General features: G+C 37.6%; 1 protein-coding gene and 1 long non-coding RNA gene across 2 annotated transcripts; both read right to left on the reverse strand.

Annotated features, from left to right (window-relative positions):
• Window positions 1-5,386: 5,386 nt before the first annotated feature.
• LOC140165262 (uncharacterized) lies at window positions 5,387-14,355 on the reverse strand. The gene is made up of 3 exons (XR_011860664.1): window positions 14,314-14,355; window positions 9,722-9,970; window positions 5,387-5,623 (listed from the first exon to the last, which is right to left on the reverse strand). It is a non-coding gene; the product is annotated as an uncharacterized lncRNA (long non-coding RNA).
• A 15,311-nt stretch (window positions 14,356-29,666) lies between these two features.
• Window positions 29,667-59,767, reverse strand: LOC140165273 (tyrosine kinase receptor Cad96Ca-like). The gene is made up of 10 exons (XM_072188629.1): window positions 59,688-59,767; window positions 49,838-49,923; window positions 47,125-47,370; window positions 45,214-45,324; window positions 39,617-39,807; window positions 38,080-38,193; window positions 36,357-36,468; window positions 33,455-33,551; window positions 31,188-31,287; window positions 29,667-30,105 (listed from the first exon to the last, which is right to left on the reverse strand). The coding sequence occupies exons 1-10, from the start codon at window positions 59,696-59,698 to the stop codon at window positions 30,028-30,030; spliced, it is 1,146 nt and encodes a 381-aa protein (XP_072044730.1). The 5' UTR covers window positions 59,699-59,767; the 3' UTR covers window positions 29,667-30,027.
• Between the last annotated feature and the right edge of the window lie 4,192 nt (window positions 59,768-63,959).

A 63,959-nucleotide genomic window follows, 5' to 3' on the forward strand; every position in this document is an offset into this window, starting at 1 on the left:
GTCCCCCTTACAAATCCAAAATAAAACCTAACACTTTCATTCCCTTTTCAAATAATCGCACTCTAAAGTCACTTACACACATCAAAGTGTTATAAACACTGACGATATAAACGATTTCTTAAACGCCATGTTTAAATATTAAACATTGTTAGTGTTGAGAGTTTAAAAGTCCTCAAACGTTCGAAATTTGTAGTTACTACAACTGGGTTGGCCCTATATGTATTAAAAACCATTTTACCTTCATGTCCCTGTACTTCGAGGGCAAAAAAAAAAACCACACCACCACCAACAACAACCACCCCCCCCCCCAAAAAAAAGAAGAAACTTCGCCGCCTTCGACGCGAAATAAAAGCTCCGACCTCAACTTCCAGACCCATGGAGTATCCGTAACATTATAAAATTAATTATCGGATAGGCCTACTGATCATGCTGATCGATATTCAAGCATGCCAAAATACCGTCAGACGAAACAAAATGCAGCTTGTACGAAAGCCAAATAAAAATTATACAGAAAATAGGCCTACTGTGGCTTTTATCATTATTAAACATGCCCAAAGCAAACAATTAAAAAATAAACAGATTCATAGGCCTAAATGCATAGGTACAGAATGTAGCAATAGGTTGCCCAAAAAACAAATTATAGGGGGCCTACGTAGGACCTACTCCCTATTCCAGAAAAATACATAATTTTTTTGGATTAAAAATATATTATCCAGTTTTGCCAAATAAAACATAGCTTAATCCTAATCCTTTAGGTTGTAGTCCTAACTGGCAATGAAAGTCAAATTATAATATTAGGTCAATTTTTGGAAATAAGGGCGAAAAAACATTTTTAGGGTGTTTTTCGAGCTTTTTCGTATTCTGTGACAGTCAGGCCCAAAGACTTGAACAAAGACTAATTTCAAGTTCATGCATTTTAATAATTTGGAAAACACATTTTCCAATCTTTTTAATATCCAATTTGCAAAAATGACATGTGATATTAAAATCATGAGCAACTCTTAGCCTATACTCAAGATTTTGAATGCTTAGACTTGTGCCAAGTCTTACAATTTTGTCACTACAGTAAGAAAACATGCAAAATTGCATGTTTTGGGACCATTTTACCTCAAATTGACCAAATATTGAAATTTGACTCTTATTGCCAGTTAGGACTAGCTAAAGGATTAGGATTTAGCTATACAATATTTTTTTTATTCAAAAAAATTTAGTTCTGTATTTTTCTGGAATAGGGAGTAAGACACTGAAAACGTAGTATAAAAATATAAAGAAGAAAAAATGTTATAAAAGCAGTAACATGTTTAACTTCCCTTTTTTACCTAAATTACCTTGCCTTGCTTTTCACAGATTGCATTGTAAATTTATGTTTAAGGGCTCGGATAGCGACGTTTTCACGTATTTTTTGTGGGACCTGAGAGCACATCAGACACATCGAATTGCAATTTGAATATGAGGAATGTCCTAAATTTTGATTTTTTAAATTCGCGATATAATACACATTTTATGGCAAATTATTAAAATTTATAGTTTTGAAATTTAAAAGTCCTCAAAGTAATTGTATAAATCTAACGATATGCACTTAAAGAGTATGAAGTTTGGGTGAAGAGCATACGTCCATCATATGAAAATTTTGACCTTCTTTATTGAAGATAATAGCTCAAAACACTAAAACAAAATGTAGGTCTTTTTGGAAAAATGTTTATGTTCAATATGAAATTTCAAAATTTTCAATTGATGGTCGGCTTTTCATCCCAGCTGCATACAGTTTAATTACGTGTCATTAGATTTATAAAGTTTACTTCGAGGACTAATAATTTGCTATAAAATGTGTATTACTAGTATCGCGAATTTCACAAAATCAAAATTATTTGATATCAGAAGGACATTCCTTATGCAATTCGATATGTCTGATGTGCTTTCAGGTCCCGTAACAATATGCAAATGTTGCTATCCGCTTCCTTAATTTATTGTATTAATGAAAATCATTCGTCTTGTTGTTTTTCGTATCATTGTTTTGCATGAATAAAGTGATGATAACAATACTGCACTTTTCGCAAATACTTGCTTTTCGAAAGTGCAATTGTTATTAACACTACATTCGTAAATGCCACTACTCTTTCCCTGAGAAGTATTTGGTCTCAGAAAAAAGAGAAAGGCATTACGAATGGCATGTTATTGTAATCATCGCTCCATTCGTGGAAAATAATGGAGCGCTAAAACAATAGCGCGACGTCATAGGTGTGTATTAAGTCGGATAATGGCCGCGGATTAGAACGTGAGTGAATAAGAATGGCCGCGGCGCGAAGCGCCCAGGCCATTCTTATTCACTCACGTTCTAATCCGCGGCCATTAACCGACTTAATACACATCTATGACGTCGCGCTATTGTTTTAGCGCTCCATTATTTTCCACGAATGGAGTGTTATAGAAATAGGTTGCTCATTTACAAATTGATCAATTGCAGATTGATACCGTAATAATAACAATGATTGTGCAGGTGCACAAGAAAAATACATTGACTTAGCTTTAGGTAAAATTTCTATAGAATTACCCATCACGATCCAGGTGTTTAGTTCAAATCATCCGTAACCACCCTCTTGAATTACAAAGATTTAAAATGTTTGTTACACGAATTAAATAAACGTAGATTTGCAAAATCATTCAAGTGATTAGACCATCAATAGGTCTTTATGCCCACTTCTAATGTGTTAACTATTGAAGTAGCTGCGTTGAGGTCTCTATTTTGCATAATAAGGAAAATTGGCAAAATGGTCATAACAGTAGTGTACCTCAAGAAAGCTAGACCTGCCGCTATACCTGAGCAACCATGCAGTTGTGAACACTATTTTTTTAGCTTCGTTGAATTTGAGTAATTGTAATGATGGAACTATTCCGAGGATATAATCGTTGATTCTCACAATTAAGGACTTAAATCAGGCATGATTCTTCTTTTGGCCGAAGAAAGGTAAGAGAATTGTAAATGTGTAAACTTTGTTTTATTTGGTTGGCCCTATTATAACCCATTTTACCTAGGCCTACATGTCCCTGAACTTCGGCGGTTAAAAAAAAAAACCTTCGCCGCCCTCGCCGCGAAAAAAAAGCCCAGACTTCAACTTCCAGTCCCCCTTACAAATCCAAAATAAAACCTAACACTTTCATTCCCTTTTCAAATAATCGCACTCTAAAGTCACTTACACACATCAAAGTGTTATAAACACTGACGATATAAACGATTTCTTAAACGCCATGTTTAAATATTAAACATTGTTAGTGTTGAGAGTTTAAAAGTCCTCAAACGTTCGAAATTTGTAGTTACTACAACTGGGTTGGCCCTATATGTATTAAAAACCATTTTACCTTCATGTCCCTGTACTTCGAGGGCAAAAAAAAACAACCACACCACCACCAACAACAACCACCCCCCAAAAAAGAAGAAACTTCGCCGCCTTCGACGCGAAATAAAAGCTCCGACCTCAACTTCCAGACCCATGGAGTATCCGTAACATTATAAAATTAATTATCGGATAGGCCTACTGATCATGCTGATCGATATTCAAGCATGCCAAAATACCGTCAGACGAAACAAAATGCAGCTTGTACGAAAGCCAAATAAAAATTATACAGAAAATAGGCCTACTGTGGCTTTTATCATTATTAAACATGCCCAAAGCAAACAATTAAAAATAAACAGATTCATAGGCCTAAATGCATAGGTACAGAATGTAGCAATAGGTTGCCCAAAAACAAATTATAGGGGGCCTACATAGGACCTACTCCTATTCCAGAAAAATACATAATTTTTTTGGATTAAAAATATATTATCCAGTTTTGCCAAATAAAACATAGCTTAATCCTAATCCTTTAGGTTGTAGTCCTAACTGGCAATGAAAGTCAAATTATAATATTAGGTCAATTTTTGGAAATAAGGGCGAAAAACATTTTTAGGGTGTTTTTCGAGCTTTTTCGTATTCTGTGACAGTCAGGCCCAAAGACTTGAACAAAGACTAATTTCAAGTTCATGCATTTTAATAATTTGGAAAACACATTTTCCAATCTTTTTAATATCCAATTAGCAAAAATGACATGTGATATTAAAATCATGAGCAACTCTTAGCCTATACTCAAGATTTTGAATGCTTAGACTTGTGCCAAGTCTTACAATTTTGTCACTACAGTAAAAAAAAAATGCAAAATTGCATGTTTTGGGACCATTTTACCTCAAATTGACCTTGAAATTGGACTCTTATTGCCAGTTAGGACTAGCTAAAGGATTAGGATTTAGCTATACAATATTTTTTTTTATTCAAAAAATTTAGTTCTGTATTTTTCTGGAATAGGAGTAAGACACTGAAAACGTAGTATAAAAATATAAAGAAGAAAAAAATGTTATAAAAGCAGTAACATGTTTAACTTCCCTTTTTTTTTTAATTTACCTTGCCTTGCTTTTCATAGATTGTATTGTAAATTTATGTTTAAGGGCTCGGATAGCGACGTTTTCACGTATTTTTTTTTGGACTTGAGAGCACATCAGACACATCGAATTGCAATTTGAATATGAGGAATGTCCTAAATTTAGATTTTTTAAATTCGCGATATAATACACATTTTATGGCAAATTATTAAAAATTTATAGTTTTGAAATTTAAAAGTCCTCAAAGTAATTGTATAAATCTAACGATATGCACTTAAAGAGTATGAAGTTTGGGTGAAGAGCATACGTCCATCATATGAAAATTTTGACCTTCTTTATTGAAGATAATAGCTCAAAACACTAAAACAAAATGTAGGTCTTTTTGGAAAAATGTTTATGTTCAATATGAAATTTCAAAATTTTCAATTGATGGTCGGCTTTTCATCCCAGCTGCATACAGTTTAATTACGTGTCATTAGATTTATAAAGTTTACTTCGAGGACTAATAATTTGCTATAAAATGTGTATTACTAGTATCGCGAATTTCACAAAATCAAAATTATTTGATATCAGAAGGACATTCCTTATGCAATTCGATATGTCTGATGTGCTTTCAGGTCCCGTAACAATATGCAAATGTTGCTATCCGCTTCCTTAATTTATTGTATTAATGAAAATCATTCGTCTTGTTGTTTTTCGTATCATTGTTTTGCATGAATGAAGTGATGATAACAATACTGCACTTTTCGCAAATACTTGCTTTTCGAAAGTGCAATTGTTATTAACACTACATTCGTAAATGCCACTACTCTTTCCCTGAGAAGTATTTGGTCTCAGAAAAAAGAGAAAGGCATTACGAATGGCGTGTTATTGTAATCATCGCTCCATTCGTGGAAAATAATGGAGCGCTAAAACAATAGCGCGACGTCATAGGTGTGTATTAATTGGTAATAACTCCTGTGTACTTACCAAGAATCACTTTGACTGTAAAGATACAGTTAGCATTGTTAGAATTTGTATCCTGCCAATAATATGCCACCTGAGTATCTCCAACATTAAATGAGGATCCTGATGAATGAGATGAGCTATGGAAGTTCACCCATGCTCCAATATTTGATGTGGCTGTTGGTTCATTCCATGTGACCTGAACAGGTGATCCGGTAGACGTTGACGTACGTGGTGAAGTAGGACAGCTATTTACTGTGATAACTCCTGGAAATTTGCACAAATATTTGGATATAATTTTCCATTGCTAGTAGATGAAAAAAGGTCATGGTTTTACAATTTTCATGATTATTTTGTTAGCAATCATGAAATGGGTGTATACATTTATTTAATCATATGACATATGCAGGTAACCCACTTTCCCCAGGGGGTTCACTCCCATTGTGGCCTGTACACCATCCGCGATAATAAAAACGCTTAAAAAGGGTAGTTTTTCGTGGGTATGCACGATACGCGCGTTTCGTGTTTAGGGTGTCAAAACATGTAATTTGAAAAAAAAGGGTAGCAAAATTGCAATTCTAATACGCGGAAATGAAATTTAGGGTATGAAATTTGATGCAAGGAATAAAATCCCTGTTTAGGATGTGAAAACAGGCGCGTGTTACCTGTTTAGGGTGTCGTTTTAACCAAGGGATACATCCTTGTGTTTAGGGTGCTTTTTAAAAGTTGATTATCGCGCATGGTGTACAGGCCACAATGGGAGTGACCCCGGGCACTTTCCTTTAGTAGTAAGAACACAAGTGAACATAGTGTGAATAAAAGAATCTTGAGAAAACAATTGAATACATGAATACAAAAGCCACCTAAGTCCATGCGAAGTTATTTTGAGAGAAAAACCCGTGTATCCTTTTAATTCCTTCAGTTATATTTACCTGGTCAATATGGTAAGTTTTACGTGCAAATGAGTGGATTAACCTGTATTAGGTATGACGATTAGCATTTCAGGGACTTCGTGGGGTTCATTTTAAATTTTGGACTTAGGTGGTTTTTGAATCATATACAAAGACAACAATGTTAGAATGAGATTACCACTAGTAAGATAATACAAAATAAAGCACACAGGTATGTATAATGTTGATAAGCATTCTGCCATGTAATATAAACCACACACTTTCCTTTATTAAACCCATTTTTTGTTCAAAAGTCATTCTCTAGCAATGAATGTGTTACAAGTGGACTTTTATACATACTGGATTTCAATCAATGTGTTACAACACTCAAATCATGGAATTGGGTGATTCTTTCATATATGCTATTTTTCACATGCCCAATAGACACAGAGGATGAATTTGAGTTGTTCTTTCATGCATATGACAGGCCTATGTATAGCAACAATTTCCCATGCTTAACTCAATTTGGCCAAAGTATGAACTTAGGTGGCTTTTGTATTCATATATTCAATTATTTCAGAGAACGAATACATGGCAACATCTACATCTACAAAATACTCAATAACGTTGCCAAAAGCAATGTCTAATTGAGATTGGAATGTTGGATTTGGATGAACAAAACACATAAAAAAGAAATTGCTGTTGGTTTTGAGAACTCTGAATTTGGCAGGATGGTATTGCCTTGTAATTTTCATTGATTGACGATTAATATTGTCAGGTATGTGTATGGCAATGGTTTCATTTTGTATCTTAAACATGGTGGTTAAACGAGATTGCTTTCTACGTTGTTCCAGTGTTGGCCATTTAAATGTTTTTGAGAATTTCTGTAATGGGACTCTTGGCTCTGCTGTAGTTTTGGGTGACAAACCGAGCAACCCTAGTAGAGTTGCTCCCAGGGTCGTCGCCATGGAGGTGTAGGGGTGCGACACCCCCCTGGCATATCCAAAAGGGGGGAAAGAGAGAAAGGAAGAGAGAAAGGGAGGGAGAAGGGGAAGAGAGAAGAGAGAGAGAAAGAGGAGGGTGGAGGTGGAAGAGGGTGAGGGTGTGAAATGCGTCTCTCACATCGCATGAGAGAGAGAGCATAATATAGCCCCTATTGGGCCGGTATATTGATTTACATTATAGAAATAATAGAATTATATCGTTTTTGCGTCTCGCAGATCCACCCACAGAATGGCTTTACCGTGATAAATGTTTTGAGAATTCTCATGAAGGGTATATTGTGCTACAATTTATTCCACGTTTGCTCCATATTTCACCAGTTTAGCTTATATATGGCAATATTTTTCGCGCATTTGTACAGTAAACTGATTCTCTTGGTGCTGACTATACTTCAAAAAAAAAAAATCCAACACAATCACCCTCCATGTCAAAAAAAGAAATCTATGCTATAGCATAGATTTCTTTTCACATTATACGGCAAGTCCGTCCTCTCCCATCAGTCGACAGATATGTTGTGACAAATTTTGCGATTTGCATCTTCCTTTTCTTCTATTTTAGACCCATTTTTTTTTTTTTTAGCATTGAAATTAAAATTTATCCGGGTAATGTTATTTTAATAGCAGATCAGTGGGACTATTTGGAAATTTTGCCCCTGGCTCAGTTTAATACTCCGGTGATCTCCCTTTGAACTTTAGCATTGAATTAGCAAATTTTCGTGCGCTACGCGCGCACTTTATCAAATAGTAAGTAGGGGCCATCAAAAGGTTAATCCGGATATATACCAGCAAACATTTTTTCTCGAAACCCCCTCCCCCTTGAGAAAATAGTTTAGCGATGGCCCTGGTTGCTCCTTAACTTTCTGCGGGCATCGCCAAAGGTTCCTACGAACAAACCAGAGAGCCTTATTTGCTTTGGCAATGATATTATTTAGGTGGAAGGTCCATTTAAGATTATGAGATATTTCTACACCTAGATAGGGGATAGGGATAATGAGGGACTTGTTCCAGCTGATCATGACACATGTTTTACGATTTGATTAGTGGGTGGTTTTTGGTTGTAATCATGACAGTTTTGCATTTGGCTGTATTAAATTTCATTCGCCATTTTTCGGCCCAGTTACCGAGAGAGGCAAGATCCTTTTGAAGAATTTCTATATCTTGGGGTGATTGAATAACTCGGTATAAGCGACAATCGTCTACAAATAATCTTATCCTGGTAAAACTGTCAATATGGTATGCTATGTCATTAATGTAAATAAGAAACATGAGGGCCTAGAACAGTTCCTTGGGGGACCCCAGCTTTAACCTGTGCTGCGTTTTCACCATCTACGACTACTCTCTGCGTTCTTGATGTCAACCATTTTTCAACCCACTGTAAAAGGGGACCTCGTATTCCGTAGAAATTCAATTCGATTAGTAACAACATCAAAGGCTTTCTGAAAATCCAAAATTTGAACATCAGTCTGCCAATAATTGTCTAGGTTGTGTGCGAGATCGTCTATCGTAATGATAAGCTGAGATTCGCAAGAATGCCCGGATCTAAAATCATGTTGGAAATTTGAAAGGATGCTGTGTTTTCCAAGGTGACATATAATATTTAATATATTAAAAGTTTACATGTTTATGAGTTTACATTTCTCTCCTTTTTTTAAATAACAATTATGTTGGTTGTAAGCCAGTCCTCCGGTAGATCACCTGTTGTGAGAGATTAATAAAGATATGACGTATGATTGGGGCCAATTCATGACTTAGGTCTTTTAACAACTGAGAAGGGATGCCATCGGGCCCACATGACTTTCTGTGATCTATTTCTTGCAGGAGTTTCTCAACACCGTCTAGGTCTATAGACAATTGATCAATTGTAGGAAAGGGCCCTCCATCCATATTAGGTATTTGATTGACATTCTTGGACGTGAAAACGTTATAATATTGGTCACTAAGAGCTTCGGCTTTACCCTTTGCAGATGATATGTCTCTACCATCAACATTAAGAGTGGCCACTCCAGAACTACCTCTTTTAACGGACTTCACATGTGTCCAGAATCTTTTACCTGCTGATGGAGTTACATTTACATCGCTTGATTTTTTAGTTGGTGGTTCATCAAGCAAGGACATGAAGTACTCAATTTTTGCCTTTTGCATACCCTGTCGAACAATTTTCCTGAGTTTTTGGAACTTTGCCCAGTGTTCGTTCGTCTTGTACTTTTGATACGGTTTGTATACGCGATGCTTTTTGCGTATCAATCTTTTAATTTCGGTAGTCATCAAAGGGACTTCCCACGTCTGCCTATAGTTGTGGTACGTGTTTTTGCATCATGCCAGTGACCTTTGTCTTAACTCAAGCCAAAGCCAAGTATTACTTATCTACTTTTCCAGGAATCACAATTATATGTACATGAGATCCTAGCAATGAGATATGATTTTCTCTTTGCATATATATTTCTTTTTACATTTTCATTTTTAATATTTCTCACCTGGTGTTTGTAGACTGGTCCAAAACTGACATAGAGCAAAGACACCTGCAGCATCTTGCCACTGGTATGTCACTTGAGTGTTTGAATTGAATGTGAATATGGTGACACCTGGTTGATGAGATTGGTAGGAAATGCTAGCCCCTCCATTAGTCGATGTTGCTGTTGGTTCTATCCAAGTTGCTGGGCCATCACCAGTCGCGTCAATTGGAATGTAACCCACACCAACAGGACAGTTACTCACTGTGTAAACTGGATAGTAGAAAAAAAGGAGATTAGTTAATTATATGGTGTGTGCAAAAATATGTCTGTCAAATTACATAATCAGGAGAGGTAAGTTTGTGACGAAACATAGGAACAGATGAAGAAATTACCAAATGTGCCCTCACTTAGGAAACTTAAAATTTGATGAACTTCTATAATTAAATAGCTTTTATTAGGATGTTGACCCTCTCCCTCCCACCTTGAAACGGAATGAAATTCACAACCGAAATATCAACTTTGAGCCCATCTCCAATTAACATACGAAAAGACTTTGTTCCTGACCAAAGGATCATTCCATGCATGTACCAGCAACATTCGTCAACTTTTGCACATGACGCATTTCGAATATATTTGTAAAGTGACCTTTAATGACTCCTAGATAGTATTTGATCTCACAACTGTTGAGATCCATCACACATGTTATTTTACTCAGGGATCATTGTCTCCAAGTCCCATTGAAATCCATCAAAGCAGATGGGAGAATTGATCAAAAGAAGCACTGGGTTAGAATTTTTGTTTGCGTACAGACACAGCAGGGGCTATTTTAACGTGCCTCCTGGCACGTTTGTGCAGTAAGATTAAATATCCGTGCAGTGAGAATTACCAATCCGTGCTTAAAATATTTTGATGCCATTCAACAAACTCAATAGGGATACTTTAAATATAGCATCTACCGTATGGTCATTTTCAGATGTAATGTCAAAAGGTTTGCGCTGACCGCGCTTAACACTTCATTACCAATTTCGCATGTTTCTAAACACTCTCACAGGGACCTCGTGCATATTATAGACATAGCTTGCTAACCGTTAGTATCATAAACTAACCCCCCCCCCATCTCATGCCTTGCTCACGATAGTCATGATAATGTATACAATCAAAACAAATTCTGGCAACTTTCCATTTGTCAACGTGCGTGGTAAATGTAGTTGGGTACGGCAACTCCTGGCAATCACAACAAAAAGGCATAGGTAAAAATTCCTTGGGTAAGGAGTGATGAATCTACCAAAAAATTGATAAGGGAGCACGGTACATAAAATCATCCCCCATGTTGACGACGTAACGCCGGTATTTGGGTTTCTGTCCAAGTAAACCTCATTTGACCATTTTTATCCTAAAAAGTGCCCATTTTTGCGCTCTTCATTCTACTTTTGCACCATATGTCACCATTTTAGCTTCAATATAGCAACATCTTCGCGCGGTTCGTGCGCATTTGTATACAATAAACTTATATTATGTTGTCAAAAGGTGCGGTATTCACTGTAACAAGACATTTTTCAAACTCCGTAGTCGGGGTATAATTAAGGGGAACGTGGAATTGCAGTATAGCTACAATTTGCTGTTCTGATTCTCTGACGATACATGTCCTGACATAAAATCCGACTGATATCACTTTGTCATCACTAAGCTATTTAAAATATGACTACAATGGCTGAAACTTACCCAGAGTTTGAGTACCACATCTACTCCAAGTAGATATCACACTCAAATAGCATTAAAATGCTTAGGAAACTCATTTTAGAGATACAATTTGTCAAAAGTACCCAAAATGGGTACTAATATATAGTTCTTTACTAGTTTGTTAGTAATTTGGTATTGTTTCTAACTAACTGGCGTAGCCTGATGAACATGATGAAGTTTTGAGCTTTGGCTACTTCATTGAGAAATATCACCCATTACCAAAAACTACTCAAATTGACCTAAACTTGAGAAAATGATAATACAATCATATTGCCTTCTGTTTTTCTCCTTCCATGGTCATAAATTTACTCTTTGAAGATACAAGTCGAAACGTGACATTAACATCTTTACAAAATTCTTTTTTGTGCCTCAAACTGACCAAAAATAACCCAAAAGACATATATGTTAAAAATGTATTTAAAACATGTAAGATATTTGTTACTTTTTCGGCCTATGCTACTTGATATATATTCCCAGTAGCTATCAGTCATCAACATTAAAAGGCTTATGAAAATCATTTTAGGGTCAAAAATTGTAAACAAAATCCAAAATGTGTAATCGTTAATATTGATTTAAGAAAATGTTATAATCACTAGTATCGTTGCAGTTCCTTTGCTGGTTCTGATTCTCTGACACTCTCTAATGAACTTCTGGACCTTGACTCGCTAGTCAGCATTGATTAATTCCAAAGCATATGCCATACCAAAACACTGTGAAATGGACGTAACATTTTTCAAATGAAAAAGGCAGAAGGTTGTGTATTTGTTACATAGTTCTTTACGGTTGAAATGTAGTCACCGAGTCGAACTAAGTACATTTAACACATACCTCGGCAGAACTTTGGTCAAAACTTTTTAATAACCGTGATGGTCATGAAAACGATTTTTAAGATGTTCGATATAAAGAAGAGGGAAAGAAAACAGCCTAACTCCTTGAACCAAGGCTAAAAGTAGGTTACCTGTCGTTTCTTTTCAGGATCTAGATCTTTTGTTTACAAATCCATGTATTCTTCCGCGATGTGATTATGCGTGGTTTGGAAACAAAATAGTGGGGATTATGTTGTCAGTAATGAACACCTCAGCAGATGAAAGTTCTTACTGTTTGAGACAATAGTGAGAGAGAGAAAAAAAAACCCAGCCAGGAGTTTTTTCTCTTGTATATCTGCCTATGCATGTTATGTTTCCATTTGTAAATTCATGTTTAAATGTGCCAGTGTGCGATGCGTAATTCTTCTTTCCCCTGTATATTGATATATTAAGAATAACGATTAAGCATCATTAATTTGATCTCGTGCGCTAGTTGTAATGTTTGAATGTTTCCATGTTCCAGTGTATGATGCGTAAGCCTCTTCCTCTGTTAATATGGATGCTTTGAAAAGGCCTTTAAAAAACTCGTGAGTTTGAGACTCTACCCCTTGCCCCGACAAAGGGCTTTGACCCTGGATCTAAGGCGGATCCCTGGACCCCACCCGTTTGAGCTCACGCCATTGATAACTTAGTGATAACATTGTGAAAATAGTCCTAATCCCAAGTGAGAAAACCGTTTGACTGCAGTAATTTCCCCTCTTAAATGTTCGGCAAAGTTGGGTTTTTTTCCAAATTTTCCCGGGCAAATTTTATTCAGACCTATTTGGCATGTACATTTGCAGATGAAGTATTGCTATATAATGAGTGTCAAGAGTGTCAAGTGTCCAATCAGGTAACTTAAGTCAAAAATGAGTCATTAAAATACATAATTTTTTTTTAAATATCCAAAACTGGAGAGGGACCCTAGCTCCCTCCACCCTCTACCCTCCCCGCAAGCTCGTCACAGCTGGTTGATCATCGACACTTTACCATTGTCAACGTGCAGTGACTTTTTTCTGCTAAAATAGCCTATACAGACACATACATTTATTGTCTGTAATAAATACCCCAGGCGTGGAATTTTTCGAAAGAGTCGTTTATTGAAATCGAATGATCCACTTTCGTTTCATTTCTGGGTTCAAATCTAATATGACAGAGCCCATGTAACAGGATATTATTGAAAATTATACAAAATTACATGTGTAAGTTCAGAATGTGATGTACTTAATTGTGAAATGTTACCATAATTTGGCAATGAACTGGAAGTTTAATATGAATAGGTTTTGACCATGCAATTAAGTGATCGAGATGACCCGCACTGATGTAAGTTTTAAGCTAATACTTAAATAATATGGCAGGGAAAGTTTTGAATTCGACCCCTTTTTCATTAAAAAATCGCAGGGGTGCAATTATTAGTGAGGGAGTTTATTCCAGACAATACAGTTTATAGACACACAGGCAACTGCATGACTTTGTTCTAGTTCGACTAGTACTAGTTCGACTAATATTAGTTATAGCAATATAGACTAATATTAGTTATTAGTTATAGCAAGTGTTGTAAATTACTTTTTGACATGGGGTGGGTTTGAAAAAAAAATGTCTTGAAGTAAAATGAATGCAGCACCTTTAGGCGACAGAATAGTCTATGGTACTAATGCGCGCAAAACGCTAGTATAATTCTGCAATATTGAAGATAAAATGGTAAAATGAAATTGGTACAAAAGTGGAACAAACTCGCGTGATGAGCGCACAAATTTGCACTTGTTGTATGTAGGTGTATGTAGGTTATACACAAAAGCGGAAGAGGGAACTTCGTTATTTGTATGAGTTGATAATAATAAGGCTATATTAATGAAACATAATATCTGGCATATTATATAATACTTTCGTATTTCAATAATTTTGACCAGGAAAACGTCAGTATGTACATCTGAACGAGATGATGCATTCTGAGCTATGTAATGGCTACGAAGCTTTTGCCAAAAAGTCAATTCAATTCATTTAATTATTCTTAATATTTACACTTACCGTTATTGCATCAACGATACACCATTACTGTCTCATTTCCTCAACATGTCTGCAATTTAGTTGCCTGAATGTTGTGCTTGAACGTCCTTGTGAAATGCATTGGACCGTAAGAAGCCAAAACGAACATGAAATGAGCTATGCCGGTTCATGTACGTGTATTGTTTACCGTTGACACAAAAGTGAAGCGCATGAGTTAACGAATGTGTATTCTTTGTATCTTTCACTCGCCAAACATAACCCCACTTCTGAAAGCTATGATCGGATAATTTTTGCCTTTTTATTTTTTTCTTGAAATAAAAAATAATTATATATATTTGACATTGTTTTATTTATTTTATTTAGATTTTATCGGTTTCCTTCTTATTATAGTATATGGCAATTGGCTTAATCCTGGATGGCAATATATCTGCCCGCCAATTCAGCACAGATAGTAGATTGCTTGTGGCCCTGGCTTGTCTTGGATAGTGTAGATGCCCACCAACTCAGACAGTAGATTGCTTGTGGCCCTAGCTTGTCGTGGATAGTGTAGATGCCCACCAGCTCGGACAGTAGATTGCTTGTGGCCCTGGCTTGTGGATAGTGTAGATGCCCACCAACTCAGACAGTAGATTGCTTGTGGCCCTGGCTTGTCTTGGATAGTGTAGATGCCCACCAACCCAGACAGTAGATTGCTTGTGGCCCTGGCTTGTCGTGGATAGTGTAGATGCCCACCAACTCAGACAGTAGATTGCTTGTGGCCCTGGCTTGTGGATAGTGTATATGCCCACCAACTCAGACAGTAGATTGCTTGTGGCCCTGGCTTGTGGATAGTGTAGATGCCCACCAACTCAGACAGTAGATTGCTTGTGGCCCTGGCTTGTGCATAGTGCAGATGCTCTTTACTAGAGCTATGACGAGGGACACGTCTCTGCCTGCATTTGTTCATGGGTGACGTCCCCCTAAAAATCCTAAAAGAAGAAAAAATAAGCCAACATTCGTCGGCTGCATTTTATAGTGCGCACTCGAATGCCGCTTTGGTGACACCCCCTTCCTAGGCGAGAGCATATGGAACCAGTTCTAGGCCATCAGGATAAAATTTACTCCCTTTGCTTGCTTGTGGTCTATCAAATACCAAATTTGATATCGACATTTTCTGTGCGCGAAGTCCAAATAAAACCGGCACATAATTATGCTCGTTCCCACTAAACTTTTATGCTTCGCGGTATGTCGCCTCTGAGCACTGCGTGGCTGACTGGGGAGGTACCGACATTCTTGAAATTGCTCCGTCCCTCCTCAGGATCTACCTGGGTGTCACTTAGCACATCAAATTAGGTCCTTATTTTGTACTGCATATTGTTGTTGGATTGTTTTCAGCTTCTCATTTACGAAGATCGTACTGTTTATTTGCAACCCCCTTCATTGCAGACTTAATCTTGGAGGGATGGAGCACCATGATACGGTGGTTAGAATCAATATCAGTAACATTGTACACTATGCGGTCAGAAATAGATAGGCAGTTTATACAGCGAGCGCCATTGACATTCCTTGTACCAACACCGTATATACCCAGAACATAACGTTACTGGGCCTGATGCTGGCTAACATTTGCGCTCAGATCTCCCATGAGTACAAGATGATCATGCTTTGGAACCTGGTCACAATGTTCTCAGACTTTGCTAACACTCACTCTGGTCTGCTTGTACTTCGATCTCAATTTGTGATAAGACTGAATTAATTGGTCATGGTATGTTCTAAACCTAGCTGTTATTAAACGTTCAATGACTGCCGAGTAGCACAGAAGTGCATGAGAAGCTTCTTTGTTGAGGGTGTGATGTTTACATTTAAAGTAAGGGGATGGTGAAAGATTGATACCAGTATTTGACATTTGGTCTGAAAGACGAGGGGCGTAGCCAGCTTCTTGGTCGAGGTGGGGGGAATTTCGGAGGCAAAGACGAAAGAAATCCCCCCTTGCATTATTAGATTTATCAATTTTATTTCGAGGACTTTTAAATATCAAAAATATCAATTTAATAATTTGCCATGGAATTTGTATAAAATATGTCTCAAATTTCAAAAAATTATTTGATATCAGAAGGACATTCTTCGTATTCAGAATGCAATTCGATATGTGTGATGTGTGAAATATTGTGCAAAGATAGGTGAGATTTTCCTGTGTTTCAACAGATTTGGTATAAATCTCCACAGGATATGTTGCCAGTGACAATGTGAATAATGACCTGCTGGGAGCAGAAGAAACAGGAAGGAAAGTCATGGCTAACTTTGTGAGTGACAGATTGATCAATCTTAAGGGTAGACGAGGTATTGTTGGTCGAAGCAACCTAAAAATCATTTTTCGTTATCTAGATCAATATATTATTGAAAATTAATACCTTGATGTTTTGCAAAAAATCATTCTACAAATCGTATACTTCGTAAACTTGACTAATTTATTGTTTTGTACGTTTTACAAAAGTGTTGTTGTTTCAGCCCTCTTTACAACGTAACTCAAGAACCGCAGTACCTATTAAAGTATATCTGTGATATTTCAATTCTTCTGCACGCTCGCTAATAATTGACAAATGCAGTTTTTGCCAAAGTTCACTACCATTCGTAAGATGATATGAACTACCAAATCACAACAGTTTAAAATAATTAATAACCTTAATACCTTTTAGACAATGTACAGTGGGACCGTCAGTGTGGACAAAAAGAAACCAGTGACCATTAAAGCAGGTCGAGATTTGTTCAGACAAGTGATTGTTGCTCTTCAAGGTGGGCGTGAAGTTGATATTGATAGATTGCTAGAAAGTGAGCTTTCGCCTGTACCTGTTTATTTAGCAACTCAAGGTGAGAAGTTGAGATATCCAGCAACCAAGTCAACACTGAGCAAAATTCTTGAGCAATGGATGGCGCAGAATCATGAACCAGTCAACAATAATCCTACTTGCACCATATTGGATGACATAACAATAGTGCAGTCCCTTGGCAATCGGTTCGGAGCAAAGACGTGAATGGTGTGACAACTTCCACAAGTCTGTAACGCACACTTTTCAGACACATGCATCATTGTAGACATCGTATTTGAACAGTATTTGGACTACTCCATTACAGGTGGAACACGTAGTAAACGTCTAGATGGTAAAAACAAGGGGATCAGAACAAACGTGAATACCCGAGACCAGAAAATTGGAAAATGGGAAAGATTCATTGAGCTTAGTGAAAACTTCCAAAGAATTGGTTCAGAGCGGATGTTTCTCCAATGCAAGTAAAGTTTGGTCTTCTACAGGACGTGATGTATCTTCTCTTAGTTCAAACAAAGTAGAGGCAGACACACGTATCATCCTGCATGCTTAACATACCTAAGATTCAGGATTTCATCAGCAGGTTAATGTCATCTACCGCGACACAGATTTCCCGGTTCTTCTTGTGGCAATGTCAATATGTGTGGATGCAAACGGGAACAACAAAGAAGAACCATTACATCCCAGTCCACAGACTTCCATTAGATGAAAAAGCGAGAGATTCGTTGTTAGCCATCCATGCTGTAACATGGTGTGATACGACCAGCCAATTTGCCGAAATTGAACAAAATTAGCTTGGAATGAGTATGTTAAGTACCCACAATTCCTTGAACAATTTGGACAAGATCCCTTTCCTGATGAAGAAGTGATCTCTGACGCAGACACCAAGGCTTCTGACAGCAGAAGCAAGGTTGACCTACTCAGAGCCTGTATTATTAATTATTTTTATTTGTTAGATCTTATTTTGCCAGGGGAAACCCAATCAGTGTGAGCACTGTCTTTCATGGGTGCCCAGGGATCAAACAAAATACATCAAAATAATGATTAACAATTTACCAAAATAATAAATATTATATATTAAAATACATTCAAAGTTACAAACTCTGGAAATTAAAGACATTTAGGTACAGATAGCAAATATATATTTAAAATATAAAAATAGCATTAAGATACAATTCTTTTAAAAGTTTCAAACTTGGCTGGAAGTGGTGCTTTAGCAGCAGTTGGAAGGTTGTTGAATGCTAAAGCCCCTTATAACTAAATGTTCTACTGTCAGATGTGTTGCGACTGATAGATAGGACCAAATTTCCCTCAGCTCTTGTCACGTAATAGACTACTCCGTAGTCCACTTGCCTATTGTCATGATTGTACATACTCTGGATATTGCATTTAAGCTTAAAACTCCGATTTAATTAATTTGTGCACAATTGATAGATTTTCACAACTGATCATCTTTTCAGTCACCGTACTCCCTCTGTATGTTAGCTTCCCAAGTGGACTACTGACTTTGGATTGCGGTTAACATGGGACTCTATGGAGAGTTAGGCCAATGTATGGCCTAACTAAAATTAGTCATGATGTAATGCATCTTTAAATTAATCTGGCTTGTGATTTGTCGCCCAGATCTCGTTATTGTTTAAATCCTCCCGACACGTGCCATTACCATTAACTATGGTATACATCTATCTTTGTAATGCGGCGCTTTTGTGCTGGCGCAAAAGTTGGTGGATGAACGCATCTAGCGCGTATTGTACCACCATGCTTAGTCTTTTGGTTAGATTTGATTGATAAACAAGTATGATTGACAGTGTGTTTTAGAGAACGAAGTCCCTCGGTAAAGTTCTGCTTAAAAGTGAAAGTCCATAGTCGATTTTTAACTCGTAATAAACTGGCAGATTCTAAAATTAGAATTGTTCAGTATTGAAGTGCCATTATATAGTTATGCCATTATGATATGTTGCATTCAATAATAAAAGCCTACGTATACTTTACTTTTACTGTCACATATTTAATTATATAAACTTTTTCATAACCATTTTATACTAGTATTTTGATGTAATAAATAGGCTATCAGTATAATTTCGAGTTCAACTGAATGCGTTCATCATGATTAATAACGTATTTTTATTTATCAGAAATCGACTATGGCATAGTCTAGTCCCGTAACTATGAATGTCAGAAACAGTATTAAAAATATTGCACAGATTTGAGGGTAGACTACCAGTATGACTTTGTAGACCATAATATTAAGGTGTTTCAAACGACGATCACAACGTTTTTCTCAGACTTTTTAATAAAACATCAGTTGGAAAATGACGTACTTTCAATTTAGACACTAGAGTATTGTCGGCATAACCCCAAACTACATCACAATAATCAAGGTGTGGAATAATTAATTGTGGAATAAGATTTGCACAACATGACAAGAATTTGTGTTGGCAATACATTATGTACTCTTCTTAGAAGATCAATACGCTTGTTGACTTTTAAAACCACTTTGTCAATATGTATACACCAGGTGAGTGATCGGTCAAACCAAACACCAAGATATTTAAAATGGTCAATTTGTTCTATTGGCTCACCTCTTATTTGAATGCTGAATGCTGTATCTTGGGTACGGGCAAGTTTTTGTTGCCAGCCAAAAAGCTTGGATTTTGGGTTTTTTTTTACGTTGAGAGTGAGATTTCTAGCCACTGAGCAACATAAGAAAATTTAGAATTCAAAATTCTGTTAATTGTATCAACTGTCTTTCCCCTGACGAAAATAGCAGTATCGTCTGAATATAAATCTACTCTACAATCAACACTCTTTAGGATGGTTGGCAAGTCATTGATATATAGGGTAAAAAAAGAAGGGGCCGATAATGGAGCCCTGGGGGACCCAAATTTGACAGGGGTCCCCAGGCTAGATAAGTGATTATTAACTCTGGTGACTTGAAACCGGTCAGATAAATAGGATGAAAACCATTCGAGTTCCAAACCATGCACCCCGACACTTGCAAGCTAATTAATAAGCACTTCATGGTTGACCGTATCGAAGGCTTTTTTCAGGTCGAGGAAAACAGCACCAGTTAAATAGCCTTTACTCATATTATCTAAGAGGTAGTCGCAGACATCAATGAGACAAGTTTGTGTTGAGTGTTTATGTCTGAAACAAGATTGGTTAGGAGACAGGATTTGATAATAATATATTGATACAACTGCAAGCTGGAGTGACAGATATAGGCCTGTAGTTACTTGTGTTCATTGGATCACCTTCTTCAAAGATAAGCGAGACACGCCTATGACGATGGAACTATGCCAGAGGAGAGACTCAAATTTATTATATAGGCCAAAGGCTCAGCCAGGTGATCGTGACCAATCATGAGGAGCTTAGGGCTGATGTTGTCAAGCCCTGAGGCCTTACCACCATCAAGATTACTTAGAATGATAGATACTTCCTTGGCGCGTCGGTCACTGGACTTTGGCGGTTGGTGTGTGGAGTAGACCAATATCTCAGGTAGACATTGATCTATAAGTGGTCCTACTTTACTTGTTGGTGACTTGCCTATAGTGAAGCTTGCCTTCGGCAAGCTCTGTACAAATACATGTACTGCTGGGTGATGCATGGGAGTGGTATTAATTTTTTACAGAATGGATTGGCCTTTATACATTTTCTTTTACTAATACTAGTCACTTGCTTGGGTTTATTTTACTTGGGGATCTCTGGATCTTCTAAGGTACTGCGAGGGCTCTGATCAAGAGCTATTTAAAGCTAGCATTACTCAAAAAGTTAGAAAACGGTGTTCATCATTATGAACTCTTCAAATAGAACTAATGTAAATACTAATGTAAATATTGTATAATGCACTACTTTTCTATATTTATTATGGTAATAGGAAGTATTTATGGAGGTGAATATAATGTGCTTAATGAGGTGTCCCTACAATAGTTCATGTCTTCTTTATGGCAGCCATGTTGTCATTTAAAGTGGCTGCCATGTAAAATCTATTTTTATCCAAAATCTCAGCTATAATTATACTTAATAAGGCAGAAGAATAGATTCGATAGGTTTCCTATTTTAAATTAAATTTTGCACAAACACATTTTAATCTGCTTATTAAAAAAAACATAGTAAGGAACACAGGAATAATTAATGCCCCTCATATCTGACCTTTTCATGATGTTAGGCCTACAGAGACTGTCGGACAACGTTGGACATGTTATAAATGAAATTCCTGACCCCAAGAACGTGTATAGGTGTCATTTCTATGGTTCTAATTGATACACATGCTGAGACAGATTCATACATGTCATATGTGGCGGCCATTTGACATTGACATTCTATGTCATATTTATTGCTGCAAATACCAATTTACTACCTCTAAATTGTTTAAACAAACTGATATTCAGGTAAAAATATGCTTTGTATGTCAGCCATTTTGAAATCCAAGATGGCTGCCACAAAGGAGACATGAGATTTTAGACACAGGTTTTTTGATACTCATATACACTTATACAACCTGTCTAAACTGTTCTCCAGCTTTTAACCAAGATATTTAGCACATCGCAATATTTTTCTATCTGCTAACTGTCTATTACAACAGAAAACATTGATGTTCCATTTTTGTTTTAGTTACGTAAATTGACTCGTCTAATGATCATTCCATGATAAATGTGAATAAAAGTATTAAACTAATCGACCATTTCAAAAAAACGCAGTGATTTATAGTGCGCTACGCACAGGCACAACGCCTAGACGTTGATCCACAAGCCTCAGCACACCTTACAGGTTGTCACTGACCACTACGGCCCACATTATTCCAGAAATTATTAAACAACCAAAAATAATCAGGGACTTTGCTGCCTCAAGAGCGCATAATAACCTCGTCATGATTTTTAAAAATCCTTACAATTACGAAGATAATATTTAATACCAAATAACACGAATTTTTTTGATGTCATGGTACGTTTTCTCGATTCGAACCAATCAGACATTTTGGTCATTTTAGTATTTAGTGTGTTAGCATTAGGATCAATAAGCGAGTGATAATAACTGCGTATATAACACATTTACAATAAAAAAATGAAGAATATGCATAAACTATAAACAATAGCGGCCTTAAAATAGGACCTTAAGTAATTCATATATCGTCACACTCATAACAAAACTGTCATTATTACATGTTTCTCATTTGCAATTTTGATTTTCTGAGAAATAAACTCATAAATTAACCAAATTACCAGCCGCATTCTTCATTAATTTGTGGAATTAATCTCCTTTGATGTATTCCACAAGATAATGCGGCTGGAAATTTGATTAATTATGGATTTATTTTTCAGAAAATCAAAATTGCAAATGAGAAACATGTAAAAATGACTTAGGCAGTTTTGTTATGAGGGTGACGATATGACATAAAGTCAGAATTTTAATGATAACTTTTAGCCCAAAATACCATAATTAGCTGACACGAAGTTCATGATTTACCATATATCAAAATAATATTTGAGGTCCAAAAACATGTAACTTCATTAAGGGCTGGGGTATGAACGTTTGGACAGTATTTATTTTGGGACATTAGAGCACATCAGACATATCGAATTGCATTCTGAATACGAAGAATGTCATTCTGATATCAAATAATTTTGATTTTTGAAATTCGCAATTTAATACACATTTTATGGCAAATCAATAAAATTGATATTTTTGATATTTAACAGTACTTGAAGTAAACTTTATAAATCTGATGATTTATACTTAAAGTGTATGTAGGTGGGATGAAAAGCCGACGATCAATTGAAAATTTTGACCTTTTGTATTGAAGATATGGATTTTTTCCCCAAAACACCCAAAAAAAATAGGTCTTTTTGGGAAAAAAATCCATATTTTCAATATGAAAGGTCAAAATTTTCAATTGACCGTCGGCTTTTCCTCCCTGCTACATACACTTTAAGATTATATCATTAGATTTATATAATTTACTTCGAGGACTGTTATATATCAAAATTTTGAAAAATATCAAATTTTTATAATTTGTCATAAAATTTGTATTATATTGTGATTTAAAAAAAATGAAAATTATTTGATATCAGAAAGACATGTTTCGTATTCAGAATGCAATTCGATAGGTCTGAGGTGCTCTCATGTCCCCAAAAATACTGTCGAAACGCAATAAACGCTCATTTTGGATCCCTTAATGCTTTGAAGAATGAAATCAGTAACATCTAATAAAGCGGTGGCAGTATAACAGTTATTTTACAGCATACCCTCACTTACGATCATTGGGTATACTGATCATCATATGTGGGTGGTGGGGTAGGAATAATAATTTTGCTTATCACACTGGATAATTCTCGCGAACTGCTAACCGCCTCATTACTACAGTTTTTCATCTTCATCAATTACGCCAATATCGTCATAATAGTCTTCGTCGATCTCGTCAAGTAACAGGTAGTCCTGTAATAATTTGATAGAAAAAATACATTAGCCACCAAAGAATATAATTTTAAAGAAAATACACATTACCCACTAACGAACGTATTCAATTTAAGTAGGAATTAGAAATTAGGAATTTGTGTTTTTACTATCCTCTATCATGTGATAGACGACAGGCAGGTCCAGTATTTTGAGTATCGGATGCCAGGGCAGCTGATATTCAGTAAGATATTGGAATAACTTTAATACAAACTCCCCTTCTAAAATGATGTTGTGCGTACAAGCACGTGCGAGTATACCGTATATACGCATACAGCGCGATACAAGGGCGTAACGTGGTATTAAACTCGTGGGATCGTCTACAGCCCGATAGACGACACTCGGAATCGTGCAATTGTCCAATAAGATTTTGTTTACGAACTAGACCAATCCCAATGACTAAGAATATTTATTTCAGTGTTTTCAATTCGACCATGAATATTTATTAATCTTTACTTAATTTACCTTAGATGACCTCTGATGACCTTGAAATGTTTCCTACTAACGCTTCTCACCTAAATTAAGTTTCATGGTAATGACATTTGGGGTCGATGGTCACCGACCAAGTGATTTTCTTTTGTCATCTATGTCGTTTATTTTCTTGGTTCCTTCCGGGGGTTCCTTATGTCGATTTTCCTTTGACAATCAAGCTGACCATTAAAGGGGCACAATACTCGGTGTGTCCCTGTAAGACCTTATCCATGTTTTCTGCCAGTTTATTCATGTATTAACCATCTAAAGAATTATTTAGCGTTTTATACTCTACATCTGTGCCAAATTTGGTGTATTTCCTATTAAAAAATGTAGGATTTCTCCAATATATTGCACAGTGCGGCTGGACGACGGTGATAAAGGATCCATGCATACACAGTTTGTGCTGTATATTACACACATGCAGTTTTCGTCTATTTTCTGTAATAGCAATGTCACGCCAAAAAACGAATCAAGCTATTTCTATGAAAGTCACAGAATAAGTAGGAGACATATGTGTCATGGCATTACACCAGGGATCTACACGAAGGGATAAGGGATAAGCATCCTAGACTGCTGCCCTCATTCGGAATATGTATCCTAGGTCTAGACAATAGGCGGATTAGCGGCCATTTTGTCTTCGACATGATTTTATTCACGTGTCCTTATACATTAGTACACAAATATATAAGTTAACAGGTTTACAATATTAAAATTATATTTTGAATATACAATATATTCTGTAGTAAATCGATCAAATGACGGTGATTGTTCAGGTATTATATGCTTGATAAAATTAAACTGCCTGACCAGCCAGTATTCTCCTCCGCCGTCAGTGTGATTCCAGACACTCCACGTACCGCGTTGCGAAGGTGGAGGAGACTAAAGCTGTATTGATGAACACGCATGCGTTAAAAATATGTAGCCTAGGTCGAACAATAGTGTGACGTAGTTTCCGGCATTGTTCCTATGCACTTTCACCCTCCTGATTGCACTTATTAAAATTAGATACACTGTTGACTATATATTTTTGGTATTTTGTTCAAACACGGTATAAATCATTCTGGGACACCATGTATGTCTGAGTAAAACTACTTTACTCTCAAAACATTTTTGGCCAAATTCGGACTGACGCCCTCTTCTCAGCCCCACACTTTCAACAAATTGGTGTTAAGGGTACTTTTTTGCGTATAGTATAGATCTATTTTTATCCAAAATCTCAGCTATAATTATACTTAATAAGGCAGAAGAATAGATTCGATAGGTTTCCTATTTTAAATTAAATTTTGCACAAACACATTTAATCTGCTTATTAAAAAAAAACATAGTAAGGAACACAGGAATAATTAATGCCCCTCATATCTGACCTTTTCATGATGTTAGGCCTACAGAGACTGTCGGACAACGTTGGACATGTTATAAATGAAATTCCTGACCCCAAGAACGTGTATAGGTGTCATTTCTATGGTTCTAATTGATACACATGCTGAGACAGATTCATACATGTCATATGTGGCGGCCATTTGACATTGACATTCTATGTCATATTTATTGCTGCAAATACCAATTTACTACCTCTAAATTGTTTAAACAAACTGATATTCAGGTAAAAATATGCTTTGTATGTCAGCCATTTTGAAATCCAAGATGGCTGCCACAAAGGAGACATGAGATTTTAGACACAGGTTTTTTGATACTCATATGGTCGAATCCAACCAAAAGTGTCCACGGGCCAAAAATAAAAGTCCGAAATAAAAATGTCTCCACAATTTTTTCCTTTTGCCCATTGATTGATGACATATTGGCCTTATAGGAACCAAAAGTGCCATTACTAATCTTGAAAAATAAATCCAGGACGTGTGATAGTAAATGTGATATCAAAACCCAATGTTACCTACGAATACCACTAGGATGCTTTCACTATCGCAATACTAATCAACCTAAAACAAATGGAATATTCCCATTAACGCTTTTTTCGTGTAATGTAGACCACAGGGTGTCAGGAAAATGCTAGCTCAACCAGAAAATATTTGTTTTTATTTTTATAACGCGATCAATATGATCTTAGTCAATTTATGCTAGTTTATTTTTGAAAATGAAGTTTAGGTCAGTTTCTGTATTTTATTTATCAAATGAGTATGAATCAATTTACACATTGTATAAGAACGAGTAGGATATATGTTTTCAAGAATATTAGGAATTATACGCATACACCTAACGCTTTATACAATAAAAGGTGAAGAAACCCGGGTATTCGTAGGTAACATGAGCGATTTAACAATATCTATATTGAGTTTGGAGGTTTAAAATTTGCTATTATGGTAATGAATTAATAAAATGGTAGTTTTAGATCTCTTTCAGATGGTACGTCCAAATGAATAAATGCTATTACCTTAGATCAAAAATTTTTTGATGCTTTTAGCAAGATTTTGACCACTTCATTTTGATATACAAGTAGTTAATTAGCAATTTTACATAATAAATAATTGTTGCATGAATCCGTATATGGTTAATAATAGTGTCCTGGGGTACCGCTTAAAGTTTTTGACAATTAATTTCCATTGGTAGGGACACTTCATTACACATGTCATGTATAATGCTGTATTCGTAAGTAACATTTCAGTATTTGTAGGTAAGAATTAGACTTTTGGTGGATATCGCAATCAAAACTTCATTTTATAAAGCACTTTGAACGTATTATTTTCTTTATGTGCGTTTATTGATACTTTAGACCCTATCATGTATTAATAATGTCGGTTCACAGCGGTTGAAAGAGGATTGAAGTAAGAAACAAAGGCACTAAAGTGACTTTAATTTGCTTAATTGCACACAAATCGCTTAAAACCGTTATTGCAGACTTGTGAAGTCCATCTTGGAGTCAGTTACGTCTTGTGGCCTTTCGTTTGAGGGCAACTACAATTAGCTTTATACCAGGGTCCATCACTGTGTTGTCTAGATCATGAGACAATGAGAACAGTCGTTTTTTCCATGGTATTCGTAGGTAACCTTAGCGAAAACGTCAAAAGTTACCTTCGAATAAATCAATTTGGACACAAATTACTCAGAAACCAGAAGGTCGGTAAACATTTAAAATGAAGCACACATGACAGTTGACAAATCCAAGTATTTATCTCCTTCTAATCTTCTTTGAATCTGATTTTTCTTTCAAATGAGCAGACCGTCGTCTATTTCAGTACATATTTTTCAACAATTAAGCCGTATTCACTTTTGCATGATGGGCATGTATGTGAATTCGCAACTTTCATTGACATATGATTTGATAGCAAACATACAGGCCTTCGATATGTACCAATATGGGCATTGGCATGAATGGCGGTGTTTCACAATACTGTCATGATGTCAAATTGTATTCGTAGGTAACATTCGGTTACCGAAATTTACCTACGAATACTTGCTTTTATTGTTGACATCTCAGAAATATTTAAACGCAGGCTATTGAAACTTGGTAGAAATAAAGAGTGTATTACCCTGCACCTATTGCTTAACTATTGTTTACTATTCTCTCACTTTGTGGAAATGACACAGCTTTTAACATGTATTCGGAGGTAATGCATATTTTTTACCAAACCTACCTTTGTGCCATTTAGAATTTCTGGCAGCTAAACACAATAATAAAGATGTCCGAATGCAATGCATTTCAGTATTGGACATATCGAAGCTTGTATCAATTGCGCATTTATTATTGATTTCCATTTTTTAAAGATATATCTAGTGCTATGAAAAATTGTATTCGTAGGTAATGTAAAAAAATACCACTCAAAAATTATCACAAAAAATTCATAATTATGTACAAATATGTGAAAAATTGAACAGGCAAACTTTGAATACACATCTTTCAGGAAATCAATTTAGATTCAATCCAATGACTTCTTTTCATAACTGATTTAGATGTTTTTAAAAATACTTTAAGAAATATTTTGAAAAAATGGGTTAAAATAGCATGTTTTGGGGTCTCTGTGTCTAAGTTTTTCACAGAAGGGGTCTTATTATATATGGCGCGAAGCGTATGATCAAGGCGAATAAACACAATACAAAAACGAATGCCAATTGATTAATACTTTTAAGTTATGGCCCTGAACATGCCGTGTACACTTTTCGTTGGATTCGACCATATACACTTATACAACCTGTCTAAACTGTTCTCCAGCTTTTAACCAAGATATTTAGCACATCGCAATATTTTTCTATCTGCTAACTGTCTATTACAACAGAAAACATTGATGTTCCATTTTTGTTTTAGTTACGTAAATTGACTCGTCTAATGATCATTCCATGATAAATGTGAATAAAAGTATTAAACTAATCGACCATTTCAAAAAAACGCAGTGATTTATAGTGCGCTACGCACAGGCACAACGCCTAGACGTTGATCCACAAGCCTCAGCACACCTTACAGGTTGTCACTGACCACTACGGCCCCACATTATTCCAGAAATTATTAAACAACCAAAAATAATCAGGGACTTTGCTGCCTCAAGAGCGCATAATAACCTCGTCATGATTTTTAAAAATCCTTACAATTACGAAGATAATATTTAATACCAAATAACACGAATTTTTTGATGTCATGGTACGTTTTCTCGATTCGAACCAATCAGACATTTTGGTCATTTTAGTATTTAGTGTGTTAGCATTAGGATCAATAAGCAAGTGATAATAACTGCGTATATAACAAAAAAAAAAAAAAAAAATGAAGAATATGCATAAACTATAAACAATAGCGGCCTTAAAATAGGACCTTAAGTAATTCATATATCGTCACACTCATAACAAAACTGTCATTATTACATGTTTCTCATTTGCAATTTTGATTTTCTGAGAAATAAACTCATAAATTAACCAAATTACCAGCCGCATTCTTCATTAATTTGTGGAATTAATCTCCTTTGATGTATTCCACAAGATAATGCGGCTGGAAATTTGATTAATTATGGATTTATTTTTCAGAAAATCAAAATTGCAAATGAGAAACATGTAAAAATGACTTAGGCAGTTTTGTTATGAGGGTGACGATATGATTTATAAAGTCAGAATTTTAATGATAACTTTTAGCCCAAAATACCATAATTAGCTGACACGAAGTTCATGATTTACCATATATCAAAATAATATTTGAGGTCCAAAAACATGTAACTTCATTAAGGGCTGGGGTATGAACGTTTGGACAGTATTTATTTTGGGACATTAGAGCACATCAGACATATCGAATTGCATTCTGAATACGAAGAATGTCATTCTGATATCAAATAATTTTGATTTTTGAAATTCGCAATTTAATACACATTTTATGGCAAATCAATAAAATTGATATTTTTGATATTTAACAGTACTTGAAGTAAACTTTATAAATCTGATGATTTATACTTAAAGTGTATGTAGGTGGGATGAAAAGCCGACGATCAATTGAAAATTTTGACCTTTTGTATTGAAGATATGGATTTTTTCCCCAAAACACCAAAAAAAAAAATAGGTCTTTTTGGGAAAAAAATCCATATTTTCAATATGAAAGGTCAAAATTTTCAATTGACTGTCGGCTTTTCCTCCCTGCTACATACACTTTAAGATTATATCATTAGATTTATATAATTTACTTCGAGGACTGTTATATATCAAAATTTTGAAAAATATCAAATTTTTATAATTTGTCATAAAATTTGTATTATATTATGATTTAAAAAAAATGAAAATTATTTGATATCAGAAAGACATGTTTCGTATTCAGAATGCAATTCGATAGGTCTGAGGTGCTCTCATGTCCCCCAAAAAATACTGTCGAAACGCAATAAACGCTCATTTTGGATCCCTTAATGCTTTGAAGAATGAAATCAGTAACATCTAATAAAGCGGTGGCAGTATAACAGTTATTTTACAGCATACCCTCACTTACGATCATTGGGTATACTGATCATCATATGTGGGTGGTGGGGTAGGAATAATAATTTTGCTTATCACACTGGATAATTCTCGCGAACTGCTAACCGCCTCATTACTACAGTTTTTCATCTTCATCAATTACGCCAATATCGTCATAATAGTCTTCGTCGATCTCGTCAAGTAACAGGTAGTCCTGTAATAATTTGATAGAAAAAATACATTAGCCACCAAAGAATATAATTTTAAAGAAAATACACACTACCCACTAACGAACGTATTCAATTTAAGTAGGAATTAGAAATTAGGAATTTGTGTTTTTACTATCCTCTATCATGTGATAGACGACAGGCAGGTCCAGTATTTTGAGTATCGGATGCCAGGGCAGCTGATATTCAGTAAGATATTGGAATAACTTTAATACAAACTCCCTTCTAAAATGATGTTGTGCGTACAAGCACGTGCGAGTATACCGTATATACGCATACAGCGCGATACAAGGGCGTAACGTGGTATTAAACTCGTGGGATCGTCTACAGCCCGATAGACGACACTCGGAATCGTGCAATTGTCCAATAAGATTTTGTTTACGAACTAGACCAATCCCAATGACTAAGAATATTTATTTCAGTGTTTTCAATTCGACCATGAATATTTATTAATCTTTACTTAATTTACCTTAGATGACCTCTGATGACCTTGAAATGTTTCCTACTAACGCTTCTCACCTAAATTAAGTTTCATGGTAATGACATTTGGGGTCGATGGTCACCGACCAAGTGATTTTCTTTTGTCATCTATGTCGTTTATTTTCTTGGTTCCTTCCGGGGGTTCCTTATGTCGATTTTCCTTTGACAATCAAGCTGACCATTAAAGGGGCACAATACTCGGTGTGTCCCTGTAAGACCTTATCCATGTTTTCTGCCAGTTTATTCATGTATTAACCATCTAAGTTGCTAAGACGGCTTATTTGCATTCATTTTCTTAATAGTTTTTTAGCCTTATACATTTTTATTTTTCATTTTGTTTTTCTTTTTTAAGGCCACACATGCTGTATTGGCTAGGTTTGACAATAAGTACACGTGCTGCACTTTATTCCGTGAGTATGCATCGCTGTCAAAATAATTAGATGTTGTTCAGAATATAAATTAACGCCGCAGTTGCTTTATCTGTGTTTGTTTGATCTCGAGCTGTGAACAGGGAATCCGCCCCTGTCGCCATTTTTTACAAGCACTCATTCTCTTTATAAAATTGATTTTGATGAAGTATTGAACTTACTGTTTTCATAGCTAAGATATTATCCATGTCCCGGATAATCTCTGCAAAGGACGGTCTCAGGCGCGGATTTAATGACCAACAAGCACTCATGATATCGTATCTTGTGACACAAAACGTTACAAAACATTAGTTTCCTTCTTACGACCACATAAACATTTATTGGCATGATCTGAAATGTGCATGATATTTCATTTTAATACCTACATACTAACCGAAAGAAGGTAGTTTACATCATATGGTTATGAATTCGGCAGAGTAGCGAATCGTGAATTGTGAGCAAATCAAGTTAATACATGCTTCTTACTTTAGGTGCTCTTTCCTTTCCACCAAAAAAGAATGAAAACAAATCTTTTTTTCCGACGTTGATATTGAAATTACGATTTAGACGAATCGCACCAAACTGCAATTAATTAACTCTTAATAGACGAAGCATATACTAGCTGTACAGAATACAATAAGCAAACTAATTAAGGTACCAGTTATATTCACCCCTGTATCTTAAACAAAGACAGATATATCATAATTGGAACCAGCAGCCAATATACGAATTGGTTTCCTATAATATGACAATATTATCTGTAATCTTGGCATATAAGTTATAAATATTTATTTTCCAACTCATAGCTCGACCATCGATCCAATTTTTTTATCAAAATTGCCTCAAATTATTCTTCTCTAGGATGTTAATTGGCAATTACCTAGACGGCCAGAATTAGAAGTGATATTTGGTAATGATACATTATTAAAGAAAAATGGGACAGGTGAAGGAAGTTGACCTTTACGGAGTTCAAAACATGACCTTTGACATTTTGCTTGAGAACCCATACTTCAAAGACCGCAAAAGTTGGTCGCAAAACATAGTGGCGTAGAGTGATTGTTCCTAATTGTCCATTTCATATAGAGGCGTAAAGGTTTAGAGATAGCTATGTCCTGTAAAAGTTATTTCTTTTAAACTTTTAAGATAGGCCTACAGTTTAATAGTTTGAACCTTAAACATCAATTGCAATCGAGCCACTGAGATATACCAGTGGAAAGAGTATCGACTACGTTTTGCTCGGAAATAATAATAATTCTATTATGTCCTTTACGTACGCCACTACAGGGTGTCCCAGAAAAAAATTACCGGGTGAATGAATTTGGATGTAAGTCGAGAAATAGACATCAGCAGCCAAATATCTAATAATCAGCTGACTGATCGCGAAGAAACGATTATATAACGCATGCGTCAATTCACTTCATTCCAAGTTTGAAAGAAAGATCATTCAACACAATGCGCTAGTGGTTAACTGTCAATGGGCTTCATATTTTGTTCTGTGAAATCCTTCTTTTTAAACAATCTGTTTCTTGCAGAACATTTAATTAGGTTTTGTTCAAATTTAAAAACCTGCACGACATTGAAAATGAAAGGTTGCATGTAAGATGATGCTCGGGAAATATATTTTTTTCTTTAATGTTGATATAAATGTTGCACAGAGAAATATTACATAAAGAATTCCAGCTGGCTTAAAATATTTCTCTCACACATTAATGTTTTTGAAATATTTCCAAGAAATTGTAATGCAAATTTTAAATCGTTTAAAACATATTTAATGTTGCATGGTATCAAAAATCACACATAAAGATGTAAGCACTTGATCATTGTCATTCTTGGCTCAAATGTTCTTTTGAAAGTTAAAATATAACATATTTACAACATAAATAAAGTTGGAACACTTCCAATTGCAGAAATCAAAATTTTCTCGACAAACTGTTATTCATCTTCAGTGAAAGCATGAATGATATAACACTGTCGGATTATAAAATAGATAATGTGGACTGAATTTAATGAGGTACACATTAAAACTTTAGGAAGCGGTGAGCGAGTATGAAAAAAGCGCCTGTTGATCAAACTTGGAATGAACTGTATTGATGCACGTATTATGTAATCGTTCATTTCTTCGCAACCAGTCAACCGAATCAAATAAAATGTTCATATATAATGCGCAACAAAATAAGCTATACGCTACATTTTGAATTTTTTGATTTTGATGTTTATTACGCGACTTCCGTTCAATTGTATTCGCTCGGTATTTTTTTTCTGGGACACCCTGTATATGTTACGACCGAATAATGTATAGCAAATAAGCGATTATAAATGTGTTTTGCTAGGATCATAAAGCTCAGGCCATTAACTAAATTTAATTTTTTGTGGATAAGCAGATTCCCACAGCAAATTCTTTATCTAAAACTTTAACTAAAATAAAAATAAAATAATTCCATTAACTTACACCTCTTGGAAACAGTGCTTGGGTTTGGGCATCTGAAACCCTCGTTGCACTTCCCGGACGACAACTCTGGTACCCATGCCTGGATATGGTCGTGCACCTTTAATTTAAACATTAAAAAAGTAAAATGAAATGAATATATAGAAGTAGTCCGTCGGGAGTTTCCCTCACCAGTCAGAACAACGAAGTACCCATGAGGACGATGACGAAAGTCATTTTGTCGGCTTCATTCTATAATGGCGTAAGGTGGGCACGGCGAATAAACAACTTTTTGAGAAAATGTTTGAAGAAATTCCAATATAAAATGGAGGTGTGTTATTGAGACATTCATTATATTTTATACTTTGTAGTAAAATAAATAGATTTCGTCTTTAGATAACTTTCAAAAGAAATAAAGACATATTATAAGGCTGCGTTCACATAGAAGTATACTATTCGGGTATACGGTGCACGTTTTGCAGGTGCACGCGTATAGCTTAAATCGAGTAAGACAATTTCATAGTACCGGGTCACATATGTAAGGCTACGATCACATAGAAGTATACTATTCGGGTATACGGTGCACGTTTTGCAGGTGTACGCGTATAGCTTAAATCGAGCAAGGTAATTTCATAGTACCGGGTCACATAAGAGGGCACTATTCGAAAAGGCCGTATACCTGCGTATAGTAGTATAGTGGGAATAAGTGGGAATCGTGCGTGTTCGATTTTAGTGCAGCGTATACCGTCCTAATTTTAAAACTAAACCATATGTGGGTAAATTATTTTTTTTTAAATAGATGCACTATCTAATTCTGCACATTATGACACCTCATTGAATGCAACGTGACCTCAAGAAGTAAACTTACAAGCATTTGATTAGACGAAGAAAATTGGTAAACTGACCTATCATGCCTAGACTCCCTAATCGCTATACGACATACGCTCATTCCATCAGGCTGAGTTCACATAGTATACTCCTATATGAACTCAGCCTGATCGAATAAGCGTATTTCGAATAGCGAATACCGTATACCGTATACTTCTATGTGAACTCAGCCTTATGGGCAAATAGAAAACAAAAACTACGAGCTGGTACGTCAGTTTAAGAATCACACAAAACACAATACCCTAACCTTACGCCACTTCTAATAAATAGTCGATATCTATCGATTATTTATGATGTTACGAATCAATCCTTTAAAGGATTTGGTACGCTTGGGTGACCTTATACTGTTCTTTCTTTGGCGGCAGTTTTGAAGACAATTATTGCAGTGTACGAGTTTCATCATTTGAAATACCGGCAGAGATGGATTCGTTCTTAGTGTCACAGCATGTATTTATGTCCACAGTATATTGACAAAACCCACAGCTACATAACGGAGAATAAACAAATTACTGCGGAGGATCCTTGAGGAAGTTATATCCTCTGTAATAATTGGGTAAAAATTGAGTAAAATTACATAAAAAGTACGTTTTTCAACCTAAATATCTGAAGTCATATTGAAATGTTTCACTTAATCCCATATCAAGAATTATTTCGCGTTTTATACTCTACATCTTAGAGTATACCTTATCGAGGGCCCCTGTGGAAAGCAGTGCTTGCACTGATCAGGGTTTACCCTCGTTAAAGATGTCATTAAATAAAAAATTAAATAAAAAACATCTGTGCCGAATTTGCTGTATTTCCTATTAAAGAATGTAGGATTTCTCCAATATATTGCACAGTGCGGCTGGACGATGGTGATAAAGGATCCATGTGTATGAAGCCTTTGCGCTGTAAATTACACATATGCAGTTTTCGTACATTTTCAGTAACAGCAATGCCACGCCAAAAAACGAATGAAGCTATTTCTATGAAAGTCACAGAATAAGTAGGAGACATATGTGTCATTGCATTGCACTTATTAAAATTAGATACACTGTTGACTATATATTTTTGGTATTTTGTTCAAACACGGTATAGATCATTCTGGGACACAATGTATGTCTGAGTAAAACTACTTTACTCTCAAAACATTTTTGACCAAATTCGGACTTACGCCCTCGTCTCAGCCCCACACTTTCAACAAATTGGTGTGAAGGGTACTTTTTTGCGTATAGTATAGAAGGCCGGGAGGATTTACTTTATCATAATAAAAAAAGTATTAATCAAAAACGTTTTGGAGTACAAATTGTAGTATAATGAATGAATGACGTAATTTCAAACAACGAAAAAGAATATTTTGTGATCCATCAGAAAATATTCTATATCATATTTTATAATTTTAGCCTAAGTATGTCAAAAACGGTTGAAAAACACAAAACACGTACCATGGTCTTTTTTATGAAATGTCAAGCCCGTAAAAAACCACGCCGAGTAATTGCTTTCTCCTTTTTTATATTGTGCTATTGTGCTGCATTTTCCCCCTCAAATTTGTATTTCCCTTCCCTTCTTTTTTGGATTTGGTGGGGAGGTCTTAGAGGTGCCTGGCACCTGTTCGCTCCAGCCATTCACGGGACTTGTATTGTTCCTTTCATGATATTGTGTAATTTTTGACCTATCTTATGTGCAATATTATATATATTTTGTGTAATTCTGGGCCATTGATCAAGTGTAATTAATAAATAAATAAATAAATAAATAAATAAATAAATAAATAAATAAATAAATAGATAAATAAATAAATAAATAAATAAATAAATAAATAAATAAATAAATAAATAAATAAATAAATAAATAATTAAATAAATAAATAAATAAATAAATAAATAAATAAATAAAGTTTTCTTAAGGTTCGTGGTCTAGTGCCTATGGATTGATATACTTGGGTTTGTTCTCTTCTGCATGACTGTTATTAACTTACGCCCCTCAGAAATCAAGCCTTAAAAATACCATGTAATGACTATAAAGATACTGTCGAAGTTAAGTAATTACTTGTACGTACCAAGCGTAATTATCTCCCAAAGAAGAATACCAAAAGACCACACATCACTTTCCTTCGTATGAATACCATCAGTCAAAGACTCTATCGCCATCCAACGCAATGGAAGCTTTATCTAAAAATAAATGATTGTTATAATCAATTGTTATTACCATCACCAACAGTAGCCATTAATTCACTTCCAAAAATAAGTGTTTATAATTTAACACTTGCGAACATATTTAACACTTGTTTGTAAATTAGCATATTCCCACATAATATAATTATGTCTCAATATCAAATGTGGTTAAATATATCTGATGCACAGGTGTCTAACATGCTCCGACACAGGGTAATTTTTTTATTAGATAGATTGTTATTAAACTTAGTGCCTACATTTTTCAAAAAAGACAATTTTGTCGAGTCAGGGTCATTGGAGGTCAAAGCTGGACTTCGTGGTCTTACAAGACCGCGTTATATCTAGCAAAGCAGGTGTTTAAATCTTTTCTTTTTTTAATGATAAATGGCTGAATTAGGCGGAATATGTACTGCAGTGAGAATAGACCATTCATCGCCAGTAGTTCATCACATGTGAAAAATCACATTTTAATAATGCCGCGTTTGCCCAATTTCCTTCACGGTCGAGCAATAGGTTTTCTGGATGAGAATGTACCATTGAAAGAAATTACTCGCCGTATGGGAGTTGAAAACAAAATTTCACTTGGCCATGGCCTCGGACATGAGGTCCTACAACACTGTTTCACATGTATGCTATAATGTATGCTCATGTACCAGTACTAAAGGTACCCTCAAGATGAAAACAGTCTGTCACTTAAAACTTGTCCAAATAATGTGTTTTTTGTTAATATCTCAAAAAAAGTATTGATGGAGTTGGGCCCTTCTTCCAGTCAGGTATTCAATTATAAACTGTCCGCATCCGGACCCTTGTTTTATAATTTTGATGACAGAGACACTGTTATCGATATTTGTTACTGTGTAAAGCCGTTTTATATTAGTTGCAACCCATTCTCGGCAAATTCTTCGTATTCTTTTTCTTCGTTGTACATGACGACGGACCTAGGTCCATGTGGAGCCAAGGTGAGGGTAGCGTGGCCATGGACTAGTTTAGGCTCTTTGCCGGATGTGATCTAGAACTTGGGTCTTAAAAGAGTTGATTTAGCTGCTGTTGATAATGTTGTCGGGTAGTCGATTCCAGTCTTTTGTTGTCTGGGGAAGAAATGAAAATTTAAGTGCGTCTGTCCTACAATGGGTCTGGTTAAGCTGTTGACTGTTGCCGGTTGTTGAACGGCGAGATCTTCTAACTGCTGACGGAGTTAACGATTTCGGAATAGCTGATTCACCCAATTGAATTTGTTTCATATCACAAGTCTGATAGCTTCACGTCTGTGTTCTATACGTGTCCCATTCCAAGCCTCTGATCATGTCAGTGACGCTAGCATGACGGTCATAACTGTTGCAAACAAATCTTGCAGCCTTGCGCTGAATCATTTCCAACTTGAAGACATACTTAGATTCATAATGGTCGCAGACGCTGGCAGCATACTCCAAGAGCGGCCTAACGAGTGCCAAATAAGCAGTGCTCTTGATTGATTGTGTAAGGCACTACGTGTTAATACATATAATTATACAGGGATGGTTTATAAATCTCTTTATTAGTCCGTGTGCGGTATTAACGAAAAAATATACTTGGCATCACATTTGGCTAAACCTTTGTATTGATACTCACATCTGACTTTCTATGATATTCTTCTTCTTCCCGAGCTAAACCAAAATCAGACACTTTACAGATGAGATCCTCACTAACGAGCACGTTCCTGGCAGCTAGGTCACGATGTACACACTGAAAAGGTAAGTTACCAGTTCAACTGACTGCGAAGCAACTTTTTCTGGTCAGAGTAGAAAGCATTTTATCACACAATGCATGGCTCTGAATCGAATTATTATTTCAATACTTCTTGATATCGAGCTTCAAATATTAGAGATAATTTTCAAAATCAAGTGAAGCAGATTGGGGTGATTTCACATATAAATTACTTGCGACATTCAACTCAATTATGCAAAGATCTTCAGGCAATATGATACCCGACCAGAAGTGTTGTCAACCCAGGCATTCAGACTGTAGACTTGTAATTTACCTCAGTTGAACCATGAAAGTACTTGGTATCTTAATGTTAACTCTTACAGTCCTGTGCAGAGGACTTTATACGAACTGGAGAATTTGCACGTTTCAAATATTAGGACATTTACAGCCCTCCCCTTCCGTCCTAGAAAAACATGAAAAGTTGCGTGAAAAGTGGTTCTTTGTAGCTGAAAAGTTAACTTTCAGAAGGATGCGGCCGCACCACACCTGGCATGTGCATATTACTGAATCCATTGATACCAGGCAGGAGCGTAGCCAACTTTTTAGTTTGTGTGTGTGGGTGTGGGGTGTGTGGGGTGTGTGAACCTTTGCCCCCCTCCCCCTATGTCCAGTGGCGTAGCTAGGGGTTATGGCGCATGGGGGAAAAGGATACAGAACCCCCCTGAAACAATTGCGTGTAAAGCGCGCAAATGGTACACAAATACTACTAATTTGGTTATAATCAAATTGAAATTTGATCTCCCCCTGGCTATGCCACTGGCCCGATCAGTTTTAACCCATTTAGTACATAAACCGTTCCCGTTTCCAATATTACTCTGGAAAACAGGGCTTGAAAAATGGGGCCCGTGTAGTTTCATTTAGTTATTTCTCATTTTGCTTGCAAGAACCTTGCAAACTGCCTGTTTTCTTGGAATAATCACGTTTTTCGAGAACGGGGATGAGCCCATTTTTCAAAACGGGGACATAGCCCGTTTTCCAGTCACCGATATCCTTCTTCTTCTTCATATTTTAAGACTAGGTACAACAAAATTGGTTGACATGAGGGGCGTTTGATGCACCCTAGTGAACTTGGTTATAGCGCTATCAATTGGTCAGATGATACGAGACTACCAAAAGGTCTAGCATATATACTCACACAAAAGTATTCTTACACGTTGAAAAGACCAAACTATACAACAATAGGTAATTATATTGTTAAAAGATAAAACGTATTATTTTGACACCTCTTTGGATCTCAAGCGACCTCTTAAAGCACACTGAAGTGAAAATTTGGGTGACACAAACATTACAAACCGAAATGAATCTATAAAGAGAAACAAGAAACAATTTCTTTAGTTTATCAATAATCCATCGGTTCATTCAGATACCCACCTACCCATCCACCCATCTATGTATTTATTACCTTGTTAGAGGTTATGAAGTCCATTCCATTTGCAACCTGAGTTGCAAATGTCATCAACTGGGTCTGAGACAAGTTGGACTGCAAATCTCGTTCCTTGGTATACGCATAATCATATAATTGACGGCTGTTCATTAGAACTTGGCGTAGCGTACCCCTTATCATATATTCCAGAATAATGTAAAGTGAGTCTTCTGAGAATAAGATAAATAGTTCTTATAAGTTTTTGTTAAACAACGGTGCTTTCTTTAAGTTACCTTAAAGCTCTGTGAAAATGCAATGTTAATAACAAAGGTTCTCTAGTCCCAAGAGTCGCTAGTCCAAAAACCAAATCAAGTTTGCTAATCCGAAGGTTCTCTAGACCGAATATAAAAAAGTTAGGGTTAGTAGGGTTAGGGTTAGTGCTAGGGTTAGGGTTAGCGAACCTTATTCTATATTCGTACTAGAGAACCTTATTTGTTATTCGGACTAGCGAACCTTCGGACTACAGAACCCGATATTCGGACTAGCGAACCTTTTTCAAAACATTTCTTTGCATAACTTGACATACATTTGGTTGATTAGAAAAAATTAAAAACCTGTTAATAAAGGAATCTTTTTGCTACCCTCCCAATTTTCTTCTTTTTGAAAATCATTTTTGTTTGTCAAAAATTATCACATTTTCCAAAAATAATGCTATCAGAAAAAAGTTACACTTTTCAACATCCTATACATGTAATATACAAAAATGCTTTCGATATCCACGTGATGAATGTTTTGATAGATTTAATTGTTAGTTGATTTCCTTAAATTTTGTGTGTCTGATTACTCAGTCACCCATGCAATCATCTTTCAGTAAAAGACAATGATTCATTGACATGAATTTTGACATGAATGCGGTTTTCAGTCGGTGTTTCAAAAATGGTAAAATCACTATAGGAGTAGAAATAAGGTTTGTAGTGTGATGATTATTTCTTTCGTTGGCTAGAAGAGATGACAAATTTACTTGCATTATGGTAGACTAAAACCTCTGACCTCTGACCTCTACGAATGATGTTTGCTTTTTAACTTCGTCGCATCTTTGCGATTTTTAATCCTTTTAATCCGGCGATTTGCCTTTTAAAAATTTTGTTTTTTCGCGATTATTTGTATATATTTGGATGTTCAACGTGCTATGTGTGGAAATATTTCAATGTTTTTAACTTCAGTAGTGACATTTGTGGACTTGTAAATTTTGTGCAATACACTCAAATTTCCCGCGGGACAGCAGCCATATTCCCTACAGTGCAATAATTTTCTGTGACGCAACCGGATTGAAGTTACCTTCATTGGTCGATATCTTTCTTCTGTGATGCTAGCCAGGAATTTTGGACAGGGATTTGGAAGAGTCTTTTGGGTCCTTACAGCATTTCATATTTGTTCAAGAATATTTTTTGTGCCAGATTTTGTTCAAACCGAGCTTGAGACGGAAAGAAGATTAATTGAATGCGTCAATTGCTAAACTTGGTGATAAGATCAATACCCACAATGTCATATTGGCAGGAGACTTTAACATGCCCAATGTGGACTGGGAAACGCTTACAGCTTTTTCGAAAAGTGGTTATTGAAAGAGGACAGCCGAAAAACTGATCGAGTTGAGTGTTGACCATGACGCAGTGTGTGACTGAACCAATTAGAAAACATGGAGATACAGAAAACATCCTGGATCTTGTGTTCACCAACAACCCAGACTGTATTCAAAACATCATTGTCATAGATGGAATTGCAGATCACGACAATGTTGTTATTGACTTGGACATCAACCCAAGAACCAAGCGTCGTGTGAAACGCAAAGTTTACATTCGCAAAAAAGCTGACATGGACAATATAAATACTGCTATGAATGACTTTCAGAACCAGTATTTTGAGACTAATAATTCCTGCATTTTAACTGTAAACGAGAAGTGGGTTTTTGTTCGGCAAAATATCACCGACATCATGAATAAGTATGTGCCCTCCAAGATGTCTTTTTCGAGGTATAATTTACCCTGGTTCAACTCTAGTCTACGCAAACAGTGCATCAGAAAGAAGAATCTGTATAACAAAGCGAAGAAAAGTGGTAAGGTCTCCGATTGGGAAGTGTTTGCTAAAGAAAGAAAGAGTATGAAGAAAAATCTTCGCAGGGCTCGTGCTACATATCAGAGAGATTACCTTGAGACATCTTTGAAAGAACAACCAAAATCCTTTGGACTTACATTAAAAATCCCCGTACAGAGCATAAGGGGGTTGCTGACCTCGAAGTTGGAAATAAGATAATTAGTGACAACAAAGGAAAGGCTTCAATATTAAACTAACAATTCTCCAGTGTGTTTACGGAGGAGGGGCATGGCGAGGTACCTTCTCTTGGTGCACCTTTACCAGACATTACCAAGCTTGTCATCACTACTGAGGGGATTGAAAAGCAGCTTCTTGGTCTGGACCCATCAAAATCGCAGGGTCCAGATGAGTTGCCTCCTTGGTTCCTGAGAATGGTTGCATCAGAGCTTGCACCGGTATTGAGAGACCTGTTTCAGTCTTCGGTTGACACAGGAGAAGTTCCTACTCAATGGAAAGAAGCCAACATAACAGCCCTTTTCAAGAAAGGCAGCAGAGCAGACGCCAGTAATTACCAGCCAGTTTCATTGACTGTGGTAGTTTGCAAAATTCTCGAACACATAGTTCACAGTCATGTCATGGGTCATCTGGAGAGGTATAGCATTCTCACCGACCAGAGGCATGGGTTTAGGGCGAAACGTTCCACCGAAACACAACTCATTCTAACCAATCATGACAATGCCAGTGAACTCAATTCTAAAAAGGAAGTCGACGTTGCCATTTTAGATTTTTCAAAGGCCTTCGACAAAGTGCCCCATCGTAGACTGCTTTTATAAACTCAGCCATTATGGAATAACCGGAAGCCTACTCAAGTGGGTGGAGAGCTTTTTAACTGGCCGTTCTCAGCGCGTCCTGGTAGATGGACAAGCTTCTGATCCAGCTGCAGTTATTTCTGGCGTACCACAGGGTACGGTAACAGGGCCGTTGTGGTTTTTGCTATATATCAATGACTTGCCTAATCAACTGCGGTCAACTTGACTGTTTGCAGACGATTGTTTACTCTATACTCCAATTGACGGCAGTGGAAACACAAGTATTTTGCAAGAGGATCTCCAAACCTTAGAGAAATGGCAAGAGGACTGGCTAATGAGTTTTAATCCCAGCAAGTGTGCGTCAATGTCCATAGCAACCAGGGCTCCAACCAAGCGTTACTACACTTTCTGTGGGCAGCAGCTGGAGAGTGTAACATCACATCCTTATCTGGGAGTAGAAGTTACCAACACTCTCAATTGGGGAACACAGACCAGTCTTAGTATCAAAAAGGCCCAGAGAGTAATGGGTGTTCTGAAGAGAAATCTTGCTGACTGCTGACAGGAGGTGAAAGTCACTGCTTACCAAGCCATTGTTCGTCCTTTGCTTGCGTATGCTATCTCAGCGTGGGATCCCCATGTAAAACACAATATCAACGCTTTGGAAAAAGTGCAGACCCAAGCGGCTTGTTTCTGCATGAAAGAGTACAGCCGTTTGCCTGGAACTGTCACCCAGTTAATGGCAGACCTCAACTGGCAGCCTCTGCAGACCAGAAGGAAGACTGCCAGAGTTACTATGTTTTATAAAATGGTCAACGGGTTAGTTGACATTGACCTACAAAACTACGTTGTGAAGACCAACAGACAGACGAGAGGACATAACCAAAAATACCAGACTATGAGATGGAAGGTGGCGGCTTGGAGAGACAAGTTATTCTCAACGACTGCAAAAGAATGGAATGAGCTCCCTCCATCGGCGGTAAATTGCAATAGCCTTGAGAGCTTTAAGTCAGCAGTTAAAGACCACTACCAAACCAAAAGTAAAAATTAAAATGTAATGCAAGCATCATTCAGAGGTTTATACACAGTTAGCGTGATGCGTCGAGTAATGATGTCTTGCTGACTATACAGATGAGATGAGACAAGATGAGATGAGATGAAACAGTTGCAAAGATCTATAATAGCAACGGCTCTCTTGAATAAAGGCGTACATGACACAGAAGAAATTAATCTACCAGTTTTGAAAGTGGGAGGAGCTTTGCAAAATATGGCTTTTAAAAGTGGCACTCGAAGTTTGAATGGCGCCCTGGAGTCAAATGATATAAACTTACTGTACACAAAGAAACAGCGCGAGTTCGTTGGATAACCAGGAATCCGAGGAGTTGTTTTTGTACCGTAAGTGTATGACATTTGACCCCAGTTTAGGAAATATCACCTCAAACCCTTATAAATTTTCCGAAATTGTGTCCCTACAAAACAATAATAATAATAATAATAATAATAATAATAATAATAATAATAATAACAATATTAATAAAAATGATAATAATAATGATAATCATAAAACATCATTTATTTCACAGATTTCTCAACAATAAAAAGCAAAATCATAATCACAAAATGCAATGAATCTAAGATAAAAGTTAAATAGGCTTAAAAATACTACAAATATATACATCATTAAGCATAATAAAAGTATATTTTTAAAACGAGACCTGTTGTGAAATGTAATATAATTAATTTATATATCTATCAATCAGTCAATCAATCAATCAATCAATCAATCAATCAATCAATCAATCAATCAATCAATCAATCAATAGACATAAAGTAAGGGTTTGTGGTAGGGTTAGTGCTAGGAAGAAAGAAAGAAAGAAAGAAAGAAGGAAAGTTAGAATGAAAGAAAGAAAATAGTACAAAGTAAAATTTTTAAGCAGAAAACATAATATTTTGGTCTACATTTTATGTATAATTGTCTGGGATTTCCGAATTACCCAATAATTACAACATATCGATATTATGTTGGGAATGTTTGTACATGTACATGTTTTGGTATCACTGGATAGAGATGTTCCAATACCTATACATTGGTGTCAAATATTAGAGTATAGGACGTTTAATATAAAATATCCAGGGGTTCCAGATGTAATATACACCAGATCTACATGTTGTACAGCTAAGTATATGATTCGTCTCTTAGTCAAATTCATTAATTGCAGTTTGGTGATATACATCGGGTTGTAATATTTTTCATTAATTTCGGTGGAAATGAGAAATCATCTAAAACATAATCAGAAGCATGCATTAACTCGATTTGCTCAAAATTCTCGATTCGTCACTCTGCCAATTTTATAAAGATATACTACGTCTTATTATGAGACCACGATCTTCTGATTAGCTGTACCCGAGTATTAGAGTGGATTCTAGTAGGGCAATATGTCATCAGCAAAATCCAAGTTTAGCTGGCTGGAGCGACGAGCATGTGTCCTGAGTCAGGATCGCAGGGGTCCTTCTTTAGTAGAAATTCCACTGTCACTATAGGAATGGAGGCAAAACATTATGTTCATTTAAATGTACGTTGTGACATCAATATTGGGACCATTGCAACAAATGACCTGTCATAAATTGCTTCGAAAGGATATTAAGCTATATACTTGGCATAATACAATAACAAGTTTGGGAATATCGTCATTCATTAAGGCGGCTAGTTACTAATGTTTCGAAAACCAATTCCATTACCTTTATCAAAACAGCTCGCCAAAACCTGTAACACGTTTGCATGCGGTTTGAGCTTCTTCATTAGATTCAGCTCATTTAAGAGATCTTCTTTTTCAGATGCAGGTGCGCCGTCTACAGGCAAAATAAGAATGTTTTTATTCATTTACACTGAAGAAAAGTCACCTACAGGGTGAGTCAAAAAAAAGTGCAATAGAGCAAAGAATCGATATTTATGTAAGAACCAAGTTGAACTTTCCCATTATTGAAAATTTCTATAAATGCCACACTCAATAGCCACCTTCTGTGAAAAAATGAAATGACTCGCTTGTACCGTTTAATTTTTATGAGTCATTTTGCTGCGATACCAAATTTCATTATTTGTCCACGAAGTACTGTGTATTTTGAATGGGAGCACACAATACACGATAAATGCACCAGCTCTGAATCTGACTTTAACTTAAATGAGGTTGATTTTTGCGTTATTTTTATTTCTTTTTTACTGTTCAAAGAAACTTTCTAACATTACTTTAAGTCCTTCATGCCCCACTCGACTCCAACTCCAGTTTTGTAAATCCCAATATGTCCAACTTACTGGATATTTTGAACTTCACTCCACTTCATTTCATTTTGACATTTGAAAAACCTGCCTACAAATTTATATGGTTTTGACAGAGAATAAGCATCTTTAAAATAAAGGGAAAATGAAAATAACAACAAATAATGTTTCTTCTCCTCAAACAAGACCAAGGGCAATAACACTTTGGGTGCTCCATTTCATTTTAATGCCAATGAGGTTAAGAAAATGGCAGTGGTTCCAAATCTGCCTTACACAGAGTGGACTGACATTCAAATTTTAGGTGTCTATTGGACAAACATTAAAATTGGGTATCGCTATAAAGTGTGTCATAAAAACAAAACGGTAAATGCTAATTCCTTGATTTTTTCACACAAGATTACTAATGGATATGCTAACTATAAAATGTTTTAAAACCTTAGATGTTCAACTCGGTTCGTTAATAAAAATGGATTCTTTTCTCTATTGCACTTTTTTTGACTCACCCTGTAGAAAAATGTGCACATACATTTTTTGTGCATAAATATGTACGTGCGGCCTTTTTCTTTACACCTTTTGTTCATGCGTTTTCAAAACCAAGCTGTTCTTTCTTTTATCATTTCTACTGCCATAGCCATTTTGTCGAATATTTGCAAATTGCATTTTTTGCAATGCTAATCATACACCGATTTAAGCTGCATATTCACCTCTTTTTTTTTTTAAATCTTAGCGATTAAAGTGTAAGAATGAGCAAAAATTGCCTTCAAAATATAATCCAGGGTCCGAAAAATACTGCATTTGCGCGATGACCGCGGGTTGCATTGTTTTCGCGCGTATTTACGCGATGGTCGGCATTAATTACGCCATAAGCAAATGTAAATTGAAGACTAAACACTGAAATGACAAAATGAATGAAGAGAGTACATGGGTGCCATCGGTTGGCGATATTATTTAAAATTTAAAGGTCAACTGAAGTCAAATTTTAAAACAACCTTTAAATTCAACAAACAATGTGTCAAATTGCTTGTCTTTGCACATATATTACCAATATGGTTAAATATTTCCAACATCTGCATTCAGTTTTGAGTTATAAGCTTTTGTTTCAATCCGAGCGCAAGAAGACCGTAAATCCAAAAAATGATAAATCGATACGCGAGAAATATCGAACAATATTACATATTTTTACTTGGTTCATATACAAAATGATTCTTCTTGCCTATACCAATGTACCTGAGAAGTATCAATATTATGGCTTTTTGGTTTCCAAATTATCTTATTTAAACAAGTTTAAACGATCATATCTCAAAATTCCAAATATGGACCTACGGACTTCTTGCGCTCAGGTCTTTAAATGGAAAAGCCAATTCATTTTACAATACCTTTAGTAGTTTTCACGGCCACTTGAGTTACAACTCCCGTTCTCATGATTATCTTTGTCTCAGCCAGCCATACCACACCATATTGACCACTCCCTAATTCCTTAATGTATCGAAGCTCATCACGTGTAATATCGGCAGCTTCTACAGGGCGTTGAGGTGGAATAGGAGCGATATAGTCTCCGTCGTCAAAGGTTGGATTTAGGTGAATTTCGTTATTTATAGAGTTTTCCTGTTCACCAACTTGGCCTGATTTTGTAACAGAAATAGGTTGAAACAATTACGGATTCAATCATGTTTCACCGTTGTTCATCACCGATTAACAACGATGCGTCCGCGTCGTCTGAGTGGTTTACTTCGCAAGGGCAGCTTTAGCTGCCAGCTGCCCGAGCGAAGTAAACTACGCAGACGCGCCGGACACGAGTTGATATCAGCAATAAAACTAAAGAATAAAGCGGTAATATTTAGCTGCTACCGCCAACATAAGAGAGTTCATGTTTACGCATACGTTCCAGGCATGACGAATTTTACGCGCTCGCGCGTAACGCGTACGCGCAACCTTGCGTTCGCGTATACGAACTGTATATGAACTACTGAACTGTGGATTCATCACGGATTAACAATGGTTGGCTCCTGTACAAAGGTATAGGAAAAGTTGTTGAAATAATATTAACATTCAACCCAACCACTTGACAGTCATTCAACGCAACATAAAATAGTAGTGACGATATTCAGCATAAAGTGCTTTTAATTAAAGATATCGTAGTACATGTACAAATATAGGACATGTACAAATAGGACATGTACAAATAGACATAATCATATTGTTTCAGACCGGGGTTTAGATGGAAATATTTCAAAAGTCGGATTTATGACAAGCGTGGTCGGGGAAAAGGGAAATGGAGGAAACAATTTGAGGTCTAAGAATGAAAATCACCTCACCGAACAAGAAATGAAAATCAAGATGAACAAGAAATAACATACAGATAATCCTATGCCGTTGTGCAGAGCAATTACGGTATAGGTTCCCTGTACTAGGATTTCACTGAATCTGTCAAAACCAACATCCCAATGAAAAAGACAAGAACTACGAAAAATAAATAAAAATAAATAAAAGTCATACTCAGCTCTCAAGGCAGCAATGTTTGGTGTCTTTAAATTTTAATGTTCCTACAATTTAAGGCCTAAACACGAGATTTTGATAAACTGCTGTTCTTTAAATATTATTTGATAAGATGCGACACTGAAAACAAATATTGAATTCGACATTTCAAAAACGAAAGAGAGTGCCTCTAATTTTACAGAATCATGCTCACAGCAAAAAAACATTGAATGGACTCTCAGAGTCCAAATCCCAACCAGTCTTCGTCTCCGTCAGATAAATACTTTTGGTGGAGGGACTGGGAACTGGAAATTTTTGGAGTCGAAACTTTTTTGACTCCCTCGAGAGAACCTGAAACTCGTTGATCTCCCCCCCCCTTCATAGACATGCAAAACCTTTTGACCCCCTCCCCTGTTGACGCTCATTATGAAGTAAGGTTTCATGGATTTTCGACACTTCATATTATAAGACATGTAATATACGGTAGGTGACTTACACATAATTCATACTAGTAATAATCAATAATTATTATCTTATCCTAAAATGCATGTTAAGATAGGCCCACGATCACTTAGAAAATAAGTTCTTGGCGGTACACAATGTATATATGTAAGCATCGTAACGCTATTTCAAAATAAAAATAAAAACGGTGTCAAAACACAACAATACGATCACAGCAAATTAGCACTAACTCCTGCGAAGGTATCCAGATCTTTCTAGGCTTTTTGGCCTATTGTCGTTTTCATCTGACATACATCACAGTATCACTTTCGCCCTGATCTCTGTCCACAATATGGTATCCATAAACAGTGTACTTCGGTTATATTTATAAATGGGCTTTTATAAATACGCACGCGACCACCTCCGCGCTGCCATAACAGCTAATAGACAGTAAGTCTCGAAGTGACCTTCTATATGGTCACTTCTTTGGTCTTTCTATACACTTGAATGCAAACGCGGAACAACATGAGACTGCTGTGCAGCAAAATAGTATATTTTGTTCAACTTTGTGATTATACTGTAAACGTTTCCGTCATTGAATATTTTTTTCTGTCGTCAAATACTTCCAAAATGTTATTTTTGATAACATATTACAAATTCGGAATTGCAAAACGTGTAATAATTTTGCAATTCAATTAATACTTACATTTGATGATGTTTATCTACAGAGTTCCTATCCCTTAATGTATAGTGGTCAATGCATGAGGATTTGGTCACACTTGCTGGTCGTGGTATGTCGTGCCCATGGGTCACGTGCGTATTTATAAAAGTGCATTTGTAGATATAAACGAAGTACACTGATAAAGGGTATGCTGCTGCAATAATTTATATGCGCGGAGCACAAACAATTTTGCATGAATGCTACCAAATTGGTTAAAATCAAATGTTAATTTTGGCATTAAAACGCGGGACATTCATAATTCTCAATTATAATTCTAGTTAAATGCGCGCGATTATTTGTTGTCATGTTTGAAATTTTTTTGACCCCCACTTCTATAAGGAGTCAAACTTTTGACTTTTGACTCCCCTCCATAATGCCCAGCCCCCCCCCTCCCCCACTACCATCACCAAAGTATTTATGAACACTCCCTAAGAACAAACCTGGTTGCATACCGAGGTTGACATTAGCCAACTGCATGCGAGTACCATTCTCTTCATTATTAGTCCGATGACCAGCTGGTTGGTCTTGTTGTAGATGCCTGCATTATTTGAAAACAAATGTGAAAATCGTATTGCAATAGTGCTAAAGGCCATTACCAGTCGCAATGCAGTAGCATAGGCAGTTATTATTTTATGTAGAAGTTGAAATTATCTTCGTATTTACTGATGGGCATTCGTAGACATAATATATGCCTTCAAAGCCATATATGCAGCTGGTAAGCAAGGTTAATTAGCTACAGCCTTTGTCGACTGCCTATTTAAAGCCCCGGTTTAAAGCTCTAAATATCTAAATAGGCAGTCGACTACCTAAAATAAAGCTCTAAATAGGCAGTCGACTGCACACAAGCTCTACTTTGAAGCTCTAACTGTGCAGTTGATTATTTACGATATCTGTTAAGTTATAATATTATTCTTTACTAAAAATGCTGAAATATGTTAATATTAATAATCACCGTTTGAAAGGGTTCCGTCTATTCTAACCCGAAATGACAAGGTAAAGTGAAAAACAAATAATTATTTTGGCCATACGACTTTATGTCAAAATTGCTTGATACTGACCTACAAAACAACAAATTTGACTGATTCCATTTAGGTGTAAGTTGAGACATGCATGTGTAAACATAATATATATTATTGTAAAAAAATTGTGTTTGAAACAAATAGCAAATTGTCTATATTATAAGATCATATAGCCTTATTTAGCCTAGCTGCCAAAAGAATATACAAACATTTTACCATGTCTCCCTCCCCTCTGTGCATTAATTATCCTGCTGTGCCTATTGACATATGATATATGTACATGACTGCATATCATGCCTATAATGAATCCAAATATTCTAGAAATTCGCTATGTTGCCACTGAAACTAATCTAGCATACCGGCTCATAATATCATATTAGCTTATACATTTCTAGCCATCTACATGCAGTGCAAATCTTTTAGCCTCAGATTTACCTATTCATATCATCTGCAATGTGCAATTTAAATAGCGTCTGAATTATGACAAAGTGCCCGAAACATTAATCATCTTCAGCACAGCTTGTAGCTTGAATCCAACAGCAAATTTGAAATGATAGTTGGTACTTAATCATGTGACGTGTATGCAAATATAGCTCTCGACTGCCTATTGGTCTTCAATATGACTGCCTACTTTGAATTTGTCTTCGACTAATTGTTTCCCCATGCTCGACTACATGTGACTGCATAATTTACAGCGGCTGCTTATTATTTTAAATGTCTTCGACTACGTTATATGTAGTCAAAGACATACGACTGCCTAAATAGTCATTTGTCCTGGGCTGCATATGGACTGCCTGTATGGTAAGAGGAGTCACCCTCTTTTCTTCTGCTATGTTTAAATGTTTTGCACACCTTTTTGATGACATATTCAAATTTCCCTCATTCCAGGGTTCCCAGCATTTTACAAATCAAAATTTTCCTGATATTTTCAAAATTCCATGAAAACTATTTCCACTTTAGCATGGTGTGGCTGTTTCGAATGACTACCAAGAGACGGAGAAGGACGAATTCTAACCAAAATATGAGCTCAGTTGTATAAGCTGAATAGTTGTAGTAAAATAATGCATTGTATGCAAGGCACATGTAAAATGAGTGAATTAATTGCCCTCTTGGGCCACTCAAATTCCACGAGTCTTCCCTGATTTTGGCTATTTTTTCTAAATTTTTCTGAATTTCCATATCTAAAAAATTGGATTCTCATACGGTGTATACCGTATAACTCTGTGTGCAACGGGTGTTACAATGAAGTAACATTGACAAATGAGATTATGCGCATTATACTAGAATATGAAAATTTTAATTCTGCACATTGCCAAATTGTTACTATTGTTTTGTGTGTGCAGCCAATCTGCCAACAAAACCCTGTAAAATTTACAGTATCCTGTAAAAATGAACACACTCAAAATGCTGTAAAATAAGTATTTTTGAGAATATGTTTAGATAAAAAATGCTGACTGATTTCAAAAGTCCACCCTTCCCATAGAACAGTTTTTTACATCGCCTAACTGTAAAATTTACAGTTTCCTGTCAAGAAAATACAGTTGAAACCTGTAAAATTCATCTTTTTTACAGGATACTGTAAATTTTAGAGGTTTTGGTTGGCAGATTGGCTGCACACAATTTTACTGTAAAATTTAGTCACGTGATATTTAGTACTTAATCGTATAAGTGACCATTCTTACAGTGTAGTGATGCTATTGATATTGCTTAAACGTTGAATTATAACTCCAATTTTAATTTCAGCTTTGATAGGCCTAGATAATTTAAACTAAAAAATACAGTATTTGCCTGTTTTTATCAATTACAGCTAAATACTGTAAATAATTAGCCTTTTTACAGTATTTTACTGTAAATTTCACTGTTATTTTTTACAGTGTAGCTTTTGGACTTACATGTCCTTCATCAGGTATACCTGAAACAATACATACACAAAAACAGAAAATAATATACCAATCCTAAGACTTAAATATACATGCATGATATAAACCAGATACAATATTGGATAGAAAAAACCGGGAACAAAATGACCTGAAAATCTTAATATAATGATATTTTTTCAGACAAACGATGGTGATAATGTATAATAGTATGAGAAATGTGATATTGGGTACATACAACCCGAGAAAAATGCTTACCAAGGCCGATGGCGGCGGATTAAAAACCTGGGAAAATGGAAGCCGAAAATGTTGTGGCGCGAATTCGAGCAAAAACGGCGGGAACAAATGAGCGGTGGTGGCGTGCTTACACAAAATTATGGATGTACATACACTATTGTTCATTGATATAAAACATAATATAAATATACACAGAAAAGCAATGCGATTAAATGACCTATAAGATCCAGACAGCAAGAAATTTCAAGACAAATGATTGTAATATGGTATATGAGTATAAGATAAATGATATTGTGTACATAAAACCGGAAAAAAATGCTTACCAAAGCCGATGGCGGCGGATACAGAATCCTATGAAAACGGATAAATTTTAATTTTTACTTTTGGTTTGGTAGTGGTCTTTAACTGCTGACTTGAAACTCTCAAGACTATTACAATCTACAGCCGATGGAGGAAGCTCATTCCATTCTTTTACAGTCGTTGGGAAGAAGGAGTCTCTCCAAGCCGCCACCTTCCATCTCATAGTCTGGTATTTTTGGTTGTGTCCTCTCGTCTGTCTGTTTTTCTTCACAACGTAGTTTTGTAGGTCAATGTCAACCAACCCGTTGACCATTTTATAAAACATAGTAACTCTGGCAATCTTCCTTCTGGTCTGCAGAGGCTGCCAGTTGAGGTCTGCCATTAACTGGGTGACAGTTCCGGGCATACGGCTGTACTCTTTCATGCAGAAACGAGCCGCTTGGGTCTGCACTTTTTCCAAAGCGATGATATTGTGTTTTACATGGAGATCCCACGCTGAGGTAGCATACTCAAGTAAAGGACGAACAATGGTTTGGTAAGCAGTGACTTTCACCTCCTGCCTGCAGTCAGCAAGGTTTCTCTTCAGAACACCCATTGCTCTCTGGGCCTTTTTGATACTAAGACTGGTCTGTGTTCCCCAATTGAGAGTGTTGGTAATTTCTACTCCCAGATAAGGGTGAGATGTCAACTCTCCAGCTGCTGCCCACAGAAAGTGTAGTAACGCTTGGTTGGAGCCCTGGCTGCTATGGACATTGAGGCACACTTGCTGGGATTAAAACTCATTAGCCAGTCCTCTTGCCATTGCTCTAAGGTTTGGAGGTCCTCTTGCAAAATACTGGTGTTTCCACCGCCGTCAATAGGAGTATAGAGTAAACAATCGTCTGCAAACAGTCGACAAGTTGACCGCAGTTGATTAGGCAGATCATGTATATACAGCAAAAACCACAACGGTCCTGTTACAGTACCCTGTGGTACGCCAGAAATAACCGCAGCTGGATCTGAAGCTTGTCCATCTACCAGGACGCGCTGGGAACGGCCAGTTAAAAAGCTCTCCACCCACTTGAGTATGCTTCCGGTTATTCCATAATGGCTGAGTTTATAAAACAGTCTACGGTGGGGCACTTTGTCGAAGGCCTTTGAAAAATCTAAGATGGCAACGTCGACTTCCTTTTTAGAATTGAGTTCACTAGCAATGTCATGATTGGTTAGGATGAGTTGTGTTTCGGTGGAACGTTTCGCCCTAAACCCATGCTGCTGGTCGTTGAGAATGTTATACCTCTCCAGATGACCCATGACATGACTGTGGACTATATGTTCGAGAATTTTGCAAACCACCACAGTCAATGAAACTGGCCGGTAATTATTGGCGTCTGCTCTGCTGCCTTTCTTGAAAAGGGCTGTTATGTTGGCTTCTTTCCATTGAGTAGGAACTTCTCCTGTGTCAACTGAAGACTAAAACAGGTCCCTCAATACCGGTGCAAGCTCTGATGCAACCATTCTCAGGAACCAAGGAGGCAACTGGGCCCTGCGATTTTGATGGGTCCAGACCAAGAAGCTGCTTTTCAATCCCCTTAGTAGTGATGACAAGCTTGGTAATGTCTGGTAAAGGTGCACCAAGAGAAGGTATCTCACCATGCCCCTCCTCCGTAAACACACTGGAGAATTGTTGGTTTAATATTGAAGCCTTTTCTTTGTTGTCACTAATTGTCTTGTCTCCAACTTTGAGGTCAGCAATCCCCCGATGCTCTGTACGGAGATTTTTAATGTAAGTCCAAAAGGATTTTGGTTGCTCTTTCAAAGATGTCTCAAGGTAATCGCTCTGATAAGTAGCACGAGCCCTGCGAAGATTTTTCTTCATACTCTTTCTTTCTTCAGCAAACACTTCCCAATCGGAGGCCTTACCACTTTTCTTTGCTTTGTTATACAAATTCTTCTTTCTTATAAATAATATATTCTTCAACTCAACCATTTGAATATTTAACTATGCTCTATAAACAGTGTCTGCATTAGCAGACTATTATATTAAAATTACACGGTTTTTTTTCCCCGGCAGGGCTGAGCCTGGAAACTTCCATAGTGAGGACTTGTTATTAATGGAGTTCAATGGCCCAGCATGGCAAGAAAGCTAGGTAAAACGCTAAACCTCTTATGCAATTCCTTGCCACTTGAGATGTTAAAAGTAAAACACAACAAATACCAATTTATTTTTAAATATTAGTAAATAAAATAAAATAAAACACAAAATGGGCATTTATTGACACAAACTCGTATTTTTTTAAACTCTATGGTGGCTCTGAAAAGAGCCGTTTTGTTTTCTGTAGAGCTAATATCTCCAGCCACGGCCTCTGCCGCTACACCGCTTACCATTACAGCCCTCACTTGAATGTGCTGGGAACTGGTTCTGGTATCCCCTAAAAGACTGTATATGTATGGCAAGCCCAATCGAACAAAAATGTCGAACATAACGCTGTGCCTATCGAGCATAACGCCGTGTATGTCGAACATAACACGCCGTGTATCGAACTCGTAACGCCATGTATGTCGAACACAACACGGTGCCTATCGAGCATAACGCCGTGTACATCGAATACAACACGGTGCATATCGAGCATACTAACGCTGTGTACATCGAACATAACACCGCCTGTCGACCATAACACCGCCTATCGAACTCAACACATTGCATGTCGAACTAAACACCCCGGGTTCAGGGGGAGGTACTCATTATATGTGCGGGTTTGCTATGGAGGACCAAAGTGACCCGCAATAATGATAAGGCACATCCGAGGGCACAACCTATAACATTTTCTAATATATTACTAACCTTTTGAGCAACTGAATACTATAAGGCACAACCGAGGGCACAACCTATAACATGTTCTAATAAAGGGTTCACAAAAAATAACTCCCCCCTAAAATTACAAAACATTTTTTTGCATAAATTGACATACATTTCGTGGATTTGAAAAATTGAAGAGTTATCTGATGTTATAAACAGTACAAAGACTCAGGATATGCTGGTGGTAATGGGAGACATGAATGGACATGTGGGAAGTGAACGATCACCTTGGGAAGATTACCTAGGACCCCACAGTGCACCAAATACAAGTCGGAACTACAATGGACAACTCATCTTGGAACTTTGTGCCCAACATGATCTCTTTGTCACAAACACTTTCTTCCAACATAGGAGTAGCCAAATATTCACATGGTACAAGTGGAATGACCTCACCAAAGCTTCTCAGCTTGACTTCATCCTCATTAAAAAGACAGATCGATGCAAAGTGAATGACTCAAAGGCAATGCCAAACATCCACATAGATACTGATCACAGACCAGTCATGATGGAAACAAGTGCCAGGAGAAGACCACGGCCAAATAAAAGGCAGCAACCTGAGACAATAAACCTCAGAAAATTAGCAGAAGAACCTGTGAAGGCAGCCATCGAACAACAGATGGATCAGCTATTCCAAAAACTACCAGAGCAGGAAGGAAATACAGAAGAAGAGTGGACATGGTTCAAAGATGCTCTAACAGACACCCTTAAGGCAAATTGTGGGACTAAGAAAAGAAAAACGGGACATGTGAAAGGGACATCCTGGTGGAATGACACGGTCAAAGCAGCAACCAAAGAGAAGAAAAGACTCTTCAAGAAATGGTCCATAAGCAACCTGGAAGCAGACTACAACGAGTACAGGGAAGCCCGGCGAAACTGCAAGAAGACTATCAAAGAAGGCAAAGACCAGTCTTGGAAAACATATGGGGAAGATCTGGCAGAAAAATCAAATAGCTTAAGCAGAGAGTTCTTTAAAGCAGGTAAAGCCTACAAACAGCGGGACGAGCCTTTTGACCAAACCGCCATCATAAACGACAAGGATGGAAACCCCCTCACAGACAGCTGCGAAATCACCAACAGATGGGGAGAATACTTCGAAGATTTGCTCAACCCAAGCGGTGATGGTGACAGACAACAGCAGCAGCCCTTCCATCCTCGGTTCCAAGAGGAAGTTGATCCACCCATACTCCAGGAGGAAGTCAGAAATGCTATTAAAACCAGTCCCAAAAACAAGGCAGCTGGAATTGATGACATCACAACAGAAGCCATACTTGCTTGTGGAGATACAGGAGTCAAATGGATGACAAGAGTGTTCAACAGGACTTGGGAGGATCGAGCTGTACCCGATGACTGGCAACGTGCAATAATTGTCCCCATCTGGAAGAAAAAAGGGAGTAAAAGAGATTGTAGCAAATATAGAGGAATCTCTCTGCTCAGCCATACTGGGAAGATTTATGCAAAGATCTTAGAGAAACGAATAAGACCAGTTGTTGAACATCAGCTGAGTGAAGCGCAGTTTGGGTTCAGGAAGAACAGAGGGTGCACTGATGCCATATTTGCTCTGAGACAGCTGTGTGAAAGGAGTATTGAGTACAAGCAAGATCTGTAAACTATATTCATAGACCAAGAAAAGGCGTTTGATCGAGTAAACAGAGATCTAATCTGGACTGTGCTAGAAGACTACGGTGTAAAAGGGCAACTGCTGGACAGTGTGAGAGCCATTTATAGGGGCAGCCTCTGTACTGTCAGGACAAGGACAGGACTCACCAAGTGGTTTCATGTGAAGTCAGGTGTCCGACAAGGATGTGTCCTCTCGCCTCTCCTGTTCCTCATTTTTATGGACAGGATCACCCAAGAAGCAAATCTAGATGAAGAAGCTCTCAATGAACTACTGTTTGCAGATGATCAATGTCTCATCCACCAAGACAGCCTTAGCTTACAAAACCACACCAACAGACTGCACGCAACCTGCCAGAAGTATGGCATGAGCATAACCATCCCAAAGACAGAAACCATGCTGATCAGCCGATCCCAAAAGACCTTGGACATCAAGATTGACAACACACCCCTCCAGCAATCAAAGGAGTTTAAGTACCTGGGCAGCATCTTTACTGAAGACGGGAAGATAGACCGAGAAATTGAAACCAGATGCCAGAAAGCAAACAACATCACCTTCATGCTTGGGCCTATACTTTCCCACCCAGCTGTACCAATGGATGCAAAAAGATTAATCATCAACGCAATCTATACTCCGACTCTCTGCTACCAGGCACAAACATGGGCTATGAACAAAAAGACTGAACGGAAGATCACCACCTGTGAAATGAAATGCCTGTAAACAAGACACGGCGGGAAAAATTAGGAATGAAGTCATCAGAGACATGGTTGGCACCAAGCCTATGCTAGACCAGATTGAAAGCCATCGCATCAAATGGTTTGGTCATCTTATGCGCATGCCCACAAATCAACCAGCCCTGCGGACCTACAACAGCAAACTGTCCGGTACCAAGCCTGTAGGAAGACCAAGAAGAAGATGAATTGAGGGGGACAAGAAAATCCTGACAAGGCACAATACCAACCTGACAGATGCTACCCATGCAGCCCAAGACAGACGTCCCATCATTTCCCCGCGACTCTGAGAGGAACAAGCGGAGGACAAAAGTAAAGTAAAGTAGAAAAATTTAAAAACCTGTGAATAAAGGAATTATGTTTCTACCCTCCCAACGTTCTTTGGTCTGAAAATCTTTTGTTTTGGCCAAAAATAATCACGTTTTCTAAAAATGATGCTTTCAGAAAATGTTGCACTTTTTAACATCCTCATTTATGTCAAAATTAGCTTCAACAAATCATTATTTTGCACTACGTGATGGTTGCATGGGTGGCTAAGAGTTCAGAGACAAAAAGGTGAAGGAAAAAAACCCAATTAAATCAATCGTAACATTGATACCGAGAAAGTTTTGTACATTACATGTATGGGATGTTGAAAAGCGCAAGTTTTTTTAAAGCATCATTTTTGAAAAATGTGATTATTTTTGACCAAAACAAAAAGATTTTGAGAAGGGATTATTTTGGTAGGGTAGCAAAAAGATGCCTCCATTCACAGGTTTTTAAATTTTTCAAATCAACAAAATGAATGTTAAGTTATGCAAAGAAATGTTTTGTAACTCCTAAATTAATTTTACCATTTTTGAAACACCGGCTCAATAAAATCTTCTAGAAAAACCCCGTACATGTCAATTAGTCATTGTTTTATACTGCAAACTGATTGCATGGGTGATTGAGTAATCGTATACATAAAAATTAAAGAAAACAAAAACACCATTAAATAAATCAAAACATTGATATCGAGAATGTTTTTGTACATTAAATGTATAGGATGTGGAAAAGTGCAACTTTTTCTGAAAGCATCATTTTTGGAAAATTTGATTATTTTTGGCCAAAACAAAAAACATTTTAAGGAAAGAACTTTGGGAGGGTAGAACAATGATTCATTTATTCACAGGTTTTTAGATTTTTTAAATCAACGAAATGTATGTCAAGTTATGCCAAGAAATGTCTTGTAATTTTAAGGGGGAGTTATTTTTTGTGAACCCTTTATATTAGTAACCTATTGAGCAACTGAAGTGAGCACCCGGGCGTGTCATTACACGGGCGACAGGTTACATAGCTAGTTATCAATTTAATGAAACAAGCTGTTCGAAAATGACTTAATTTGAGGTAATTTGAGTAGGGGCTACGTGGCGTACCCTACCCCATGAAGGACGAAGTGGCTGCTGGTTCGCTTGGTGAACTATTATTTTGCTTCTCTTGGAATGCTGTTCACTTGGCTGGTGTTGACCCTTTCTCTTATTACTCGATAATCTTTTTCGATCTAATAAAAGTACTCTTTTCTCTTTCTTTTTCTCACACATTTCAGCAAATAAAACGACAGGGAGTGTGAATTTGAAATTTGACATCTACACCCCCTGTGTGGTAGATTAAGATCATGTTTTCTGTGGGGGTGTGAATTACATCTGGAACAGCCCATACTTACCTGTAAATCATGACTACTAATACGACAATGATAATAAACAGCAAAACAATGACGATGGGAACAACTATTGCTGCTGTATTTGTGCCTGAAATATAAAACAAACTCTGAATTAAATATAAGTCATTTTAAATATATTTTTATAAGAAGTAGAAAGATTAAAACTTTCAACTGCACCCACCAGGTTATTTTCGCAAATATTTCAGAACCAACTGGTTCCTTCCTCAGTGGGTGATGGTGTGTGAGATGTTGCTGAGATCAGTGTTTCTAGAAGGTCTTCTACTAGAGTTGCCAGTTTGTTTCACTGATTTCAGCAAACTGTTGTACACTGGAGAAAGTTCGTACCCCTACGAGGTGTTGATTTTGAGCTGCGGGTCTCTCCGAATGTGGATCGCTCCACGGATTTTCCTTGTGTCGTTCCTGCTGTCCTTTTCCAAAACGGTAACTCCGTCCCAGTTAATATTGTGACCGGACTTGGTATGAGCGGATACAGGGGAATTAGCACTTGGAGCAACTGACTTATGCTCCTTAAGTCTGAACTTAAGTTTCCTTCCGGTTTCACCAATGTAAACAGAGCTACAATCCGTGCATGGAATGTGGTATATAACTCCTGTTTGATCTTCCTTTTCAGTTCGGTCCTTAGGTGCTATCAGATTCTTACGCAGCGTGGTGAGGGGTCTAAAAGTGGCAAAAACCCTATACTGCTGAAACACGCGACGACGTTTCTCACTGGTTCCCTTGACATATGGCAAGTTGATGTTAACTGTTGTATTTACCTTAGGTCCTGCATTAAGAACATGACTAGTGACCTTTTAATCTGGCAATGTCTGTATGAGCTCTCATCCTCCTTACACTACAAACATGACAAGCCCTGCACAAATTTCATAAGCTCATTCGGCCAGGCAACATAGAGATCCAGTAGCATGATAGCATGGCCTATATGCCCAACAGAACCATACATTCACAATTCAAATAAGTTAGTGAGTGTCTTTTCATTGAATTAAGCAAGCAAAAATCTTGAATAAAAACGAGTTGAACTTACCAGGAGCAGCTGCAAGATGTACAACACAACATGCAGGAATGAAAAAGAAACAAGAAGAACATACATGTAAGGTTAATATGTATAGTTATAAGCAGAGATAGATTTTAATGGTATTTCACTGATAAAAAACACTGATTACAATGGCACGCATCTACCGAGCCCCAAGTGACATGAAAGAAAATTAAAAAATAGCTATCTCGGGGTCCGAGATAGTAACTCGGGGCCTCGACTTAGTAACTCGGGGTCCGAGATAGTAACTCGGGGTCCGAGATAGTAACTCGGGGTCCGAGATAGTAACTCGGGGCCCCGACTTAGTAACTCGGGGCCCGAGATAGTAACTCGGGGCCCCGACTTAGTAACTCGGGGCCCCGACATAAAATCGGGTCCGAGATAGTAACTCGGGGCCCCGACTTACTAACGCGGGGTCCGAGATAGTAACTCGGGGTCCGACATAGTAACTCGGGGTCCGAGATAGTAACTCGGGGCCCCGACTTACTAACTCGGGGTCCGAGATAGTAACTCGGGGTCCGAGATAGTAACTCGGGGTCCCGACTTAGTAACTCGGGGTCCGAGATAGTAATTCGGGGCCTCGACTTAGTAGCTCGGGGTCCGAGATAGTAACTCAGGGCCCCGACTTAGTAACTCGGGGTCCGAGATAGTAACTCAGGGCCCCGACTTAGTAACTCGTTGTCCGAGATAGTAACTCGGGCCCCCGACTTAGTAACTCGGGGTCCGAGATAGTAACGCGGGGCCCCGACTTAGTAACTCGGGGCCCCGACATAGTAAATCGGGGTCCGAGATAGTAACTCGGGGCCCCGACTTACGAACTCGGGGTCTGAGATAGTAACTTACCAGGAGCAGCTGCAAGATGTACAACACAACATGCAGGAATGAAAAAGAAACAAGAAGAACATACATGTAAGGTTAATATGTATAGTTATAAGCAGAGATAGATTTTAATGGTATTTCACTGATAAAAACACTGATTACAATGGCACGCATCTACCGAGCCCCCGAAGTGACATGAAAGAAAATTAAAAAATAGCTATCTCGGGGTCCGAGATAGTAACTCGGGGCCTCGACTTAGTAACTCGGGGTCCGAGATAGTAACTCGGGGTCCGAGATAGTAACTCGGGGTCCGAGATAGTAAAACCCCGACTTAGTAACTCGGGGTCCGAGATAGTAACGCGGGGCCCCGACTTAGTAACTCGGGGCCCCGACATAGTAAATCGGGTCCGAGATAGTAACTCGGGGTCTAACTCGGGGTCCGAGATAGTAACTCGGGGTCCGACATAGTAACTCGGGGTCCGAGATAGCCCCTGCCTTTATAACTCGGGGTCCGGGATAGTAACTCAGGGTCCGAGATAGTAACTCGGGGTCCCGACTTAGTAACTCGGGGTCCGAGATAGTAACTCAGGGCCCCGACTTAGTAGCTCGGGGTGCGAGGTAGTAGTAACTCGGGGTCCGAGATAGTAACTCGGGGCCCCGACTTAGTAACTCGGGGTCCCGACTTAGTAGCTCGGGCCCCCGACTTAGTAACTCGGGGTCCGAGATAGTAACGCGGGCCCCGACTTAGTAACTCAGGGCCCCGACATAGTAAATCGGGGCCCGTGTTATTAACTCGGGGCCCCGACTTACGAACTCGGCGTCTGAGATAGTAACTCGGGGCCTCGACTTAGTAACTCGGGGTCCGAGATAGTAACTCGGGGCCTCGACTTAGTAACTCGGGGTCCGAGATCGTAACACGGGCCCCGACTTAGTAACTCGGGGTCCGAGATAGTAACTCAGGGCCCCGACTTAGTAACTCGGAGTCTGAGATAGTAACTCAGGGCCCCGACTTAGTAACTCGGTGTTCGAGATAGTAACTCAGGGCCCCGACTTAGTAACTCAGGGTCCGAGATAGTAACTTGGGGCCCTGTGATAGTAACTCAGGGCCCCGACTTAGTAACTCAGGGGTCCGAGATAGTAACGCGGGGCCCCGACTTGGTGCCTCGGGGCCCCGACATAGTAACTCGGGTCCGGGATAGTAACTCGGGGCCCCGACTTACTAACTCGGGGTCCGAGATAGTAAGTCGGGGTCCGACATAGTAACTCGGGTCCGAGATAGTAACTCAGGGCCCCGACTTACTAACTCGGGGTCCGAGATAGTAACTCGGGGCCCCGACTTACTAACTCGGGACCCGAGATAGTAACGCGGGCCCCGACTTAGTAACTCAGGGCCCCGACATAGTAAATCGGTCCGAGATAGTAACTCAGGGCCCCGACTTACTAACTCGGGGTCCGAGATAGTAAGTCGGGGCCCGACTTAGTAACTCGGGGTCCGAGATAGTAACTCAGGGCCCCGACTTACTAACTCGGGGTCCGAGATAGTAACTCGGGGCCGAGATAGTAACTCGGGGCCCCGACTTAGTAACTCGTTGTCCGAGATAGTAACTCGGGGCCCCGACTTAGTAACTCGGGGTCCGAGATAGTAACGCAGGGCCCCGTATTATAAACTCGGGGTCCAAGAATGTAACCCGGGCCCCGACATAGTAAATCAGGGTCCGAGATAGTAACTCAGGGCCCCGACTTACGAACTCGGGGTCTGAGATAGTAACTCGGGGCCCCGACCTAGTAACTCGGGGTCCGAGATAGTAACTCGGGGCCTCGACTTAGTAACTCGGGGTCCGAGATAGTAACTCGGGGCCCCGACTTAGTAACTCGGGGTCCGAGATAGTAACTCAGGGCCCCGACTTAGTAACTCGGGGTCCGAGATAGTAACTCAGGGCCCCGACTTAGTAACTCGGTTTTCGAGATAGTAACTCAGGGCCCCGACTTAGTAACTCAGGGTCCGAGATAGTAACTCGGGCCCCGACTTAGTAACTCGGGGTCCGAGATAGTAACTCGGGGCCTCGACTTAGTAACTCGGGGTCCGAGATAGTAACTCAGGCCCCGACTTAGTAACTCTGGGTCCGAGATAGTAACTCGGGGCCCCGACTTACTAACTCGGGGTCCGAGATAGTAACTCGGGGCCCCGACTTACTAACTCGGGGTCCGAGATAGTAACTCGGGGCCCGACTTAGTAACTCGGGGTCCGAGATAGTAACTCGAGGCCCCGACTTACTAACTCGGGGTCCGAGATAGTAACTCGGGGCCCCGACTTAGTAACTAACTCGGGTCCGAGATAGTAACTCAGGGCCCGACTTAGTAACCCGGGGCCTCAACTCGGGCCCCGACTTAGTAACTCGGGGTCC

Source organism: Amphiura filiformis, chromosome 1 (genome assembly GCF_039555335.1).
Source record: "Amphiura filiformis chromosome 1, Afil_fr2py, whole genome shotgun sequence".
In the NCBI taxonomy this organism is placed as follows: Eukaryota; Metazoa; Echinodermata; class Ophiuroidea; order Amphilepidida; family Amphiuridae; genus Amphiura; species Amphiura filiformis.

Bases quoted from the DNA above. Each gene is read 5' to 3' on its own strand.
- LOC140165273 (XM_072188629.1), bottom strand. The intron at 47,371-49,837 runs GTATGCAACCAG...TTACAAAATCAG, and splicing joins GTTGGCTAATGTCAACCTCG to GCCAAGTTGGTGAACAGGAA. The intron at 36,469-38,079 runs GTGAGTATCAAT...ATTTATTTTTAG, and splicing joins AATATCATAGAAAGTCAGAT to ATAAAGCTTCCATTGCGTTG.